Below are 72,089 nucleotides of genomic sequence, written 5' to 3'. Positions count from 1 at the left end.
TTCATTGACTGATGGTAACAATCATCATAAAGTCCCTTCTCCTATTCAGTAAAATTCTACCTTCTGAAGCTTCCTGCCAATTATAGTCTGTCACTTAAAACAAATTTTATCAATTTTAAATTATGTTTCCACTGCAAGCTCCCCAAATATTTGGAAGGTAGTTTATGTCCTCCACGGATATTAAAATTTACATACGCTCCATTAAATATTGCTAGTACCCTCAGCCAATCATTACATAATATCATTCTTTGAGGTAAACTTAAAATGAACTGTGTAAGTGTTTTTCTTCCCCTAAATTGTAATCTTAACAATAATGAATCGAACTTCAGAATTCCTAACAAGAACAAAACAAAATAACAACAGCAGCAATGAAACAGAACATAGGGAGTGCAATTGAATGAACCCATTACAACTGGGCATTATTTTAAAAACATCCAATTAATGTTCAATAAAAAGATTACACATAATACAAATCATAAAAATATAATTTCCATAGTGCAATTTAGCTTTTAACTTTTAAACATATTTTTCAGAAGTTTACACAAAACAACTATGCTTCTTTTTTCTTGCAGTTTCTGTATATCAATATTTGCCCCAAAGTATGTAAATTCTAAATGCATGCATTTAAATATACTAATGTAATTTTGGCATACTACTGCATGCATTCTGCCTATTTATTACATGACAGTACAGGTAATCTTCACAGTACCTACCTATGAATAAAAATATAAGCTAAGAACTCCAGTAACTCCTATGACATAATCATAAAATTTACAGTGTGACACTTGATATATCATTCTTGATTGCTTCATGATGGCATCAGCACTTGGTGCAGTGATGTGTAGCAAAACTCCCATCCTCTTGGAGATGGGACTCATTGTACCAGCTATTGAGAGTGATGATGACTAATAGCTCAGAGCTGTATCCTTTCCAGGATCACCCAGGGTCACTTTTTCTTTTTCTTTTGGAGCAACCCACATCTGTTTACTGGCCAATGCAGATTCATAAAAGCTCTTTCCTTGAGTGAAAGATGACTTTCAAGTTCTTATTTAGAAAAATTGTAAAATAGAATCATGAACTTCAGAAATGAGCATGATGTTTTAAGAATGAATTTTGCGCCAGGCATGGTGGTGCACTCTTGTAATCTCTTGTACTTGGGAGGATGATACAGGAGGGTCACAGGTTTGCAGCCAGCCTCAGCTACTTAGTGAGGTCATCCACAACTGAGTGAAACCCTGTTTTAAAATAAAGAATAAGGCCGGGCATGGTGGTACATGCTTGTAATCCTGCACTTGGGAGGCAGAGACAGGAGGATCACACAGTTTTGAAGCCAGCCATGCTGGCTTAAGAGACCCTGTTTCCAAAAATAAAAATGTATAAAATAGGTCTGGGAGTGTAGCCTGAAGCTAGAATGGCTTCCAGGAACCCCAGTACCACCAAAGTAAGTAAATAAAAATCAATAAATCAATAAATCAATAATAAAAAATAGGGTTGGGGGTGTAGCTCAGAGATAGAATGCCCCTCAGTTCCATCCCCAGTACTGAAAAAAAAAAAAAAGAATCAATGTTAACACTTTTGAGAATCAGTTTAACAGGGACTCTCAAAAGGTCCTTTGGGAGCATTGTGCTGGTCAACTTCCTGTCAATAAGACAAAATACCTCAGGAAAAAAAAAATTATGGTTTCTGTCCATGGTCACTTTGCCCCATTGCTATGGGCCTATGGACAAGCATACCTCATGACAGGAAACACATGTGGAGAAGCAATATTGCTCACCTTATAGTGGCTGGGAAGCAGAGAGAGCACACACAAGCACAAGTGAGCAAGGGGCCAACCAAGGGCAAGATATACCTGAGGGAACACCCCTCCCCATCTACCTTTCAAAATGGGGCCTCCTCCAACATTTTCCACCACCTACCAATAGAGTCACTAGCCAGGTACCCTGCTTCAACACATGAGGCTTTGTGGGACATTCCAGTTGCAGGTTAACTTTGGAGCATATCTTAGTTTTGGAAACATTTAGTAGTGAAAATAAATCTGGGATTGATTGAGAGGAGAGAGAGAAAGAGACTGTTATATATTTGTTAGTTTTTAGAATTATAGTGTTGATATCAAAGAGTCTGTATGATGAAATCTCAAAGGGACTGATCAAAAATAAAAATTGAAATTGAACTAGTGCTTCAACATTTCTGGAATGAGAATATATGGAGAAATCATTAAAGCAAGCTAAAAAAAAAAAGTAGGATAAATAGAGGCAGTGCAGGGCGTGGCCTGCAGGTGGCAAGGTGGAGGCCATAGCAACAAGGCACTAAAGGCCAGAGAGAAAGGGAAGAGACCATGATTATTGCTGGAAAGGGATAGACACTCGCAATCTTTGTGTTTCTTTTTACATTTCATAAAGTAGTTTTTCATACAGTGGAACCAATCATCTACCCATTCAGAAGGTGGGCTTTGCTTTAAAATAGCTCAAATAATCATTACCCTTTTCTAATTTAGAATTTCCACTCTGTTGGGCAGGTCAGGTACCAAGCATTCTCACTGAAGCTTCTTTTCACTGAGCAGGATTTAAAATATTTTGGGCACACCTTAATTTTTTGTTATTGTTGTTTTGGGGGTGGCAATGGGGCACTCGGGACATTCCTGGCACTAAAAATAGTGTCAGGAATTTTTTTTTACTTTTTTATTATTTTTACTTTGAAACAAGATCTTTCTAAGTTATGCAGTGCTGCTGTACTCAAACCTACAACCCTCTTCTCAGCATCCCAAGTACAGGGCTTACAGCATGTGCCATGATGTCCAGTGGACACACCTTGAATTCTTACTGTTAAATGTTCATATAGGGCTGATATGGAGCTCTAATGAAGTTAGTAATGATTTTGTCATAAATTGATGCTTTTCAAATTTAGTTTATTTGATGAATTTTGCCATTTTCTGCTTTGTAGAAGATGAAAATATTCTTTGGTGTATACATTTTGCTATTTTTTTGGTTTTGTTTTGTTTTGTTTTAGTGGCTCTGGGGATGGAACCCAGGGACATTCTACCTCCAAGATACACTCCCAGCACTATTTTTTATTCTTTATTTTGAAACAGAGTCTCAATGAGTTGCAAAGGGTCTCACTAAGTAGGTGAGTCTGTCCAAGAACTGTGATTCTCCTGTCTTAGCTTCCCAAATGCTGGGATTCCAAGCATGCGCCAGCATGCACAGATTTGCTATTTTTTTTATAAAAAAGTTTTAAACATATTTAAAATATCAAATGAATTGAGAGAGACTGACTGATCTACAGGTAAGCATTCTAAATCTTAAATCTATATGACAAAGATAAATTACTTATACAATAAAAGAGGAAATACCAGAACAGGCCACTGAATTATAAAAATAAGCATCCTACTGAAGTCCATAAAAACATTTGAACTCATTGTGGGAATATTAACGTTTTAGAATGTCCCACAGACAGTGAATTTAAGAGAGAATGAAATATTTACTATCATCTGCTATTTGAAATATAATGGGTAGAATTTCTTAAGTGATTTTAAAATATTGCTTGATCTATTAAAATGCTTTAGACTCCAGCAACTTAACTAGAAATGAATTTTAACCACTCTGTGATATAAAAGAAGTTCAGTCTAAATTAAAAGCAGGTTACCAAACTAAAAGAGAGGTAATATAAGTTTCTTTAAGATTCCTTTTTCACATGCTTGTGTGTGTGTGTGTGAATATTATATATGTTGTATTATATATTTCTTTATTCAACATGGGCTAGAATACTATAGGTCAAATCTACTTTTCTGAAGAAACAGATGACTGTACTATACCTAACTCTGTCCATAATCTCAGCAAGCAACTCTGAGTTACCTTGGCCTGCCATCCTTCAGCCCTGTACTTGACTCCATTTCCCCCTGACCCCTACTACATCTATACACATAGGGCCTCTCTCCCAATTTTATATGAAAACAAAAACCTCCTTCACCCATGAAATTAAAATAAAACTCCTCTAAATTTTCTTAGAACATACACAGTAATTTTGTTATAGAAAATATATTGTGAAACTAGTAGGAATGTATTTTTCCTCAATCATCCATAGGAGATGTATTTAAATATAGTTACCTTTCTCCTTTGCTAAGAATGCTCAGCAAAGTTTTGCTGAATTTAATTAAATTATCGCAAAAACAGTGTGACATTATGCAAATTAGTTACCTTTCTAAACATGATTTTTCATCTATCACTTAAAGTTAATAATGTTTATAAATACAAATAATTTATCTGCATGATAAATGATGATTATCTTACATGTAGTAATGTGAAAATTTTCAAGAACAATTATTTGCTTTAACTTAAAAGAGCTCTTAAAATTATAAAAGACCTTTTAAAAAATAAAGCAAAAATTATAACATGCCTATATGTGATTATAGCATTCTGTTTGTGTTATGTTGCATAATTTTATTAATTATCAACAGATAATTGTGATTTCACGTTAATGACAAAGCTGAAAAATCTTAGACTCAAAAGAATTACTAGTGACTTGTTAGTAGAAACTCATTTACCTTTGGATACAATCATTTGAACATGCTAGTAAATATATACAAACAAGACTACTTTTGAGCAATTTATTTATTGTTTGGGAGATTTTTAATGTGATGAAAAATTTTAGTCCCTATATTTCAGCAAATTATTAGGAATGAACAGGATGGGATTGAGAAAAATTCATCACTGAATACAAAAGTATTTAATTAAGAAATTTCCTTATGTTTTCATTATACAAATTACAGAATAGTTGGAATAAACAGAGAAGTGTCCAGAAGATGAAATAATTTTTTTAATCCAGGGGTATGTCGTGTTATTATTTATTTACTTTATGAATTTATGACATAGATATACTTAAACATATATGAACATACATCTCTATTTATTTGTACTATACAACCATTATCTCAATATGCAATGTGCATATTTTCACACACTATTAAACAATTTAGTAATATTGCAATTTTATATAACATTTTGCCATATTTTGTATAATATATTAACTCAACTACTAATATCTTGTTTTTATTTATTTTGCAGTTATAAACAGAATTTTATTATATATACAGTTATAAAGGCTCAATTCACATTTTAACTTTTCTCCCTGGATTCAAAGTAGATTAATATATGTGAATACGTAAACTTTAAAGAGTATTTTATATGAATTTACTTGTTTAATTCCCAATAAGGTTCACTTCAACGTCCTTATTAAAATATAATAATTTTACATTTCAAATATTCTCCTTTTTATTTTGAGTTAAGAAGGGCATCTCCTGTGTGCCTTGGCTGAATCTCCAAATAACAGTATCTGGGACTCTAGGTGCACATAACCATGCATGGCTTAAATACTTTTTAAATTTATTCGTATCTCTTTAAAGTTAAAGGTTTTTATAAGTTTATATGCCATATTTGTTGTTTTGTCTTTATTATTGGCATTGTTAGCTTATCATATGCCATTTACAATTATTTGCATCAACCCTTTGTAAGACAAATATTTCTAGTTTTTTAACAGTTTTTTTTGTGCTACACATAAATCTAGTGTCCATTATAATTATTTAATTTCTTTATTATTACTCATTTTATCTTTATATTCATCCTCACTTATATATTTTACACATATTTCCTAAAAAGCATATGATTCATGGGTGGTGTGCCTGCCTGCAATACAGTTCTAGAAAGGCTGAGATGGGAGGGTCCTATTTTTGAGGCTACCTACAGCAATTCAGAGAGATCCTCCAACACCTAGTGAGACCTTGCTTCAAAATAAATAGGGCTGAAGTTATGACTTGGAGGTAGAGCACCTCTGGTGTCATCCCAGTAAAAAAAAGTAAATAAATAAAAAATATAATCACACACTTGAAAATAATGTTCTAATTTTTCTACGCATTTCTATATATCATATGCAATTTTACATAATTAGGACGATACCCTGATATTATTGTGTAATTTTTAATTATGTAGTGGGCAAGTTATCATGTTATTAACTATCCAAGCTAGAATAATGACATTTTAATGTGTTCTATGGACTAAATTAATCCAAAAACATTTAATAATTTAACATTGGATATTTTATCCAAAACCTTTACTCACTATTGACTTCTGAATAGCACATGTATATTATTACTAATGTGTATTAAACATGACAAAAATATCTGTCCTGAATGAAAGCTAAATTAATAAAATATGCCATTTAAGTCACTCTTGCATGTTATGCCACTATTTTTAATATGAATAGTTACTATTCAATATTACAGAGCACCTTTATTCCCTTACTTTACTTGTCAGTTCCTTTACCTCTCTCATGGGGTTTAAAAAAGAAACTAGAAATCATTATTTTTATCACTAGGATGATAAAACTACATTACAATTTTTGAAAAAAGCAGGACACAGCATGAAGCTAATAAAAAGAAAGAAAAAAAAGTAAAGCCCATTTTATTTCCAGGAAAGAAGCCAATAATTGTTACTCAGAACACATAAGGAGAGCATGATTTTAAACATTTAGAGGAAGTCACAATAGCTTGAAGGGCTTTGCCCCCGGGGCTCCTTGGAAGAACTCAGGTTGCTAAAATAGGAAACATTTATCAAGACTTTGAGTCCAGGAGCAGTTTCAGTCTACAGCGTCAGCAAGAACAAAGAACTTTCCGGCTTCCGTGGCCGCTGAGCTACCTCTTGTCAACACAGTTTTCTTTTCTGTGAAAAACAACATAGAGATGAATTGGTATCTTGCAAATTAATGAACTACAAGAGAAAAATATTCCTCCCATATAAAGTTACTGATTGACTAGAAAAAAATGCATTTTATCTAAATTTACAAAGTTAGATAAATTTATAAATAAATGAATTTATTAGTAGGTGTATAAACATTATATATTTATAAATAGATATATGAAGAGATTTAAATAAATTACATGCTTTTGTTAAAATTCCTGACTCATTTTGTGTGCTGATTTTATATCTGCAGCCAAATTTATATTCAGCGGTTCTTCTTTTAAGTTTTACACTAAAAGGAGCCTAGAAAACGTTATCTTACAAATAGAAATAGTCATTTTAGAGAAATGTATTTGTCTTATAGAATTGGAATGACAATACATTTTTTTGTCTGGCAAGACCATAGTCATACTGGCTGCAAAGATAGCAGAGTGTAAATGCAAAGATGATAAAGATTTTTTTAAAAATATATATATATATACACACACACACACATATATACTAATATTTAATAAGTGTATATGTTTTAAACCTAAAATATAGCTGGGCGTGGTGGTGCATCCTTGTAATCCCTGAGCTTGGGAGGCTGAGACAGGAGGATCGAGCAGGTTGAAAGCCAGCCTCAGCTACTTAGTGAGGCTCTCAGCAACTTAGACCCTGTTTCCAAATAAAATATAAAATGGGTCTAAAATATATATCCATATAGCTAAAATATTCTGGAAAATGTGTATGTATATGATCCATACAAATATACTAGTATATATTATATGTATGTTATTATATATTATATATGTATATCATGCCTATCCACTTTTAGAGGATTTAAACATGTATAGATATATATGTGTGTTTATATATATAGTTCATTATATATAATTCAATATTAAAATTCATTATATATAATAAATATATATACCATAGATTATATAGATGATGATCCAAATTCATTATATATATACACATAGAATTCATTATATGTATATAATTTAATGGTTCAAATTCATTATATGTAATGAATATATATTATAGATTACATACATAATGGTTCAAATTCATTTTATAGATATAATTCATTATATATATAATTCAATGGTTCAAATTCATTATGTATAATGAATATATATATACATTTATATATTTAAATATATAAATATATATTTATAAATATATTGTATGTATATGAATGAATATATATATATATATATATATATATATATATATATAGAATTTGGACCATTGGTTTTTGGAGGCAATTTGATTGATTTTAAAGAAAATAAGAAATTACTTGAAAATATGTTTGCTATTTCCAAGAGTGAAATGAGTCAAGTAACCTGGGATTTTGAAAAGGTTAGATTTTAGCCGGGCTTGGTGGTGCACGCTACGCTTGTAATCCCAGCATTTTGGAGGCTGAGACTAGAGGATCGCAGTTCATGGACAGCTTCAGCTACTTAGGCCCTCTGCAACTTAGTGAGACCCTGTTTCAAAATAAATAATAAAAAATAGGGCAGGGCTGTAGCTCAGAGATCAAATGCCCCTGGGTTCCATCCCCAGACCCTCCCCCCCCCAAAAAAAAAAAGCTTAGATTTTCTTATTTGCTATGTGTTTGTTTTTTAGCACTTAATGAGATTTTAGAAATCAGAGCAAAAACCCAATGGCTATATATGATAGGTTTTTTCACATTACTTTAAGACAGATTAATGATTATTAAGCTTTTTGAGATTGCAATACCTTATCAAGTGTGTCTAACCATATGATATTACCTTTTAATCCTGCACTTATTTTTAACTTAAAGAAGTATATAAATATTTCATCATTCAATTTTGCTATTGGCAATTGCCTAAATGTCAGGGACCTAGTCAAGAATTTGGTGGAATCAGTGAATATTTACCTATATCTTAGGATAGTCTGCTATATGTTTGAATGCCCTGTTCATTTTCCTAATTCAGTTCATCAAAAATTAAGCTTATCAGTTACATAAAATTTTAGTTATAGGACATGGAAATTATCTGATAAGTGTATAAATGGATATAACATTATTCTTTGATAGGAATAGGAAGTAAAGGGAGCACAAATTGCCTAGCCAGAGAGGAGCCAGTGAGAAAAGACATCCTGAAGAGTCATCCCCAAGGAACTTCTCCCTGAAAGTAGGCATCCAAAGCTTCTTTCCCTTGCTCACATGTCCACAAGAATATATTTAATTTCAAATACCACATACAGAAGTCTTTATACTATTCTTAATGGTTAATTTGAAACATCCTAGATAAGATTCCTCAACCCCAGAAAAATATGCCATTCACTCACAGCAAAGGCAAAATCGTTGAATGCTTTCTTTTTAAGTTGCTTTTTAGGATGATGTTTTTGTAGTAAATGAGTATCACTTATATAGGATCTCAGCAAATTCTTTTATGAAACTAAACAGAACTAAGATATTTACAAAAACATATTCTATATGAGAATTGGAATCTGGGGTATGGTTTGATGATTTGGGAAGGACCAAGTACAAATAGTACACTGGCACAATTTTTTTAAGTGATACTTCAAATATTCTCAAATAACAGTCTGTGTGGTCACATTGGTCTACAACTTTGTGTTCTGTGTGGCATGCCTGGGTCAGATAGAGTTCACTGACAAAAACAAAGTTGAGTCATATTTAAATAGTAAAGTAATATATTAATTAGGTAGCTAAAGAGATCATGTAACAAATAAAACTTAAACATATTAAAATTGGGGTGAAAATAAAAATAAATAATAAAAATTTTAGGTTAAAAGATAATCAAGTGTAAGATAAAATGCATTCATTTTGTCCTCTCATGTAGAATTTTTTGAGACTCACAAACCACATATTTAAAGTAAAGCCATCCATTTACTGAAGAAAAATAAAAATAAAGTTACATACTTTAATATCATTAAGTGTAAATCATTGTGAATCATCAAGTTCTCAGGAAAATTACATCTATTCAACCACTTTTATAGTGTGTAACAGATGGTTCAGTAATAAGGGTGACAATTGTCCTTGATAATATCTTTACAATAGGCACAACTCTGGAGCTATTTATTAAAGCAATCATCCATACAATATGATATGAGTGCATTGCTTTATTCAGATATGGTTAGAGTTAAGAATATTTTTTAATATTTGAAGAATTGATTGGACTTTGTTTCCCTGAATTATGTTCACTTAATAAATTTCTGTCTCTAACAAATTTTCAATATATCATATGGAGAATAGTTAACTAAAGAAGAAAAATGTATGAAATTCCAGCAGAATCTCCCTGAAAGAAGTCTAGGTTCCTATGTCTTAGCAGACAATCAAACATTTCATGTGGAAAAAAAGGAAGAGTCCTTGAAGCTGGGTACTGGGCCAGAGGATTCCACATCATGGACACAGTACACACACACACACACACACACACACACACACACACACACACACACGTGCGCGCGCGCACACACACACATAAATATTGAGAGATGCTAGAATTTTTCCTCCTGCTTGTTCTTCCATTTTTCTTGTTTATCTCCTTTGCATCTTCCCTCTTTTCTCCTTACCTCTCTTCAGTACTTTCATTTTGTATAACTATCATGTATAAATATATATATTTTTTTCCTCTAACACTATTAGCATTGTTTCTGTTCGGGTGATCTTGTTTAAGATAATAAAATTGTATCATTTAAAATCAGTAAGAGAAATGTTTTCTATTTCTCCACCTCAAGCGGATATGTATTATAACATATAAAGAATTTATTACATAATCAAGGAAAGCAGAATAATGAATATTTGGAGGACTACTAGCTTAGTATTCTTTTAAAATATGATCAGCTTTACTTCTAACAACAAGTCTTTGAAAATATCCCAAATGTACATACACATACAGAGAAGAAAAGTAAACGTGGGTCAATTGGTGCCAAAATCTGTTTCAAATGCTAATTAGAACTACAGTCTAAATAAAAATCTTCTCCAAACCTTAGTTTTCTCATTTATAAATAAAAATTACCAGATTTTGTGTGAAGATTATTAAGTGATTCGATCAATATAAAATACTTAGATTTTATATGCTTAGATGATAAATAAATTTTTTAAATATCAGTTGTTACTACTATTATAAAAGTAAAAACTATGCATAATTTAGCCATTATTATAATTTGGTATATATCCTGATATTTTTTATCCATACCTGGAAATATAGTAAGAAAATTAATTCTTCTGAGTACACTCTTTTGTAATGTGCATTTTTGCTTGGCAATTATTGTGCATATTTTAATTTAGCAATTATTGAAAATATTGACACAGATCATTAATATGTAATGTTAATGTGATGTTTAATGGCATAATAGTTTTCCATTATACTGATCTTTAATGACATTCATGCTTCTAAAATGATTTGTTTGAAATGTAATGCTGCTATAAATGCATAATGTTTTTAAAAATTTCTAATTTTTCTTGAAATCCATTAGAATCCAGAATGTTCAATAGACAGTTAAATGCAGTTTTCAAAGTCTGAATATACAGAATATCTTATCTTTCAGAATGATTTTAAATGCATACTATTATCAACACTATTCTCCAATGTCTATTCCAAAATCTTAACACAAATGAATTTCATTATGCTTAGACTACGCTAAATGATAGGTAAAAGTATATTTTATTATTGTTCCAATATGCATTTATTTGATGATGATTGTAATTAAATATTTTAGGTCTTGTAAATTTATAACTTTGCCTTTAAGACTGTACCATTTTATGTTTTTATTTTCTTTGTTTAGAATTTAAAATAAAAAAAAATCTCTGTGTATGTAGCTATATGTTCTGATAATGCTTTTCCCCCTAGGAAGGAGTAAATCCACATACCCCTACCCAGATCCTCTGCTCCTCCTCCCTTGAATATATTGTGATAGGTCTTTTTAAAATTTTCTATTGGTGCATTGCAGTCATGCATCTTAATTGGGTACAAGATGGTAGAGACATACATGCACACATCAGCCAACTAGCCCCCTTACCCAATTCCCACCCCATTCCTTCCCCCTCTCTTCTTCTCATGTTTGGCTTAGAGATTGACATTGATATGTTTATTAAAGTGCATCATGTGCATTACAGAATTTCTCTCTTTACCCCTCCCATCCTCTCAGTTAGGATGCCATATTCGCTCATCTATAGTATCCTTTTCTTTGTCTAGAGTTCCTCCTATGATCCACTTTCACCCTACCTTCTGCATATTAGGGAGCATATCTGATTTCTTAATTTTTGTGACTGACTAATTTTACTTAGCAGAATGTACTCCAGTTCCATCCACTTCCCTGTAAATGACATAATTGTGCTTTTCTTTATGGCATGAGTACAATTTTGATGTGTATATTTCCCATAGTTTTGTTACCCATTCATCCATTGATGGACATCTTGACTAGTTCCATAGTTTAGTAGTGGTGAATTGTGCAGCTATAAATATAGATACGCATGCATTAGTTTAGTTTTTTTTTTCTTTCTTTTGGATAGATACCAAGAAGTGGTATTTCTGGATCAGATGGTAAGTTCATTTTCATTCTTTTGAGGATCCTCCATACTGTTTAACCAAAGTGGATGCACTAGTTTGCAATCCCACCAACAATGTCTTAGAGTTCACACATCTCCACATCCTTGCCAGCATTTGTTTTTGTTTGTCTTTTGAATTATTGCTATTTTAGTTGGAGTTAAGTGAAATATCAGGGTAGTTTTGACTTTCATCTCTCTGATTGCTAATGATGATGAGCAATTTTTCATGTGTTTATTGGCCATTTGGATTTCTTTCTTCATGAAGTGTCTTTTTAGTTCATTTGCCCATTTTTTGATTGGGTTATTTGTTTTCTCAGTGCTGAGTTTCTTGAGTTCTCTGTATATTCTAGATATTAGTCCTGTATCAGAGGAGCAGTTGGCCAAAAATCTTTTCCCATTCTGTTGGTTTGGTGAGGTTTTTGATAGTTTCCTTTGCTGTACAGAAGCTCTTCAGTTTAATGCAATCCCATGTATTGATTTGCCTTTTAGTTTCTTGTGTCTTTGGGGTCTTTTTGAAAGTTTTTATCTGTGCCTATATGTTGCAGTGTTAGAACTATGCCCTCTTCAAGGACTGCCAAGGGTTCTGGTCAAATTTCTAAGTCTTTGATCCATCTTCAATTGACTCTTGTGGAGGGTGAGAAAATGAGATTAATTTCCATTTTTCTGCATATGGTTAATCATTTTTGCCAACACCATATGTTGAACAGGCTATTGTTTTTGCAGTGTATGTTTTTGGCTGCTTTGTCAAAATTCAATTGGCTGTAAGTGTGTGGATTTGTTTCTGAGTCTTAAATTCTGCTCCATTGGTCTCTGTATCATTTTTGTGCCAGTACCATGATGTTTTTATTACTATGGCTTTGTAGTATAGCTTAAATGCAGGTATTGTGATTCCTCCTGCATGGTTTTTGTTGATGAGAACTACTTAGGCTATTTTGGATATTTTGTTGTTCCAAATGAATTTAAGGACTGATTTTTCTATGTCTATGAGGAGTGACCTTGGTAATTTAATGGGTATTGAGTTGAATCTGCAGATCACTTTTGGAAGTATGGCCATTTTTATGATATTTATTCTGCCTATCCAAGAACATGGCAGATCTTTACATCTTATAAGGTCTTCTCTGATTTCATTTTTCAATGATTTATAATTTTGTTTGAGGAGGTCTTTTACCTCCTTGGTCAAGTTAATTCCTAAGAATTTTATTCTTTTGTAGAAAATTCTGAGTGGTAGTGTTTTCTGGATTTTTTTTTCAGTGAATTTATGGTTGGTATACAGAAAAGCTTCTTATTTTTTCAAGATTGATTTTGTATCCAGACACTTTTCTGAATTTGTTGATAGATTCTATAAGCCTTTTGGCTGAGTTTATTCAGTGTATCAACCCAAATTGCTAGGATAAAAAATGAAAAAGGAGATATTACCACTAACAGTTTATAAAATCAGAAAATTATCAGAAACTGCTTTGAAAACAAAATGGAAAATCTAGAAGAAATTGACAACTTTCAAGATAAACACAACCTTCTTTGAGTGAATCAATAAGATATAGAAAGTTTGAACCAATCAATAGCATTCAAAGAGATCAAAATAGCAATGAAGAGCCTTACCATCAAAGAAAAGCCCAGGGAGCCAGGCGCGGTGGCGCATGCTTGTAATTCCTGCACTTAGGAGGCTGAGACAGGAGGATATCGCAGGTTCGAAGCCAGCCTTGGCTGGTTTAAGAGACCCTGTTTCCAAATAAAATATAAAATAGGTCTGGGAGTATAGCCCTGAGGTAGAAGGTTCCTGGGTTCCATCCATAGTACCACCAAAAAGAAAGAAAAGAAAGAAAATCCCAAGATCAGATGGTTTCTGAAGTGAATTTTATAAAACTTTTTAGAAGAGCTAATATTGATACTCCTCAGTCTTTTTTGTAAAATAGAAAAAAATGGGACTTTCTCAAATACATTCTATGAAGCCAACATCACATTAACACCAAAACCAAATAAAGGCAGCTCAAGGAAGGAAAACTACTGGCCTACCTATATCTCTGATGAACTTGGATACAAAACTGTTAATCAAAATAATAGCAACACTCATTCAAAACCACATCAAGAAAATCATACACCATGACCAGGTAGGGTTCACTCCAGAGATGCAAGGCTGTTTCAACAAGAAAACCAATCTATGTAATTCATCACATACACAGAATCAAAGACAAAAATCACATGATCATTTCAATAGATGCTGAAAAAGCCTTTGACAAAATCCAACATCCAGTCTATTAAAATTATTCACTGCAGAGAGTTTGAATAGAAGGAACATACCTCAACATCATAAGGGCAATCTAAAATAGGCCCAGAGCCAACATCATATTAAGCGAAGAAAAAACTCCAAAATTTTCTCCTAAAGGCAGGAAGAAGACAAGGATGTTCATTATCACCACTTCTTTTCATATTTGGATTCTAATGACTTGGTTTAGAATGTTTGAAGTGGTTCTAATTGAATTTCACAATATAAAATTATTGCTAATTGTTTTTGATGAATTATAAAATTTATTTTTGTATACAATCTATCAATAATATCTATCATAATTTATCCCAAGGTTAACATTACTTTTACAAATGTCTTATGCAAAACCAAATCATTTTTGCTTATATTTTCTCTGGGTTTCAGATAATCTATTTATTTCTTTTTTACATATGCTAATAATTATAAGATCTCAATTTTGAGACCTATATTTGAATTAAGTGATCATTAATCATGCTATTTTGTTTAAAAATTGTTTGGTACTTTTTTTATTTAAGTCTTTATTGTCATTTAAATATCTATATATAAACCAAGTGTGGTAGCTCAACCTTGTATTCTCAGCAATCAGGAGGCTAATATAAGAGGATCAAGGTTCACAGCCAGCCTCAGCCTCAGACACTTAGTGAGGCTCTTTGCAACTCAGTGAGACACTGTTTCAATAAGAAGGAAAGAAAGAAAGAAAGAAAGAAAGAAAGAAAGAAAGAAAGAAAGAAAGAAAGAAAGAAAGAAAGAAAGAAAGAGAGAGAGAGAGAAAGAAAGAAAGAAAGAAGGAAAGAAAGAAGAAAAGCGGGCATGGTGGTGCATGCTTGTAATCCCAGCATTTGGGAGGCTGAGACTGCAGGATCAGGTTCCCGGACAGCTACTTAGTGAGGCCCTCTGCAACTTAGTGAGACCCTATCTCAAAATAAACTATAAAAAATAGGGCAGGGAGAGTAGCTCAGAGGTCGGATGCCCCTGGGATCTATCCCCAGACCCGCAAAATAGAAATAAAAGAGAGAGAGAGAGAGAGAGAGAGAGAGAGAGAGAGAGAGAGAGAGAGAGAGAGAGAGAGAGAGAGGAAGAAAAATAGAGCTGGGGATGTAGCTCTGAGGTAGAAAGCACCTAGGTTTCATTCCCATTACTGAAAAAAATAAAAATAAACAAATACCTATGTAGGTATTTGTATACTTGCTTTCTACATTTTATGTTATGGAGCATTATAATGATATATCATAGAGCAGTTCAGAGTGACCAATACATACATGAGCGTGGCAAGCATTCTTAAGTCCATTCCACTGTTCAAATTACTATCACTTCATTATACATTTTCATATTTTGTAATGTGCATCATTTATCTGCTCTCATATAGCGAAACAATTACAAACTCCCTGGCTTATAAAAGCAAGTATTTTATTTGTTAACAATATTGGGGAGTAAGAAATTGAATGAGAAATCTGCTTTTTCTGCTGGTTCTGCTTTTTGTCACTCATGGGACTATAATTATCTATTAACTCCATGAGGATTAGATGGTTGGTTGTACTCTTACTCAATTGGTTGTTAGTTGTCAGGCAATTAGCTAAAAATCTTTATTTTCTTCGCTGTGACTTCTCCATTGGACTCCTTTATATTACAGTCCCAGGGAATGAAAAGCAGTCAAAGAGAAAAAGCCCAATGCACAAGTCCTTATTAAGACTCTGCTAGTGTCACATTTGCTAATGTTCTTTATCTAACTCAAGTCATAGGGCCAAGTCCAGACTCATAGAGTAGAGAAGTAAAATTCATGTATTGATGGAAGAGTAGCAAAGTCATGAAGAAAAATGTAGATATATTCATGGAAGAAACTGACAACCATGTTTCCAGTTTATAACAATCCAAGTAACTGCTCACTGTTTTTCAAAATTTTCTCAACAATTTTGATAATCTTTCCAGATAAAATTTAGGGTCTTTATGATATTTCCTAGGGTCCTCTTTCATCTTGCACTAAACATTTTCTATATTTATAAGTATATTTTACTTTTCTATGTCATTCTTTATATTCTATACTACTAATAGATAATTTCAAATGATAATTATAATAATTCTCAATGATTATATAAGTTTATTGAGTTCATTCTTAGAATTTATATATTTTTTCTTTTGTTGTAATGCTCAGAATCAAACCTAGGGCTTTGCTTATGTAAGTGCGCTATCATTGACCTACACTCCCAGCCCTGACATTTAAATTGTTTTTATGGGTGTTTTATGATATTTCTAATTTGTTATTTGTGATATAAATTAATAGTTTAATAGTAACTGTAATGTTTCTGCTTATTTGTATATTCTTTTTCTTGGTACTTCCTTGCCTAATTTCAATTAATTTCTAATAGCCCTTAAATGTATCCTGTCTTCATGCAAGAGTAACACCCCCAAATAATATTTTTAAAAGATTTTACTTCTTATTCTTTTCTTCATGTTACTTTTCTATGTTCATTTGGTATAATTATAATTGCCTTATTTCTGTGGAATAGTCCTCAGTTTTTTAACATTGTAAAAGACTGATGCTATTATTTAAGATTAGATATCTTGAATCTTAGTGAAATTAGAGGTAATTCCTAATTCATTAGGTAATTATAGTATTCATTCATTTTACTTATTAACCTAACAACTATTTATAAAATGCCTAGAATATGCCACATATTTTCATCATAAATTTAAAAACAAATTCAGAACTAAATAGATAATTATGTGTTTAAATGTTTTCTGGTAGTGGAGATTGAACTCAGGGGGACTATACCATTGACTCAGAACATTTTGTTTGTTTTTTTGTTTTTAATTTTGCAACAATTTCTTACTAAGTTACTGCATACCTGCTTCAAACTTGCTATTCTCCTGTCTCAGTCTCCAAGGTACTAGGATTACAACCATGTTCTATAATGCATGGCATATTTTTAAAGCCATTGATCTCATCCTGGGTGACAACTGCATAAACAAAGATAACTGTTATCTTATTTTCCCTTTGCATTTTATCTTATTACTGGTTGCTATTCATAGAGAAAATACTAGTAAGAACTCAGTAAAAGCTACAAATTATTTGTTCCTGATGCATTGTTTTCTTAAAGTGGTATATAATATGAATATTAGAAATTTATGATAGAGTAATCATATCAAGATTAAAATCCATTGTTACAAAATGTGTAACATTGCTATAATGTGGTTGAATGCTCTCTAGAGTAATTTGCAAAGGGAAATCACATATTATTATACAATAGAGAAAATACAGCGATGTATCCTTTAAATCTGATATCCACCAAAGTAGGCTCACATATGTTGCATTACTAAGAAGAAACAGTTTGAAAACTTCCCTAGATTTTTTTTCTAGAGGCAAAAGTCAATTAGGCTTTGTTTCTTTGATACAAACAGTAAGATGCTTTGGCAATGTACTAGGTTCTATAAACATATGGACATTTGACATGGATTTTTTAAAGTCAGAATTTTTTTCATAATTTGAGGTTTTTCTTCCAGGCTACATTCCTCCTCCCCCTCCTCCTCCCCCTCCCCCTCCCCCTCCTCCTCCCTGGAGATTGAAGCAAGGGGCATTCTACTCGGAGATAGTCCCAGCCATATTTTTTATTCTTTATTTTGAAAAAGGGTTTCAATGAGTTGCAAAGGGCCTCACTAAGTAGCTGAGATGTCTGAGAACTTAGATTCTCCTGTCTCAGCCTCCGAAATGTTGGGATTACAAGTGTGCGCCACCATGCACAGCTCCATAAATTGTAAGTTTTAATTATCATTGATAATAATTGAACATATCTGTGGTTTAGTTATACTTTAATACATGCATACTAGGTGTATTGATCAATCCATAGTAATTAATGTTTCCACCTATTTATTTTTCTGTAGCCTTTCAGATCTTCCCTTTTAAATCTCTATAAAATCTATAATAACTTAATGAATGCTACGGTAAGTCTACAGTGCTGTTAAACACTAGACTTTTTCTTTCTGTGTCTACATACCTTTTTTCCAACTTCCATTGTTACTCTTTATCCTCCTTCTCTGCCCCTAAAAATAATTTGAATCAGGCAGAATTAATTGGACAGGTATAAACTAGAATCTGAGCCTACACAATCTCATTTACAAGACTCAGTGTTAAATTGTATTTCAGAATTGCCGGGCTTGGTGGCACAGGCTTGTAATCCCTGCTCTTGGGAGGTGGAGACAGGAGGATCACGCAGGTTCGAAGTCAGCCTCGCTGGCTTAAGAGATCCTGTTTCCCAAATAAAATATAAAATAGGTTTGGGAGTATAGCCCGGAGGTAGAAGGGTTCCAAGCCAAGTAGCACAAAAAAAATTATATTTCAAAATCATATACCGTTTCTTATTCTCAAAAACAGGTTTGAAAATTATAATACAGAAAAAATTTTAAATCAACTTAGTCTGAGAAATTCATTGTGGCTTTGTTAAATGAAAATTTTATAATAACATCAAACAGTTTGGAAGCATGATTTTGGAACATTGCCTAACTTGGCATGAGAATGGTTTATGAATAAGAATTCTAATTATCTTGTTACTATGCTGAAATTTTTTGTCAATTTCTTTTTCTGCTTTCATATAAGAATGATGTGTTTCTTGGAAATATTATAATTGATTACATTTGTGTTCTATCTAAATACAGGTACATAAACTGGACCTCAAATGAACTTTTTGTAATTGCCAAAGGCCTAAAATGAGTAAACTGGTTTAAATAAGATTTGTATAAATAAAAATGATAGCTGCAAAAATATTCTAATAAAAACTTATCACTTTATATATTCTGTCACTGTAGAAATCTGGCAAATACAGTGAAGCAATGAGAGGTAAATAACAACTATCTAAGACCCAGCTATCATCTTTTGTTGACTTTATGATGTTTCATTATAAATTTATGCAGTAGTATACTCATTTCTTCTACTATTTCTCATTTATATTTATAGTTGTAATCCCAATATTTAGAATATGAATAAATTTAAAATACTTAGGTATATTTTTACTATCAGTCTTTCACTGAGTCTTCCAGTAAATGAGTCTGGTACAAGAGTGATTTCCTGAGATATATCTGCATTTATGTCTCTTTCTAAACTTCTATGTTTTTGCTTTTAATTGCATAAATATTTACATACACTTTAAACATAGAAACTAGGAAACATATTTAGAGCATTCAAGCATAGCTCACCAAAGTACATTATTTAATATTCAAATTCCTGTCATATGGAGCTGAGATTATCAGTCAGTGCTATTAATATTTGAAACAGATTGTTGTTGGAGAGGGTTAAGAGACTACTCTGTGTATTTCAGGATGTTTAACAGCATCTTGTATCTCTACTCACTAGATGCTATTTGTAACCCCAATTTCTAACAATAAACAATATCTTCAGGCCAGGTACTTTGCTACAGGCCTATAATCTCAGTTCTTGGGAGGCAGAAATAGGAGGATCACAAGTTAGAAAATATTTTTGGCAACTTAACGAGACCCTGTCTCAAAGTAAAAATTAAAAATGTCTAGGAATATAGTTCAGTGGTTGAACTCCTCTAGGTCCCATATCTAGTAAAACACACACACACACACACACACACACACACACACACACACACACACACCTTCAGACATCAACACATGTCAAATGTTTTGTGAAGAACAAAAGTTCCCCTGTTGAATATCTACTGATTTAAATGATCTAAATGTGACTGTGTTACCTTCAGGACAGCACCTTGAGAAACACTGCAAAACATGATATGGGCTCAGGTCATCTTATACTTCTAAACCTGATAAAATGCTAAAATACGCCAGACGTGGTGGCACACCCTTGTGATCCCCGCACTTGGGAGGCAGAGACAGGATCGCACAGGTTTGAAGCCAGCCTCTCTGGCTTAAGAGACCCTGTTTTCAAATAAAAATATAAAATACTGGGGATGGGTTCCATCCCCAGTACCACCACCAAAAAAAAAAAAAAAGCTAAAATGCGCTCAAATTATTTGTGCATGAATTTTATACAATTAGGTTAAATATTAATTATTTTACCTATTAAAAAAGATGAGATCTGAGCCCATATCTTCATATTACAGATTTAACAGGAAAAGCAGAAGTTATCCAATGAACACATTTTGTATTGTTAGCCAAATCAGGTAATGCTGTATGAACAAGAGTTATTCATCATCATTATAAATATTAAAGTGATCTGAATTTCCCTACCCACACGCTATTTCATCTAATTATATACTAATTGGCAGAGGCAGCACATGCAAAGGCTGTGAATCAGCAGGCCCTTGGGGAATCAGCAAACTCAGTGTGTGATCAAGCTGGGCTAATACCAAAAGTTTACAGGATCATCTTAGAAAACTAACAGATGAATGGCAGGTACAGATTTATATTACCATGGGGAAGGAGCCACCTTTAAATAGAATTGATGTGCAAAAAATATCAATTACAGGACCTAGGGGTGCATCCATGATAATAAAATTGAAGTTTTGACTGTCCCTAAAAGTGCTTCCGAATACTATGTGCACACACAGTGATTATGACAGTGTATTCTAGTAGCTGCCAAATGATAAATTCAAGTGGGAATTTGCTACATTTTAAAGCATCTTTATGAAAGAAGGTCTAGCACAGCAATTCCTGGAAAGACAAACCACCTAACTTTGATTTTTTTACAAACTGTCTTGTTCTTTATTCTTCTCTGTATAAACAATGTGTAGAATGTTAACTATCGCAGCAAAAGAACAATATTTAACAAAATCAAGGATCATTGTTAATCATACATCATTATTCATCTGCATATCCAAAATATCTCTAAAGAAACTGCTTAAAATTATGTTCAAAGTATGAATAACAATATTAATGTATATACTGTTTATTTGCAACTTAATTTTGATTGAAACCTTTCCTAAAGATCTTTATTAAGGACTAATATTGATAGAAATTTATATCTTTACTGAAAAGTTAGAAAGTCAAAATGAAGCACTTTAATGTCATAATCAAATATGAAATATATATAAATATAGAAAATATAGAATTTTATATGTCTCGACCTCTTCTACAAATTGATTTATTTCACAACATATTTAAATTATAATATTAAGATATTAGCATTTACTATCCCAACAAGCATTAATAGTAGGAGAAAAATTCAAATAAAATTACAGAAGTATATAATTTTGATTTAGGAAGTAAGTCACATATTTTCATTGCATCCTTCCATCTAAAGATACAATTTATTGCAATTTTCTGAACATAAATTTCTTCATTTTTATGATTGATTTTTGGAAGGAGTAAATAGCATGATGAGTGTTAAGAACCTACCTTAAAATCCAATCGCCCACAAAGACAGTTCATTTAACTCCTCTATTTCATTTCAAACAAGAGGACACAGTCTTTTTCTGCCCAGCTTCATTTCACTGATCTTAAAACAGAGGTAGAAGACTTCGATGAGAATGCCGGAACTGTTCTAAATTATTTAAAAGGGTTACTATATTATTCAAATGTCTAAATATTTTTTGATATAGGTATTTTATTACTCTCCTTTTGCAGATGACAAAACTGACTAGTAACTGTGTAATATTTAATATTTTAAATATAAAATGCTTAGATATAGACCCATATACAAAAATTCATTATATGTATTTGCCATTGTCAAATTTGGCACTCTTCAATGTTTTGGAAAGTTGCAATTTCTTCTAATGCTGGTAAAAGAATGTCAGGCTGGGCATGGTGGTGCAAACTGTAATCCCAATACTTGGAAGGCTGAGACAAGAGAATTGCAGGTTCAGAGCCAATCTTAACAGCTTAGCAAGATCCTCAGTAACGTAGTGAGACCCTATTTCAAAATAAAATAGAAAATGGGACTGGTAGTGTACTTGGGAGGAGCAATTCCCCTGGGTTCAGTCTTAAGGACCACAAAGCAAAAACAAACAAACACTACAAAAATATTCAGTACTGATTTTATCTCCCCAAACAATAAGCTACAACTAGGAACACTTATTAATTCACCATCTCTATATTTAGACAGGCTGTAGTAGATATGACATTTTGAGAAGACTTAGGTCTAAGTTTTTTCTCATATGACAAAAATATCAATTTCTTCTTTCTGGTTTGGAGGATTTAGAGACAAGACTTCTTTGAAATCATTAGTTGTTCTTATTCAAAGCATCACAAGAACTATTTTGCATTATTTGTGATAACTTATTTGATACATTGACATTGTTTGGGCCCAAAATGTCGTAAGTAGGGGGTGGGACTAGGAGTAGTGATGGCTTTTGTGTTTCAATAATCAATTTGCTAGTTTCTGTTCTGCCTTATGGCAAACTCGTTGCACTTAACAGAGGTCACTTTAGAACACAGTCCTTTCATGTTTGAATCATTTACTCATTACTTGACATTATAAATTCATTGGGTGGTGATTAATGTCCAATGCCCAGTGCTATACCAGGAAATACATAAAGAATAATAAATCTTAAAAAATGCTTAGGTGTAGTAAATTCTTAATTTCCTGATAAATTTTAAATAGTATTGGGAAAACCACCTTTTACACGTTTGATAGCTAAGTCCATTCTAATAAAACCAGATGTAACTATATTAAAAAATCTAAGAAAAATGGAAAATGGGTGGTGGATTCTTTTTATTTCAAATGGTGATGGACTTATTTAAAATATACTTTTGTTTAGCTGGGTGTGGTGATGCACGCTTGTAATCCCCACGCTTGGGAGGCAGAGACAGGAGGATCACGCAGGTTCGAAGCCAACCATGTGCGCTGGCTTAGGAGACCCTGTTTCCAAATAAAAATATAAAATAGGTCTGGGAGTGTAGCCCGGAGGTAGAAGGGCTTCCAGAGACCCCAGTACCACCTAAATAAATAAATAAATAAATAAATAAATAAATAAATAAAAAAAATATACTTTTGTTTAAATAGAATTAATGTAGACTTTAATTTGACACAACTATCTGTAGAAGGCATTGCAATATACTCGTAGGTATTATAATATAGTCAGTCATCTTAGATTATAATCATATCACTGATCTCAATTAAGGCATAATTTACTACAAGTCAATTTTATTTCCTGAGGTTTAAGTTTCTTCTCTAAAATGATACTAATTTCCTTACATTTCTTAAAAGACTAATATTTTAATTTTATTTATTTTTTGGTGGTACTGGGGGTGGAACCCAGAGGCTCTACCTCCAGGCTATACTCACAGACCTATTTTATATTTTATTTTGAAACAGGGTCTCAATAAGTTGCTGAGAGCCTCACTAAGTAGCTGAGGCTGGCTTCGAACCTGCTGTGATCCTCCTGTCTCAAGAGCCTCCCAAGGGCAGGGATTACAAGCATGTACCACCATGCCCAGCTTAAAAGACTAATATTTTAATACATACTATATTCTGAAGAAATGGTATAAAAAGTGAATTTTATAAATTGAATAGTATAAACTTCCCTAAAATAAAAAAAAATGATCAGAAAAAAATGGTTAGTAGCTACTCTCTAAAGTTCAGAAGTAATTATAATTTGCTTATGCCATAATACTCCAGGAGTCAGATATCCCTGTCTGGGAGAAGAATCATAGATTACAGTGTATAGTAGTCAAACGTTTTTTTTTTACTGTGACAGCAACAACTCAAAAAAAAGAAAGGATTGCTTGCCTCTTGGAGGCAAGGCATGGCGGAGGAGAGATGCTAAGCTCAGGCAGTCAGTATCACAGAGAACAACACAGAGCGAGGAACAAGTATCATCCCCAAAGCTGAGAACTACTTTGGCTATTCTGGGGCTTTTCTTTCTCCATATAAAATTTAGGATTAGCCGGGCTTGGTGGCACACGCTTGCAATCCCAGCATTCAGGAGGTTGAGACTGGAGGATTACAGTTTCCAGACAGCCTCAGCTACTTAGTGAGGCCCTCTGCAATTTATTAAGACTCTTTTTCAAAATAAAGAATGAAAAATAGGGCCCGCTGTGGTGGCGCACACTTGTAATCCCTGCGTATGGGAGGCAGAGACAGGAGGATCGCACAGGTTCAAAGCCCCTAGCTCGCTTAAGAGACCCTGTTTCCAAATAAAAATGTAAAATAGGTCTGGGAGTGTCACCCGGAGGTAGAAGGGTCCCATCTCTAGTACCACTAAAGAAAACCAAAATCATAAGGCTGGGGTATAGCTCAGAGGTAGAATGCCCCTGAGTTCCATCTCCAGTACTTCCAAAATAAATAAATAAATTAATTAATTAATAATAAATAAATGAAACAAAATTTAGAACTAATTTGTCTAGTTCTGTGAAGAATGACATTGGTAATTTGATATGGATTGGATTGCCTCTGTAGGCCCCTTTTAGTAGAATTGCCATTTTGATAATATTCATTATGCCTATCCAAGAGCAATGGAGATCTTTCTATCTTCGAAGTTCTTCAGTTTCTTTCCTTAATGTTTTATAATTTTCATTGTAGAGTTTTTTCAATTCCTTGATTAGATTTATTCATAGGAGAAATTGTTTTTGAAGTTTTTGTGAATGGAATTTTTTTCTGGATTTTTTTCTCAGTGAATTCATGGTTGGCACATGGAAGAGCTACTAATTTTTCAAATTGATTTTTTTATACCACTACTTTACTGAATGTGTTAATCAGTCTAGAAATGAGGAGAAATCTTAGAGAAACCCCACCAATTGTTGTATGCATATATGTCACCATCACTGTGAACTACATTATTATGTGAGATTAGAATTCACCAGTAAAGACATAAAAAATCCCAAGCCCCTACCCAAGTGAACTATTTCCTCCAGCCACATCCTGCCTGCCAACATGTAACACCTAATAAATCCTTTTAAATTATTAATTCATTAAGTGGTTTTATCCACTGCTAAAGTTAGAACTCCCACAATTCAATTATTTTGTCTTTGAACATTGCTACATCGCCAACACAAGAACTTTGTTGGAGGGCGTGCCATATATAAACCATAGCACTATTCAACTAGATATCATTTTTATTCTTTATATCAAATATGAAAGTCATCTAAAAATAACAGAAATTTACTTATTTGCATTTTGTTTTGTTTTCTTAATTTTCTTCCCACATGCAAAATAGACTTATAAGTGATTTAATATAGAACAAATAAATTAAGAATATGATCTAATATATGATAAAAACATTTTCAAGTATATATGTATGTGGATGGTATGTGTTTGGGAAAGAAAAGGTAAATCAATTCAAATACTTATGTGAAGTGCTAACAATGAAAGTAAAAGAAACCATCAATAAGCTTACTGTCAGTTAAGGAACTAATATCTTCTTTAGTTTTTAATTATGTAATACTAGTACTCAATTTAGCTAGTAATTTGCACATAAACATAGAAGAAATTGGTAGGTAGATTTTTTTTTATTTCTGTGGTACTGAAGATTAAACCTAGGAACATTCTACCTCTCAGCGACATCCCCAGTCCTATCTTATTTATTGTTTTGAAACAGTGTCTTGCTAGGTTGATGAGTCCCACTACTTTCTGAGTCTGTCCTTGAACTTGCAATACTCCTGTCTCATCCTCCCAAATACTAGGATTACAGGCAAGTGCCACTGGGCCCAGTGAGTACATATATTTCTAAAGAAAAAAGTTTTTGAAATCAGTTCATTGACCTATAATAATAGCTGTTATAAATTATTCAGTTGGTAGTGGATACAAAAATTTAGTTTAATAATATAAATTTAAAAACAAAGTAAGGATGATAAAAGTTAACCAAGTTTTACATGGTGATAATATTTATTTTCATAAATTGCCTAAATGAAAAGCTTTCTTTTATCCATGATTTTGTGGAAAAGCTCTTGTGTAAATAGGAAAGATAAAATCTAAATATGAATAACTTTAATAAAATAATTGTTTTTATTTTTAATAAAATAATTTATATTACATTACTGAAAGATTCTATTTGTTATTTTTTATTGGTTTATTGGTTCACATTTTTTTTCAATTTATGTCCTTAATGTGATATTCATTCTTTAGTTTAATAGATTCTTTCTTGTCTTAACCTATGTCTTTTCTGATTCGCTCTCCTAATTCCCTGTTTTTCTTTCTTACATTCCTGTTCTTGTGTACCTATTTCTCCACTCATAATTTATTTTTATATATATTTTTATTCATGCATTGTAGTTGAACATCACAATGGAATACAAGACTTGTGAGGATATCCAAGCACACATCATTCAATTAGCCTTTATCCAATCCTCATCCCATTCCCTCCCCTCCCTGGATCCTATGCTTGATTTGGTGATTAAATTTGATATATTTGTTTATGTACATCATGTGTTTTAAAGAGATTCCATCTTCCCCCATCCCATCCCTTCTGATTGGTCACCTTAATTGCTCCTCCATAGGGCCCTTTCCTCAACTAGATCTCCTCCTATTACCCATTTCTTCCTAGTTTTTGCATATTAGGGAAAGCATTTGATTTTTTATTTTCTGTGATATTTCTCTGTGTATGCCGCATTGCAAGTTCTGATCCTACTCTTGAAGGCCCAGCACTGGCCTGGCCACCTGGCAGACTCTGATCCCGGCCTTGTCTCATGGAAGGCTCTGATCCTAGCCTTGGAGGCCCCAGCACCAGCATTGCCTTAAGGCAAGCTCCTATCCCGGCCTCACTGGCTCCACCTACGCCCTCACCACATGGCAAGTTCTGATCCCAGCTTCGTTGGCCCCGGTACCGGCCAAACCCAATCGGCAGGCTCCAATCCCGGCCTTGGAAGCCCTAACCCCAGCCTTGCCTCACAGCAGGCTCAGATGCCAGCCTCTCTGGCTCCGGAACTGGCCTAACCCTTCAGCAAGCTCTGATCCCGGCCTCGGACAGAGGTCCCAGCACCAGCCTTGCCTCACCTCACGGCAGGCTCCAATCCCAGCCTCACTGGCCCCTGCATTGGCCTATCTGCCCGGCAGGCTCCTATTGTGGTCTCAGAGTCCCTGGCACACTGGCCTTGCTATGCATAGGGCTCTGGTCTCTGTCACTATGAGCAGGTTGTCTACAGATGTTCCCTTTTTTCTTTTTTTTTTTTTCGGTGGCACTGGGGTTCCTGGAAGCCCTTTTACCTCCGGGATACACTCCCGGAGACCTATCTCATATATATATATATATATATATATATATATATATATATATATATATATTTTTTTTTTTTTTTTTTTTTTTTTTTTAATTTGGAAACAGGGTCTCTTAAGCCAGGGAGGCTGACCTCAAACCAGTGAGATCCTCCTGTCTCCGCCTCCCAACTGCAGGGATTACAAGCATGTGCCACCACGCCCAGCGTTCTTCCAGTTTTTTTTTTTTTTTTAATATGAGAAAGCAGTACATTTCTTTTGCAAAAGCTGGGACCCCAGATACCAAGTGGCAATAAATTTTGTCTTCCCTCCAAAGGCAGAGAGTTCCACAGTTTCACTTGGGAACGCAGGCTCTGCTGTTCCATGTGCACCCTGGCCTCCCCCTCTGCGCAGAGGAGCACGGTGGCCATGAGGGCTGATGACTCCCAGAACACGCAGTGTGTAGGCCCATCCAGGCTATGCAGGGCTCCCACTGATACCCCCCAAACCCTTTTGCCACTTAGCATATTACACAGACTTCTCGAGCATGTGTGGCAGGAGCAGTCAGTCTACTTTTGGGGAGATTTCCTCCAAGACTCAAGGTGGACTGGACTGGATCTGTCTCCCCCTCCAAATTCTGGTCACCACCACCACCGCTGCCACCACTGCCATCTTGGTTCTCTCCTAAACACCTTTCCCACAGAGTTTGTTTTCCAGGATTCCCAAGCATGTGCAGCAATAGTAGTATACCTTTAAGGACATTTCTTTAATATTATGAGGTGGATTGGATTGAATCTCTGACTCAACCAAATAATTACCACCACTGCCGCTGCCACAGCCATCTCGGTTCTCTTCCGAGCACCTTGTTCACATAGCATGTTGCCCCAAATTCCTGAGCATGTGTGGCGGTAGCCTTCTACCTTTGGAGTGATTTCTTCAAATAATCAGATCTCTGCCTCTCTTGAATAATGGCCACCGACATTGCTGCTGCCTCCACCATCTCAATTCTCTTCCAAACACTTTTCCCACACTGCATGTTGTCTAGAATTCCTGAGCATGCACGGTGGTAGCATTCTACCTTTGGGGCAATTTCTTCAGAAGATCCAGGTGGGCTGAATCAGATCTCTGCCTCTCCAAAATAATAGCCTCCACCTCTGCCGCCAGCACCAGTGCCCGGCGCAGCTACACCGCCACGCTGCTGCCGCCGCCACCTTCCTCCTAGTTCTCTGCTGAGCACCTTCCTTACATGATATGATATCCAGAATTCTTAAGCATGTGCGGTATGGGAAGTCCCACTTCATGGGGAATTTTTTCCAAAAATTCCAGGTGAATTGGATAGAATTTGTCTGCATCTCCTGAGGCTTGGCTGCAGCTTCCGCCATCTTGGCCCCTCTCCAATATATTTTTTTTAAGTAATAGAAGACAATATGTGTGTTTTGAAGAGGCTTTGAGATTGAGCACTCAGTAGCAATGAATTTTATCTCCCTTCCAAGAGTAGAGGGCCACAGCCTCACCTAATAGAGCAGGATCTGCTGCCCCAAGTGCACCACGGCCCCCAGTGCAGCACAGAGGAGCGCAGCGGCCAGACACACTGAGTTCCCCTGGATTCGCAGCCAGGCTCCCCACCCAGCACTGTTTGGCTCCCTCCACCAAGCCCTGGTCATTTTTCTTACAAGGTATGTTGTTAAGAGTCCCAAGCATATGCAGCTGAAGAGGTCTTTTCTCTAATCCCTTCTGGGATGTTCTTCTGCTTAAAATTTATTTCTCTTTTGGTTGTCCTTTTATATGATTTTGGGTATTCTTACTTTATTTATTTTCTTTTCTGTGAGATTGCCAGTTAAATTTCACTGTTTTTAGAGACATGTATACTGCAGATAAGTTCTCCCAAATAAAATAATGTAAAATATATAATTCTTTTCCCTTATGTTATGCATATTAACCGTTATATGATATTACAATGACACGTTTCATTAAATATCTTTTTTTGACTAATATTTAAGTAGTGTTCTGTATATGGGTTCCCATATGTGTGTATGTATGTAGGTGTGTGCATGTGTATTCCAATAGTTCATTTTCCCATTTATATGCCAGTGTCACATGGCTATAATTTCTATGTATTTTAATAAATTTATTTTCATCTTGTATGTTTTCAAGAATACTTGACAGATAAGTTTGTCTTTTTTTTACACTTTCATATGTGTTTTAATATTAAGTCAACAATTCAAGATATTGATTTTTTCATATAATTTCATTAAATCTATAGGTCAATCTGAGTTTGTCAATATTAGATTATTGAACCTTTTAAACTCTAAACATGACCTTTCAGTTTCCTTATATTGGAAGATGGAATGTACTATAATATATATATCCAAGGTTGCCTTATAATTTTTACAAATATAACTTGTTTTATTGTACACTCATTGTTTATAAATGCAATTTATTCTAGCCATTTCCTTTACAACTTTACTAAAATTCACTAAAAAATAATTTATAAATACTTCAATGTCATCTATATAAAAATGTTTTAACACCGGTATACATAATAAACATATATAGACAATTAAATGCATAAATTATAACAATTAACATATTTATTCATCACATATTATCATGTTATATGTACACAACAGATTATTATTATTATTATTATTATTATTATTATTATTATTTCGGTGGTACTGAGGTTCCTGGAAACCCTTCTACCTCCAGGCTATACTCCCAGACCTATTTTTATATATTTTTTTTTTATTTGGAAACAGGGTCTCTTAAGCCAGCGTGGCTGGCTTTGAACCTCCACAATCCTCCTGTCTCTGCCTCCCACACGTGGGAATTACAAGCATGTGCCACCATGACTGGCCTTTATTAACTTACTTTTAAAGCCTAGCATTTTATATCAATGCAAAATAATATCTAAAATATGTATCACAATGCTGGCTATTCTGAATTTCAAACTCTGTAATGGGGGTTTCAAATAATATTCAATAATTCAAACAATGCTATATTAGATTACATAAAAATAATTATAGTGAAATGGGGTGGTTGAAATGTATTCATGGAAGAATTTAGACTACAGAGGAAAGATGGACAAAGAGGATAATTAATGTCAAGGAAGAACAAGCATAAACATATTCTTGAAAATATAATCATGCATAAATAACAAATATTCTGTGATGTGTTACACTAGTCAAATGGTGTAAATTTTATAAGCTTCTGTATAAAGTGTTGCCCAACTACATGATGAAACTCAACGAAGAAATGTTTCTTAATGAGAAAAATAATTTTTATTAGTTTTCAACAATATTGAACAATAAAAGTGAGAAAATAAGTTTTGTGTTGATAAAATTCATCTTTACATATGATTAGGCCATTATTTTAGTTAATTTTAGTTTCTTCTGAATGCACTAAGGAAATAATAAAGTGAACTTTATTTGCTCTATATTCCTATTATTGAAGTCAAAATGTTGATACTTTGATTATAAAATTTACACCATTTGACTAGTGTAACACATCACAGAATATTTGTTATTTATGCATGATTATAGTTTCTTATTTTAGAAATGTTAGTTTTATTAATACAAAGTTTGTCCACATTTTGATTATTTTAAAGTATATAAGGAACCATTTAAAGCAATATATTCAACATAATGCATACTTTAGCTGTATTAGATACAAAACAATTTTTTGTATTAGATACAAAAAATTATCCTTATTTTATCTTAATATTAGCAAATAGTAAAATGTTACTAAGGAAAAGTGAGCCCAGAAAATAATTGTTTAAAATAATGTAGAGTTCTACTGTTTTTGCTATGGGAAAAATAAAGTGTTCAATTTTACCAAGTTTTTAATTTCCTTCGACTAGCATACTATTTTGAAAAAGCTCATATTTTCTAAAGATAAGCACTGTTAACTCATGTGAAATTAAGTAAGATAATGATGCATCAAGGAAAATATAAGAAGGCAAGCGCAATATTTGTTAAGAAGTTATGCATGTAATATATATTATACTTAGCAGCATTTATAGTGAAAGTCATCCATGCATATCTTGAGTAGAATGAATGTTTTACATTTATTAAAGAAATACTGTAATTCACATTAAGGCCAGAGATGAGTCCATTGCTATTGAGATAATTATTGCAAAAATATAAGCTGAAAGTACAAGTGCTGATTAAGACTTACTCAGAATATGTGGTTCTACTTTGAATGAAAGACCAGAAAAAATAACTTGAGCATTTTAAATAAATATGCTGTAAAATACAAAAATTTTAAAATTTACAAATGGGAGAAATCATGTGCTCTTTTACTTTCAAAGTCCAACTAAACTCACTTAGCATATTCTCCGGTTTCATTGACTTTCCTGCAAATGCCATAGTTGTATTATTTATGGCAGAGCAAATTCTATTGTGTGTTCATACCACAGTTTTGTAAGACATTCATGTTTTGATGGACACCTGGGCTGGTTCCATATTTTGGCTGTTATGAATTGTGCTGCTATAAATATGGATATGTATTTTTCAATATAATTCAATTCCTTTGGAAAAGATACCCAAGAGTGGTCTATTTGAGTCATGTGGTGGTTCCAAGTTTTACCAGGAACCTCTACACTGATCTCCATTGGAGCTACACTAATTTGCAAGTCTATGACAAGTGTACAACAATTGTGAGCTTTTGTTAGTATGACAATTTTGATCACATTTATTCTAACTAATAATGTGGAAGCTAGAGAGAAATGACGAAACAAAAGGGATTTTAGATACACGAGAGGAAATATAAGTAGAATGGTGGATATGGATTTGGATAGCATGTTGGGGAAAGGTTTTGAAAAGGAGACTTGGTGAAGTCAACAGTTCAAATAATATTATGTTCATATAAGAAGTTATCAGTACCAACCTCAATAATATGTACAGGGATGAGGAGGAAGCAGGGTGAGATCCAGAGGGAAACACATGAAGTGCTATGTGCATATGTTTCTATCACTCCGAATGTTGTTGTTATGTATAATAGTGAACCAATAAAACATTAAAATTATTAAGCCCAATTTTCATTTGTAGATATCATATTATACTATTAATAGTGCATTGTTGAAAAATATAATGCTAAGTATGTGAAATTTAAAATAAAGTAAAATAGTGAACATTTTTAGGTGAAAATTTCATCTATTTAAAAAAAAAAAAAAAAACCTGTAGCCAGGCGTGGTGGAGCACACTTGTAATCCCAGCATTATGGAGGCTGAGACAGGAGGATCGCAGTTTGCAGACAGCCTCAGCTACTTAGTGAGGCTCCTTACAACTCAATGAGACCCGGTTTCAAAATAAAGAATTAAAAAAAAGTAGGGTAGGGGATGTAGCTCGGAGGTCAAATGCCCCTGGGTTCCATCCCCAGACCCCCCAAAAAAAATAAAAATAAAAATAAAAAATAAATAAAAAATGGTAGTACTAAAAAATAGAATGTAATGTCATGGGTAAATTATTTTGTGAAAAATAATCTCTGTGAAATAATCTCCGTGAATAATCTGTGAAAATTTGTCTCATCCAAAAATTCAGATGTTTTGCTGGAACTTAATGTTTTGCCAATCAAAATATTTTCTTTTAAACTGGGCATGGCGGCGTACGCTTGTAATCCCCGTACTTGGGAGGCAGAGACAGGAGGATCACACAGGTTTGAAGGCAGCCATGCTGGTTTAAGAGACCCTGTTTCCAAATAAAATATAAAAAATAGGTCTGGGAGTATAACCCGGAGATAGAAGGGTTTCCAGGAACCCCAGTACCACCAAAAAAAAGAAAAATTATTATTTCTTTTAACTCATCAACAAAGAATCATGTATCTTATAATTTTATAAAAATATTTTTATAAACTTAAAAAAGGATATTCCACAATGTAAATTCTCTGAAAATTTTAGAATATCTAATAGTATTTCACTGATGTTTACAAGTAAATTAAACACTCCAGAAGCACATATGAGAGAAATGCTTATTCAAATCTAAAATAACTATCATTTTGCCATATGAAACTTAAAATACAAAAAGATATTCAGAAAATTAGTAGTTCATCACAAAAATTTAAACCTAGTCATTAGTTTGCAAAAAAGATTATCTATAAGTTGATTTTTGTACATTTTAAGTACAAAATATTTGTACAAATCTAAGACTTGTTCACTTTCTGTAAAATAAAAATGTGAGTATTAAAACTTACTTATTCATGTATCTGTTGCACTTTATATCTTCAATATGATAAATCTTAATACCCTGTATAGCTTCTGAGATGTTGTTCCTAAATATAAGGAAACTCATGCTGGCACTCAGAAATTTTGATTATATAAAACAACATAGAACTTTTTAAGCAAAACAAAATTAATAATGATTGGGATAGAATTACTTTTATCCATAAAAAACAGGTTGTTTTGTGTTTTATATTTCATTCTTTCTCTCCTCTCTTTCTTTCTTTCTTTCTTTCTTTCTTTCTTTCTTTCTTTCTTTCTTTCTTTCTTTCTTTCTTTCTTTCTTACTGGAGTTTTAACTAATTCCAGGAGAATTTAACCTCTGAGCTATATCCCCAGTCACCTCCTCTTTTCCTCTTATTTTGATTTTGAATTTTTATTTTGAAAAAGAGTATCACTAAGTTGAAGAAGACTGCACTAAGTTATAGAGGCTGGCCAAGAAACTGAGGACATTCTGTTTCAGCCTCCTAAGAATTGGAATTATAGGCATGTGCCACTATGCTCAGCCTCTTTCACACATTCTATTTGGAACATTTACAGTTAGAAACATATTTTTATTACTTTTGTGACAAATGAGGAACAGAAAAGATAATAAAAAGATTATTTCACTAGAGTTAAATGCAATTTGAGTGTTGAGGAACAAGGTTTTTATTTTTCCTTTTATTCTACTTTTATTGGTTCATTATAGTTCACATCATAATGTACTTCTTGGTGATGGTGACATACATGCACACAGCAGTTGGTGGGGTTTGTCTTGGTTACCTCCCCAGTCCATCTTCCTTCCTCATACAAGAAATTGAGATTGGCCTTGGTATCCTCACATATATACATAATATTAATTATATCCTTTCTTTCTTGTTCACCCTCCACTCTATACCCTTCCTGGCTCCACTGAGATTTCTCCTCCACTATCTGAAGCCCCTCTTGCATCTTGAATACTCCCTAGCTTTCATATATGAGAGAAAAAAAAATCTTTCACTTTATGTGACTGCAAAATCTCACTTAACATAATTTTCTCCAGGCCATCCATGTTCCTGAAAATAACACAATAGTTTTTCTTTAGTGCTGAATAGAATTCCATTGTGTGGATATCCCAATCTTTTGTAATCCATTCATCTGTTAATAGACATATAGGTTGGTTTCATAATTTGATCTTCTGTTTTATGAATAAAAATGACTTTATGATACTGATAGGATGTTCATAAAATAATAGGTAAACATATAGTAGTCACTTAATGTGTACTAGGTAGTCTAATGATTTCCATATCTAATTTAGTGCCAATAACAACCTTATTAGAGAGAAGAAAATCATCTCTAATAAATTTTGGAAGAAACTTAAGCCTCAAAATGTCAAGCAGTTGGTTTAAATAACTAGGTAACAAATTGTAAACCCAGGTTCAAATTCTTTTTTTTTGTTGATGTTGGGGACTATCACACATGTTAGAAAAGATGCAGAAGATTAAGAAAAAACATAGTACAAACAAGATCTTGGATTAATGAGAAAAATTATTTCTATTCAATATTTTTTTAAATTTTTATTGGTGCACTATATTCATACATCATAATGGGATAAAAAACTTGTGTAAACGTACATGCACACATCACCTAGTTAGCCCTTACCCAATCACCACACCATTCCCTCCCCATCCCTCCTTCCCATGCATTGGAAGTGATTGACATCTAATATTATAGCAATTTATCGAAAATTAACAATGATAATCTCACATAACATATTCATTTGTCTGATATCAAACTTTTGATCACTTAGAGATAACATTTCAATACTTCTTTTTGCTTTCAATCTTAATTACATTTGAAAAATAATTTATGAGAAATCATTGTATACAAATATGTCAATTTTTAGCATAATTTTATAAATAACAAAACTACAGTTTTGAAGATGGATAAGATGGTATGTTTAGTTTTGTATCATCCTATGCTACATTTAGAGTGACCTCCTAATTGAGGTTGGACTCTTAATCTCTAAATTTTCATACAGTAGAGTTATGATAGACCAAATCAGGAGAAAGCAAAGTTGGTGTTTAGCCTACTCTAAAACACATTTTCCAAATATATTTTTAATTTATTATTGGTGCATTGTACTCATACATCTTAATGGGATACAAGATGGTAGAGGCATACATGCACACATCACTCATTTAGCCCTTCCCCAGTTTCTCCCCCTTCCCTTCTCCCTCCCTCCTTCTCATATTAGGCTAAGTAATTGGCTTTGATATGTTTGTGAAAGTACAAAATGCACATTAGGGAATTTCCTTCTTTCCTCCTTCAATCTCCTCAGCTAGGTCAACTTATTTGACTAGAGTTCCTCCTCTGACCGTTTTTTCCCCCAGGCTTAAATATATTAATGAGAGCATCCCATTTTTTACTTTGTGTGAATGACTAATCTCACTTAGCATAATGTTCTTTAGGTCCATCTATTACCCCCCAAGATGATGTAATTTTGTTCTTCTTTATAGCTGAGTAAAATCCCATTATGTATATATCTCATAGTTTTCTAATCCATTCATCTGTTGATGGACATCTTGGCTGGTTCCATATTTTGACAATTGCAAATTGTGTGGCTATGAACATAGATATAAATGTATTTGTTTAGTAGTTTGGTTTCCATTCTTTTGGGTAGATACCCAAAAGTGATATTGCTGGATCATATGATAGGTTCATTAACATTCTTCTGAGGATCCTCCATATTGTTTTCCAAAGTTGTTGTACTAATTTGCAATCCCACCAACAATGTATTAGAGTTTCCATTTTTCTACACCCTCATCAGTATTTGTTGTTGCTATGTGTTTAAATGATGGCCACTCTAATTGGAGTTAGGTGAAATCTCAGGGCATTTTAATTTGCATCTCTCTGATTTCCAATGTTATTTAACATTTTTTCATACATTCATTGGCCACTTGGATTTCTTCTTTTGTGAGGTGTCTATTTAGTTCACTTGCCCATTTTTTTATCAGGTTATTTGTTTTCTTAGCACTGAGTTTCTTGAGTTCGCTGTATATTCCAATTATTAGTCCACTTTCAGAGAAGTAGATAGCAAAAACTTTCTCCCATTCTAATAGCTCTCTGATGAGGTTCTGGATATTTGTTTGTTTGTTTTTTTGCTATCAGAAAGTTTTTAGTTTCATTCATCCCCATGTATTGATCCACCTTTTAAATTTTTGTGCCTTTAGGCTCTGATTGGGAGAGTTTTTCCTGTGCTATATGTTGAAGTGTTGCGCCCATGCCCTCTTCAAGAAACTTCATAGTCTCTGGTCTGATTTCTAAGTTAATGATCCATCTGGAATTGACTCTTGTACATGATGAGAAAGTAGTGTTTATTTTTATTTTTCTGCCCATGGTTAACTAGTTTTGTCAAAACCATTTGTTGAAGAGGGTATTTTTTTTTCCAGTGTATGTTTTTGGCCCCTTTGTCAAAAATCAATTGGCCATAAATGTGCAGATTTGTTTCTGAGTCTTCTATTTTGCTCCATTGGTCTATGTTTCTGATTTTTTGTGGTAGTTCCATGCTGTATTTATTGCTATGGCTTTGTAGTATAATTTGAAATCAAGTATTGTGATGCTTTCTGCATGATTCTTGCTGAGACCAACTTTGTCTATTCTGTTTTTTTTTCTTGTTTTAAATAAATTTCAGGACTGATATTTCTATATCTGTGAGGAATGACCTTTGTAATTTAATGTGTATTGTGATGAATATGTAGGTCACTTTTGGAAGAATGGCCAATTTGATTATATATATTCTGCCCACCCAAGAATATGAAGGATCTTTTCATCTCCTAAGGTCTTTTTCAATTTTTTTCAATGTTTTATAATTTTCTTTGTAGAGGTCTTTTACCTCTTTAAGTTTATTTCTAGTTATTTTATTTTATTTATTTTGTGGGCTTTCATGAGTGAAAGTGTTTTCTGGATTTCTTTTTCAGTGGATTTATGATTGGCACATAGGAAAGCTTCTGTTTATTTTATTTTATTGCTCTTACATTATAATATGGATCATGTTGAAAATGGCATGTATTTGCACAGTATTTGGTTCCTTTCTCCCCCTCACTCCCGCTATATCCCCTTTTCCATCCTTCCCAATACCGAGTGTCCCCAGGTTAACTATGTTATATTCACATGTATGTACATATTTGAATTTAGTTTTTCCATTAATTAACCTCAGCCTTCTTCCTCCCCTACCCCTCATTTCTGGTTCCGCTGAGATTTTCTCTCCATCAGCTGGAGACCCTTTGGTATCCCTAATACTCCCTTGCTTGAACATATTTGAGAAAACATATGTCCCTTCTCTTTCTGTGCTTGGCTAATATCACTTTCTGTTTGCTTTTTTTTTAAGATTGATTTTTGTATCCAGACAGTTTGCTAAGTTTATTGATTAGTTCTATAAGCCTTAGGTTTGAGATTGTTTGAAATTCTAAGTATAGTATCATGTCATCTGCAAATAGTGATAGTTTTGACTCTTCTTTTCTTATTTGTACTCCTTTGATTTCCTTTTCTTATTACTCTGGCAGGAGTCTTGAGTAATATATTTAAAAGAAGTGGTGGCAATGGATATTCTTGTTCCTGTTTTTAGGGGGAATTCTTGCAGTTTTTCTTTGTTTAATATAAAGTTGGCTGTAGGCCTATTGTATATTGCCTTTATTATGTTGAGGTATGTTCCTTCTATTTCAATTATTTGCAGTGCTTTTAAAATAAATGGGTGTTGAATTTTGTCAAATGCTTTTTCATTGTCTATTAAAATGATCATTTGACATAACTAGCTTTCTTGTCTTTTGGACACAAAGATCATTTATTGCTTACGATAGTTTATTTTTTCACTTTTGCATCTTATATTTTTCTATATACATATGAGTTACAGTAACATAAATATTAAGTGAAATTTACATAAATTTCTTGAAATTTTGTTGAGAGCCATGTTTTATCTTGTTTTAATTTAGTTTGTTATTTAAAATTGTTCAGTTGAATTCTGTTAATATATTTAATGGTTATTGCATTGTATTGTAGATTATGAGCTAGTTGAGGGTAAAATTTGCTTCTATATCTTGGGTTTCTATGAAATCTCCCACAAAACTATTTTACATTTGACTCTAAATAAACACTTGTTTAGATGACAAAAATTGAGAAAACAAGTAAAAATGGATATATCCTTTTAATATTTTTTTTCTTTCCCCACATGAAAATAGGCTTCATTGAGAGCCCTGGTTTTTATTTCATAGAGTATACCAGCTATAGAATCCTAAATACGATGCATTAAGTTAAAGAAAAAATTTCATTAAGTCTTTGAAATCTAATAATAATCATTTGAATTTCAGAAACTTGGGACTTAAAGTTAGTTATAGACAAATAAATTAGGTAGTTTTATGTATTCTAAATTATTTTTTCTATGTTAACTTTTATGCAATATACCTTTATTTTTACCAAGAGGAGAAAAATACAAATTTTAAACTATTCCATAATGTTTAGTGATCAATGATTGTGTCTTCCAATTGAACTTTATTGTTTTCAGATCTTATATATAAAAAACAAAGTTTAAGGATAATATATATATATATATATATATATATATATATATATATATATTTGTATAACCATGTTGAATGTGACACACACCAATATCTTGTGAAAAATTATTTTTATATAATTAATTTTTCAAGAAAATTTATTCTGATTATGATGAATATGCATTATACTATAAACATCTTATGGAAGTTGTACAGTGATAAAGATCTTGCTTTAGGGAAAAGAAGAAAAAAGGGAAAGTTATTTCACTCAAGGAAAATCTAAGCAGTCAAATAGTATTTAGTAATTAATCAAAGCAAAAATACTGTGCATATTTGAGGTTCACATAATAAGCTAACTCATTCAATCAATACGTATTTGTCTTTTATTTGATGGTTTGTTTATTATTTTGTTAGTATTTTGCTGATATCTTGATATTGACTTTTTTCCAAGTATATAACATTGTAAGAAAAAATATCCATACTATATTTAAATAAAATATACCATTTTTTGACACTGGAATAATGATAATTGAATAAATACTTTTGGAAATCATTGTATTTGAGGTTAATTATTCACTGGAAGCCTAGAAGAGAACACATTCTAAAAACATAAGTAAAATAATAGAAACAAAACATCATATTTCTCAATGATGCAACTTGAAGATGGTGAACTTTGTTCAGTGATGCCATATAGTTGAGGAAATTTTACCTCTAAAATGTGCACAGTAGCCAGGCATGGTGGTATATGCCTGTAATACCAGTACTTTGGAATCTGTGGCAGGAGGGTCATAACTTTAAGGCCAGATTTATCATCTTAGTAAGACCAATAGAAATTTAGCAAGACTGTGTTTCAAAATAAAAAAATGAAGCTGACTTTGTCATGTATTCATTTTTATTTTGATATGGGTTTGAATGCATATTTTTAGTATTTATAATTTCTACCTCTATGTTCATGAATATTTGTCTCTAATTTACTTTTAATTAGGGCACTTAAGTTTTGATATTAGGGTGATATTGACATAATAGAATAAATTTGGAAGAATTTCATCTTTTAATTTCACAGAGTAACTTGTAAATTATTGGATTTAATTCTTTTGCAAAAGTTATTTTTATTATTCAGATGAAAATTTATCTGGGCCTAGGATTTTATCTGATAAAAACATTTTATTATTGTTTCTATCTCTTTACTTGCTATTGACCAATTTTGTTTTGTTTTTAATCTTCTTGGTTCAATTTGGATAGGTTTTTGTGTCTAGAAATCTATCAACTTATTTTATGTTTTCCAGTTTATTGACATATAAATTTTTGAAACAGTTTCTGATAATCCTCTGAATTTCCCTAATGTCTCTATCTATGTTGATGCTTCATTTTTTCATTTTTACTTTAATAATTTGGGCTGATTCTCTCTCTCTCTCTCTCTCTCTCTCTCTCTCTCTCTCTCTCTCTCTCTCTCTCTCTGTCTCTCTCTTTATTTAGGTTGGCAGAGAGTTTGACTTGTTAGTTTTTTAAGAAAACCAGATTTTAATGTTATTGATCTGCATTTTCATTTCTTTTTTATTAACTTCTTTTCTGATTTTAATTATCCTCTGCCTTCTATTGGCTTTGGGATTAATCTATTTCTGTTTTTCAATGACTTGAGGTGTATCATTAGATTGTTTATTTGATTACCTTCTATTATTTTTATGTGAGCATGAGCACTCACTGTTATAAATTTTAATCTTCAGATTGCTTTCAAAGTGTCCCATAGACTTTGGTATATCATGTGTATGTTTTCATTTAATTCTAAAATTTTTTTTAATTTCCCTCTTAGTTCTTCTATAATCTAGTCCTCATTAAAAAATTGTATCATTCAGTCTTCAAATATTTATATAATTTTTTATATTTGTATTGTTGATTTCTACATCTATTGTCTAAAACCATAAAGTAATTAATATTTTTTTAAAAATTTCTGGTACTTGCTTTGTGGCCCAGAATATAGTCTATTTTGGAGAAGGTTTCATTAAAAGCAGAGAAGAATGTGTAGTCAGTTTATGTTGGTTGAAATATACTTTATGTTAATTAAGTCCATTTATTTTATAGTATTCTTTATCTCTGAAGAGTCTTCACTTTTCTTTTGCTTGACAGATCAGTGTAATGGTGTTAGTGAAGAATCCAAATATTATTGTATCTGGGTCTATTTGAGGCCTTATGTTCCAAAGAGTTTGTTTTTATAAAAATGGGTATGTCTGCATTTGGGGTATAAATCTTTACTATCATTACATCTTTGTTTTGGATTGCTACTTTTATTAGTATGAAGTGACCTGATTTGGGTCTTCTTTAAGTTTTAGCTTAATATTTGCATTGTTGAATATAAGTGCTGCTATCCCTGTTTGTTTACTGTCTCCACTTGCAAGGTAGATTTTTTTCTATCATTTCACCATTAGCCTATGGATATATTTGTCTGTAACATGAGTTTCTTGCAATGAATTTATAGTTGGATTGTGTGATTTGATCCACATTGCCAGTCTATGCCATTTAATTAGAGAGTTTAGACCTTTGACATTTAATGATATTATTTAGAGGTGATTTTTTTTGTTTTCTGTCATTTTGGGTTATATTTTCTGTTTTATATAATGTTATTTTTATATTATTAATTTTTGAGATGCCTGAGTGTTGGAATTTGCCCCTCTTCTGGTTCTGATATTTATTTATTTTTTCTTCTTTGTCTTTTATTTCTTTGATTATTTTTTCTAGTGCTGGCTTAGTAGTCAAGAATTATTATAGTTTCTGCTTGTCTTGACATTTTTTATTATTCTGTCAATTTTGAATTATATATTTAATGGATATAGTAGTCTTGTTCAGAAGTTGCTTACTTTCAGGGTTTGGAGTATATCACACCAATCCCTCCTAGCTTTCATGACTTGGGTTGAGAATACTGGAGTGTTTCTTTCTGTTTTGTCCTGAATATCACCTGTTCTTTTGTTCTTGATTAATTTAAAATTTTTTTCTTGGCCTCTCTTGGTCATTTTGGTCAATATGTGGTGTGAAGAAGTTCTTCTTTGTTCTTGTCTTGTTGGTGTTCTGAATATTGTTTGTATGTAATTGTCCAACTCTTTTTCTATTTTGGGGTAATTTTCTGATATTATTTCTTTGAAGAGTTTTCTATTTCCCTTGGCTTATGCTTGTAGACTTTCTTCATTTTTTATTATTCACAAGTTATAACATTTTATGTTATCCCATATTTCTTGAATAATTTGGTTCTGTTGATATACTGTCTTGTCTATATTTTTGACTGTGTGGTCAGGTTTAAGTGAGCTGTCTTATAAGAGTGAAACTCTATTTTCCATGTGCTCTAGTATGCCAGAGATGGTTTCTATTAAAGTCTTTCATTCATTTATTGTTTCTATTTCACTCAAAGACTCTTCTCTGGATCTTACTTAGGATCTCCATTTCTCTCTCTCTCTCTCTCTCTCTCTCTCTATATATATATATATATATATATATATATATATATATATACATATATATATATATATATATATATATATTCTTTCATTTTCTGTACACTTTTTCAGACTTCATTTCTTAGGGCTTTGATCATATTGAAAATAAAAATTCTGAATTCTCCTTCTGACATTTTTTGCAGCTTGGTATTGGTGATACATCTTGGTTGTTTATTTGTGGAAGTTTATTGCTTTCTCCTTTTTCTTCATTCACATGTTTTTAGAATTCTCAGATTCATATTTCTATTGTCTTAGCATCATCTTCCTTTTTGTGTCAGAGACCTATATCAATTTTTGTTATCTTATAATAAAACCTATGCTGTTATATATTTGCCTCAACAAATCTGTCTTTTGTAATTATACTTTTGAGTTTGTCACAAGAAACGTCTTGAAAAGAAATTGTTCTTAGAGCAGGAAAACAATACTAGCTGAATGGCTGTAACTCCGCAGTGCCAGAGACTATGGTGCTTCTTTCAGACCCTTTAACCTACTGGTTTGTATTTAATATCCTACAGATAGCACTGCTTATCTGCTGGTTGTGAACCTGTGAGGGTTTGCAGAGTGCTGTTCTCTGGCTTCTGTGATCAGTGGATACATGTTCAACAGGAACAGAAATTACTCTCTTATGAACTTATAGCTCAGCTTGCTGAGCTTTGATGGCCCAGGGACACCATCACTAATCTGTTGGCTGTGATCACATACAGCACTGTCAGTCACTGGCAAGCTTGCTTACCAGGAACAAACTGGTTCTGACATGTGCCTCTTAGATCCCTGAAGAAGAAAAAATTAAAAAAAATTTAAAAAAAACAGTTCAGTTCCTGCTGCCACAGAAGTTTGCTTGTTGGTTTGCCTGGTTTTTCTGTTGATTCACTATGGTCTGGATGAAATGGGTTGTTGCTACTCAGATTTCTTCAGAAAGAATTCTGCTGTTTCTCAGTCTGATTTCAGCTGTAGTATAGGAGGTTGTTGGGCAATTTGGCTGGATAGTTTGAAAAGTCTCATTCTTGAGCTAATCAATCATGGAAAGAGGAATGTGATTGCTTCTGATGACAGTTTTGAGCAATTAGTGGCTCATGGATATTCTGCTGTTTCTTTGCTGGCATTGATCTCTGAGAATCACTGAGTTCCAAAATCTACCAGACCTATGAGAGCTTTCCAAGATGGCCCTAACCTATATTTTAACATTAAATTTTAACAAGCCTGGGGGAGTAATATTACTAGTTAAGTAGTATGTTATTCATTATCAAAGTTAATCAGTAAGCCAAACACTCAGGGGGAGAGAGAAGAAATGGGGTGGGATTTGGGGAAGAGCTAAATGAGTTATGCATGCATGTATGCCTCTACCATCTTGTATAATGTGCCAATAAAAAAATAGAAGAATGTTAACTTTAGATACTAAAATAAAGGGAGCAAATTCTACTGAACAAATGTATGTAATGAGCCTCACTATGCCTAGAGTGTTCTCAGTATATTGAAGTGGTACACTAACTTTGTCATTTTCATACAAATTTAACATAAAAATATTAATTTAAAGGTCATACATGGATGAATAAGGTGTATGAAGAATATTTGTAGTCAGAGTAATGCTTGAGGAAAATAGCTTTTCTTTCATGCTATTCTATTAAAAGTAGAAAAATGGCACATATTGTAGAAATGAGTCCAAAGTTGATTTTCACTGAATCATTTATTTTAGTGGGTGGTTAACAAGGGGCAGTATAGATTTATCATTATTATCATTGCTTTTGCCACTAGCAACAGGGTGATAATATTGCAAGTTAATTTGGAATTGTCGCCCTATTATTTGACACTCTAATTACTTGGCTTCATGCATAAAGTAGCCTAAGGAAAATAAAACCTGGAAAGACGACACAACAGAAAACGGCATTATTGAAGCTCTAGGCAAAATGATGACAGTCATTGGAGCTTGCAGAATGAAGGTTGAAATATTTGGTGACTTGTTTGAAGAACTTTCCCTCCCTAATATTTAAAATAAATTGTTGCTTGATTTTGAATTGTTATTTTCAGCATTTTAGGTGGAACCTTATTATCTTGCTTCATTCTAGCTCACTCATATTCAAATTCAAATACTTGTATCTTGGAAAACAAATCATTTATTAATATGACAGTGATAATTTCTGCTTTGTCTTCCCATAATGCAGTTTATTACCTCATTGAATTAAGTAGGCTATACTCATAAAAATCTCATTAATTAAATAAGTTACTATTGAGCATCTACTGTGTACTTAAAATACTAAGTTCTTAGTTCAACATCAGTTAGAGAAAGGTGAATATAATCTTATTGCTAAATTGTTGAGTTTGAATTTCAGTGATAGAAAAATGTATAAACAGTTCATAAAAATGCAGCATGACATTTTGTGATTTAAGTGTATAAAACACTAGTAGAATGGCAAATAAATGACTAAAGTTTGCCAGAGAAGGATGAAAGTAGTAGAAGCATTAAAAAAAAGTTGAGAAAAAAAAAGTATAGTCAGAAATGTTTTTTGGCAAGTGAATATCAGACAAGGTAATGGGAGAAACCATTTTCAGCAGAGGGACAGAGCAATATGGCAACTGGAAATAAGAATAAAAATAAGAGCCAAACTGTTTCCATGGAATTGCACTTAGTTCAATGTGGAACATTTGTAACTGTGAAAGAAGGACATATTTTATAGTTTTGTATTTGATACTAAGGAAAAATGAGATACATTGTGTAAGGAGCAAAGAAAAGAAGGCTCTAAAAATGGGTGGAGAATAATGACTAAGACATAAATCCTAGGATCTCTCAATTAGAAAAGAATGGAGAGAAATGACACTGAAAACAAAAATCCATCTAGATGAGAATTGAAGACCATCCTGCAGAGTGAATTGAGACTTGATATAAGGCACATCCACAATGTGGATATAAGGTAATCCCCATTGCTAAGGGTTTCATAGATAATCCAAATTTTCACGTAGTGATAGCAATAAAATCAATCACTTCATTTTATTATATCTTAAGAGAAATGAAAAAAACATTGGAAGTATACTTAAAATTATATACAGTAGGAAAAAGTAACACTTTATAGTTTGTGCCTTTATGTAAATTTCTATTTTTATAATAACATATTTTGAGTTTATCATTTACAATCTATGTGCAGTTTTAAAATATAACAAACACTGGTCCTTCTCCTTTATTATGAAAACAAGAGAATGGAATTTAATTAAACCCTTCATACAGTCAACAGATGTATTTTTTCACTTTAATTGATACTTAGTGAAAGTGCTATTGATCTGATAAAAGCAAATCTATTTCCAACCCCAACAATTAAACATCTAAATAGTTTCCACCTTTTTTTTTTGATGAAAGGACTGAAACCCAACATCAGCTGCCCATAAAATCATTGAAAAACAGTAATAAATGGATTAGCATCCATTTTATTGAATTCTATTTGTTTAACATGCTAATGCATGAATACATTAAAGTATATGGATTCTGCTGAGTTTGAGGTACCTCAATGGTGGCCTTTTATTTATCTCTGTTACTTAAGCCAGCATCAGATGTCTTTCTTCTCTTTTTCATACACATGCACATGCACACTACTGAGTCTAATGTTTTATGAAGCAAATTGAACCAAGAGCATGGGTATACACAAATCAGATCTATTTCTTGTATATTCAAGAAGTTCCAGTAATCCACAATTTAAATCCTTACTCTAATATTTGGTTTTAGATAAGTTACTTAATATCTCTTATGTGCAAATTATTCAAATAAGAGTTAGTATGTAGCTTAAAGAAATAATGGATATCATATGTTTAGTATAGAATATGGAACCCAGAGTAAAAGTAGCAACTAAAATTAAAAGTACCTAGCAACCAACGTCTCAGATGAAAAAGTAGAATCAAGAAGTTGCAGAATATAAAAAAAATACCCAGAACACGGAAATAAACATCTCTAAAATATTTTAATCATTTTCAAAAACTAAAATCAACTTAATGAGACTACATAATTAAAATTATAAAGGTAAACAAAAAGTTAATGATTAAAGATTTTAACAAACTTAAAGCAGTATTTAATACCTCTTGAAATGATAACTCTGAAATATAGATTTCTTTAATTTTAGGTAGAGGAGAGAGAAGCTATAGCACCTTTTTTGTGGAAAACTAAACTTTTCCTCTTGTAGTCTGTGTAATTAGGAACGATTAGGTTAACATGGTTCAAATATATTTGAACAAATGTATACTTAATTGTACTCATTTTTTCCCTTAAAACTGTGGATAAAAATCCTTTGACAACATTGGTCTCTTGATTGCCTAATTTCCTTTAAAGCACATGTTTAGATAGGACATGACATTTGCTTGTACCTACATCTTACCTGGATAGAATCTATGAGAAAGCTCTTTTGGGAAAAGGATGCTAATCTCTAATGACCCTAAAATCACAGTAAAGTCTTGCTCTTCAAAATCAATCTCTTGATGTTAGCATTTGGTTGGTTTCATGCCGAAGAGGTAGATCACAGCAATTGCAGGCTTGTATTTCCTGGCAGGGAGACAAGCAAGGATAGATTTCCTCTGTTTTATGTTTGTGTTAATTTAACCTGTCAAAGTTAATCATCCTGTCGATGTGCCAAAACATGGCCATAATGGTGGGCACTAGAGAGCTGCCTGGTGTTTTGGTCTTATTTCGCTCTTTGTTAGAGATAAGTGAAGCAGCCTTTGTTAAACCTATTTCTCTTTATTTTTTAAAACAGATTAATGTTTATCTCCCATGTTATATTTATTCTATATTTAATCACTTTCAGAAATATTTTGAAATGATATAATCTATAAATATTAATGAATATTTCTGTTTTATTCATTGTCGGGAAGAAAAGTAAAAAAAATGTTGAAAATATGTTTTGAATGTTAGTGTACTAAGTAGTCTTGATCTTTTTGTCACTCAGTATTCAACACTAAATTGTTTATAGAAGATTTTTTTCCCTCCTAAACATTCTTATATATTTGCAGACAAAAGAAAATCTTTCCATGTGAGTTTGTAGGAAAGAAAGAATTTTCTTAATCATTGACAAAATAGAGGTCTTCCAACTTCTGTAGCAATACCTTCACATAACAAAGGCATTGAATCAATTTCCACTTAGTATAACTTCTTTTGATCTATCTAAAAGAATATGGTATTTGAAATATAATATGATGATATTATAATATGATGAGATAAATATAGAGGTATCACAGAAGTAATACATTATAAACTTCTACAGGAAGATTATTTTTCATAAAGATTATGTCTCTTAGAGCAAAACAATCCCTTAAAAATTATATATAGATTGCCCAATTTAATTTTCATAGATGACTCCATTTGATGAATTGGTTAATGGCTATCATTCTCTTCTAAAATATTAAGATATCTGCCTAGAAAGAAATGCAAAGAAAATAAATATCTGAATCTTAGGAACCAGCATCACAGAACTTGTAAAGGTTAGACTTCAGGAACCTTTCGATCTCATTTACTTGGCAATCCTCTGCTGTAGCATTCTGTAGTCATTTTACCCCTTCTCCAAGCCTCCAACTGAGCTACCATTCCTTTTGTATGAATGTGGTTGTATCACGTACACACACATATTTCTTTTGCAGTGCTGTTCATAGAACTCAGGGGCTCACACACACTGGGCCAGTGCCTGACCAAAAAGCTATATTTCATCCAAGTGAACTATGCTCTATTTAAAAAAATGTATTAAGTAATATATGCAAGTAATTTAAAGATACAATCAAGTTATTTAAAGTAATTAACAAATTATAGGAAATATATGATCTGTATATATAGAGAAAGAATATAGAAAGAATACACAAACACACACACACACACACACACACACACACACACAGGCACAGGGAATTAAACATAGAGAGGCATTCTATTTTTCCCAAATAATTTATCTTAAAACAGAGACTTAACTAAATTAGGGTGTACTGACCTTGAACCTGTGATGCTCCTGTCTCACCTGTCCCAAGGACTAGGATTACAGGCATGAGTCACCATACTAAATTTACAGTATATATTCTTTTAAAGTCCATCAAAATTAATATATATAGTTTTCAATCTTTCTTTGGAAATAAGATATTCTCTCCCATTATTCTGATTCAGATAAATTGTGAATCAAATTATTTTTAATTTTTTCAAGAGACAAAAAACAGGTTTATTAAGCAAAAATTAAGATACATGTTCAAGGGAGAGCTTGGGCCAGCTCAAGACTGTGTGAGGTTTCAAATTATTTTTTCTATCATCTTCTTACAATATGGATTCTCAGTAGAGATTTAACTATAAGACTTTCAGGAACAAACTATCTTTGATCTCTTTGAATTATCCTCGCTACCATCAGGGTAACATTGTGATTCATTTGTGTCTGTCTTTTTTCCAGAGCATAAATACTTATAAAATATGGTGTCTCTTCAGATCTATCAAAACTGATTTTCATTTTTTCCAAACAAGTTTTTTCTCTACTGATAAAAATGTTTTGAATTTAAAAAATGGGAGGAAGATAAAATTAATGAAGGAAACATTTCCACCGACATGTACATATGTGAAATTATAAATACCAACTTAAATAACATTAATTGGGAAGAGTAGAAAGTGGAGAGGGATCCAGGGGGAGCTTACCAAGAGGTGTGTGCCTGTATGTCACCATCACTTTGGACTATGGTATGATGTAGAGTACAGTGAATCGATAAAAGCATATATATATATATATATATATATATAGTGTGTGTGTGTGTGTGTGTGTGTGTGTGTGTGTGTGTGTGGTAGTGGGGTTCCTGGAACCCCTTCTACCTCCGGACTACACTTCCAGACCTATTTTATACTTTTTTATTTTTTTGGAAACAGGGTCTCTTAAGCCAGCTTGGCTGGCTTCGAACCTGTGTGATCCTCCTGTCTCTGCCTCCCAAGTGTGGGGATTACAAACGTGCAACACCACACCCAGTCTAAAAGTATATTTTAAAAAGAAAATGCAATAGGAATTTGAGGCAGAAAGTCTCTCTAGCATTCTTAATGTTAGGCATTCAAATGTCATTCATATGTTCAAGAAGAAATGATATACTGTTAATGTTATAATACTATTAATTCTAGATTCAGTCTGCAAAATTGCATCAGTACCATGATAGTTTATTCTATCCAGAGTAGTAATTGTATCTAAGAAACAGACCATGCACAGAGTACATTTCCATATTCAACCTAATGACCATAATTTGATGCCTTCTTCTGTGTCATTAAGCTGATAATCTGTCTTGTTATCAACATACCCCTCTAGACTAGAGGCTTCATGAGGCGAAAAATTGTTTCTGTCTTCCTTGGCATTCCATACCATCATGTCATCAGCATGTAGAACTGTTTGTAATCTGATAAGTATTTGCTAGATGAATGGGTGTATGAGTACATTAACAAAAAAGGAGTGCACTTACTTTTATATTCTATATTTCTTAAATGACTTAAGTTGTATAACAAAATAGTCTTACATTACGATAAAGTTAATTTTTACCTTGGGCTAAAAAATTTAATTTAATCAGATTTGTGAATTCTAAATGGGGAACAATTAAGTACTTGCTAAAATGATATGAAACATTAATAGAAAATGAATTTTCTGTTTAAGTATTTACTTTAGAAAACACATAAAACAAAGCACACAGAATAAAACAGCATATCTAATTAATATTTTATTAATGTTTTCATCATGGAAAGTGGAACTGTTAAAACTGTTATTCTATTTTTCAATTATAGAACACCTGAAAGGGATTTATTTATAAGATGAGAAAATAAACTGCCACAGAATTTACTCAGAATAACAATATAAGTGAAATACTGACCAATTGTAGTAATTTTTATGTTAGTTATTATCTTTACATAATAAGTTAATCCAAAGTTCGCAGCATAAGACAGCATATATTTGTTATCCGAACTTTTCTGAGGGTCAGGAGCCTGTGAGTGACTTAGTTGATGTTCCTGGCAAAAGGTTTCCCATAAAGTTGTGGTTACACTGTCAACTGGGTTTGAAGTGATGCAGGGGCTTGACTGGACCTGGAAGAATCACCTCAACAGAACTCTGGACTATGTGATTTAGCAGGGGGATTCAAGTTCTTTCTGACGTTGTCTCCTGCCCTTTTCTTAGGCCCATCACTGCCATAACCAGAGTGACTGATAACAGGAGAAAAAAAACAGATGTTCTCCTGTCCCTCTGTACCTGCTTTTGAAACATACCGCATTTTGGAAGGTATTATCATATTGTACTTGTTAGAACATGTCACCCAGGAACAGCTCACACTCAAATTGGAGAAGAATTAATCTACTAAAGATATGTGGCAGCCACGCATTCTGGCCCATGGCTGCAATCCCAGTACTTGAAAGGCTAAGACAAGAGGATCACAGGTTCAAGGACAGCCTCAGCAACATAGGGAGACCCTCTTTCAAAATAAAATATTAAAAAGGACAGAGAGTGTACCACAGGTAGAATGCCCTTGAGTTCAATTCCCTGTATAACACACGCAAAAAATGTGGCCATATTTTCTGGCCATCTCAAAAATATATTACTTATCATATTCCAGGCAATCCTATAAAGTTTATAAATAAAACAATTTTCATTGCAATTTTATAATATGTCATGATTAGTTTAATAATCCATAAGGAAACTGGGCTCAGGTACCTAAGTAATTTTTTCTCTTGCCATAGAACTAACCGGCTATGTCACATTTCCACACTGGGTAGGTTAGTTCTAGATTGTATCCTTTTTTTTTTTTTTGGTGGTACTGGGGTTCCTGGAAACCCTTCTACCTCCAGGCTACACTCCCAGACCTATTTTTATACTTCTTTTATTTGAAAACAGGATCTCCTAAGCCAGTGCAGCTGGCTTCAAACCCGCTTCAGCCTCCTGTCTCCACCTCCCAATCTCGGGAATTACAAGCATGCGACACCACGCCAGGCTAGATTGTATACTTTTAAGTACTGCCCTATTCTGCCATCCTTTAATTATGTTTAGCATAATCAATGGGACCTATTTCAGTAGTGGTCATTTTGCCTTTTGACTCAAAATCACAATTCACTGATTTGTCAAATTACTTAGAAATTTTCCCATTAAATTTTAAAGAAATATAAAAAATGTAATCATTTTGAGTCTAAGATAATTATTCTTTTACTTAATTATAGTTCATCTAAGTATAATTTAATTATTTGTTTCTTCTCATTCAAATGTACCATGTCCCATAACAAAGAAACTATTGCAAAATGCACACAATCTTGGAAGTTAATCCTATGTGATTTACATTAAGGGAAGTGTTAATCTTATTCAAATAAAACAAATGCTTATGCCATTTCAATATAATCCCAGACAACTAAAGTTCTTTAATCCTTAACTATACATAACTAAACCGGGCGTGGTGAAGCACACTTGTAATCCTAGCATTTTGCAGGCTGAGACCAGAGGATCATGGTTCCTGGACAGCCTCAGCTACTTAATGAGGCCCTCTGCAACTTAGTGAAACCCTGTTTCAAAATAAAGAATAAAAAATAGGGCAGGGGGTGTAGCTTGGAGGTCAAATACCCCTGGGATCCATCCCCTGACCCCCAATAAATAAATAAATAAATAAATAAATAAATAAATAAATAAACAAAAATAACCGTCTTTGTAAACTAGTAAAATTCTAATTAATATTTACAGATATATAAACTGACATGCATGCCAGCAAAGTCTATATTATTAACTTATTAAAAGAAATAAGATATAAAATGATATCTAAAGAAGATACTTTTACAAAATGTCATGTTCACATCAAATTAAAAAATGTGCACAGAGAGAATTATATATATATATATATATTCATAAAAGATATTGAAAGCATGTCAAAATTATTTTAAATTTGCATCCTATAAATGAAAGTTGTTATGCTATAGGGATGTTCTTGCTTTTACATCTTACAGTTTTGTAGAAAGGCAAATGGGTTAAAGCGAACTGGCCATCAGTCAGCTCTGAGTCCAGGACTGTGCAGTGAGTGGCCAGGTGGTATGTACCAATTCTCATTTGGAGCTTGAAGAGGTTATTATCTATGTTATTTTATTCTCCAGTCTCATTCACAGGCATTAACATGACAGAAAAGAGAAAACAAAATTATTTTTTCTATCACCTTGTAGGCTATTCTCAGAACTGAATGTCAACTCACTTAAACAAAATGTTAAATTTCTGACACCAGATCTGCTCCTCTAGTGCATCCCAAAAGGAGTAGTCAGCTTTATTTGCACAGAACCATTTTTCTTTAGAAATGAAAAGTATTGATTTATCCTTCTTCCTGGTGTTTCTCTCTCTCCTGCTTCACAGTGAAGTGAAAGCAAATCTGAATGAGAAAAGAAATTCTGCCCCTTTCTAGCTAAAATGTCACACATTCATGTTATAGAAATAAATTGTTCCCAAAGCTCTATATCTGTGCTGGTTTAAAATTGTAGTTTTATAGTATTCTCATGAATAAATTTCAGATACATTTAAAAATTTTTCTTTGTATTATTTTAATCATTGTAATTGATGGATGCGAAGAATTCAATACATAACTTTTTAATTCAAAATCTAATTCTTGTTTATGTTTTGTTATTTCCTTTTTATTATTTATTTATTTACTTATTTTGGATATTGGGGATTTAACCAATTTCATTCTACCTGTGAGCTATATTCCCAGGCCTACTTTTTTTTTTTTTTTTTTTTTTTTTTTTTGCTAGTCTGGGGATGGAACCCAGGGGCATTCAACCTCCAAGCTACAACCATTGCCCTATTATGTATTCTTTATTTGGAAACATGGTCTCACTAAGTTGTGGAGGGCCTCACTAAGTACCTGAGGCTGTCGGTGAACCACTATCCTTCGGTCTCAGCCTCTGGAATACTGAGATTACAAGCCTGCACCACCACACCCAGGTTTTTTTTTTTTTTTAAAGGGGATCTCATTTGCTGATTCTGGCCTTACACCTGCAATCCTCCTGCCTCAACCTTCCAAGTACTGGGATTATAGGCACGTTACACCATGCATAGCATGTTTTATAATTTTCTGAAGAACCGAATCATCTTCAAAGCATACAAGGCATATATTCATTCTATTTGTTTATTTATTTATTTATTCTCTTTCTGAATGGCTTTGTTGTTGACTATTAGAAAAATAATTCAGTCAGACAACTTTTAGTGAGAAAAAACACTACCTTCCAAAATTGGTCCTGTACAATTGTCATACACTAGCTACATACTGGCTTTTATTTTTAACCTTAAACTATTTAAAATTAAAAAAAAAAACTTAAAGACGTAATTCCTTAGTAACTTTAAGCATAGTTCAAGTGCTGAGTGGTCCACCTGGCTCGTGGCTGCCAAGCTGAAGAGTGCAGAAATAGCTAACATTTCTCTCATCACATAACATTCTATTAGAAGTGCTGCTTTGGCCATTAAATCTGTAGTCTTAATTACTTAGAAAGAATAATCTAGTTTCTTAAGAATTATGTTATTTTATTTTGTACTATTTCCCACTCTTTTGAGGTAAATCCCTAGTTTATATTTATGATGTCAAGGACTTAAAAGCTAATATCAAAAACTCATGCTAATTTTGGTCTGATTCTCAGAAGAAATGTTTGTTAAAATTCTTAAATATTTAATGACTATTTATAAAAGAACATAGTACCACTGGGAAAAGAGACTAAATATTTGGCTTGTTTTTACTATTTCTTGATGGGCTTTTACTTAAGTTCAACAAAACTTAGTTTACATCAGTTAGCAATCTGTGAATATTTCAAATATAGAAAATGTTTAATTAGAGCTGGCCATAGTGAGACAAGAAATTGCTTGAATTCAAGATTGTAAGGCCACTCTGTTGAGTGAAATGTCTATTAAATATAGTATTTAAGAATTGTAGTATTATCACAATCACTTAAAGATAAATTTTAGTATATCATGTCAATATTCTATATCTTAGTATAAAATTATGCAAATAACTAGAGTTTCATATAACTTTTTTATTTAATACATTATCTTGGGATGAATACATATCTATATACTTGTGTTTATGAAGCATATTTACTAAGATATTATGAATAGAAAAAAATCATTAAATCTGCTAACCTCATGAAATGCTGCCCCTTCTCATTGATTTTATAGCAAAGCCACATTAGTTGGTGTCAAAAAATTTAGTTAACAAATACATCACCTCTCATTTTTATATTTTAATAGTACATGCCTTTATCTCCTTCCTTTGGATATATTTCCTGTTTCTAAATTATTTTTCTTTTCTATGTGGTTAAAACATTATACATTTTATTGAAATTTTATAGTATAATTTAAATGTATGCCAATTTGAATATGATCCACATAAAAATAAAAGTAAATTAAAAAAATAAAAAATAAAGCAAAAAAATTATACACTTGCTCATAGCAACACATTAATGTACTGAAATAACCAAACGTTCAATAACTAATTGGTAAATACTTTAATATATAGCTTGCTGATTTAAATTTTGAATAACATCTCCATTTTTTAAATATTTAAGAAAATTTAATTTCTTGGATTGTCATCTTATCTCCTCACCTGCTTGTCCCTACATAAAAAGCTACTCTTCCTTAACCATGAAAGGGGACATTAACATTAACTACCTTATAAGGTTAGCATGAAAAATATTGAAAATAGTAAATATAAATTATATAGAATATAATATAAATTATAATATAAATTATATAATATAAATTATAATATAAATTATATAATATAAATATAAATATAGAATTAAATATAATATAAATATACTATAAATATAAATGTAGAATTATATAAATTATATAATATAAATTATATAGAATATATGAATAAAATTAAAGTTCTTAATCCATCCCTAAATTTTCAATTCTGGATATACTTCAACAAAACTGACATAAGTACATTAAAATAAGTTGTAAATAATAATCTAGTGTTTATATATTATTACATTAATTCATATCATTATATGTTTTATTATGATTTATATTATATGCAACAAAATTGTATTATTATTTATTATAAATTATAATTAGTTTTTTGTGGTACTGGGGAGGAAATCCAGGGGCATCCTAGCTCTGAGTGACACCCCAGCCCTATTTTTTATTCTTTATTTGGAAATAGGGTCTTACTGAGTTGCAAAGAGCCTCACTAAGTAGCAGCTGAGGCCATCCTCTATACTTCTGTCTCAGCCTCCCAAATGCTGAGATTACAAGTGTGCACCACCATGCTTGACTATTTTTTTATAGGTGTTCTTCATTAGGATAATGGGACAAAATTAGTTATTCTAATAGGAGTATTAATACTAGGAGTATTAATAATTTTAGTGGCAGTAAAAATAAAAGTTTTTCTTAAAAAATTGTTTAGAGTATATAGTGAGAGATTTGAATAGATAATGTGTGTGTGTGTGTGTGTGTGTGTGTGTGTGTGTGTGTGCGCGCGTGTGGTTTGTGTGGAGAGAGAAATATATATATATATATTTACATAAATATTATTTAAGGGCTAATATTTTTATCAATTTTATTTGATAATTTAATCATTCTTTACTACAAATATTTTAGGCACCCTTTATATCTTTCTATAGAAGTATCAATTTTTTGCTCACAATTGTTTTATAATTAAGATTTCAAAATTCTATTGCAAGTATGAGAATCATGATAGAAACTTAAAAAGAGATTCTACTTACATATTCCTATTACTTCCATTTGCCTGCTTAAGCCTTTATGACTATGTAGTGTATGGTCTGATTTTATAGAGCAGCATACATATCATTATTTTGCAGGTTGTTGCTAATTTTACAGATGGAAGAATATGCCTTGTGTTGCCTTGGTGTTACAGGCAGATGGTTTGAATTAGGTGCAGCCCAAGCACACTACAAGATTTCATTTTTTAATTTTGGTCTAGACACCTCTCCATGTATTTATTAGGCAGTTGTATCATCTATATTTTGAAATAACTGCTCGCATCATTTGCTCTTTATGTATTACAGACACAGCATTTGAATACTAATACTCCAGCTTCATATCACTTCACCTTGATGACTTTACATAGCTATTCCCTGGACTTTTATGCGAGTTCCACCCTCTGCAGCTCAGGCATATACACCACCCAGTCTTGCTGGGGTTGAAATGGACCTTAGAATCCTCACTCACTTTGTCATTACCATATTGCTGAGTAAACATCAGTAACAATCTGTTGTTTTATCTCTTGAAGTGTGCTGACATCATTATTTTCTTTCTGGGACATTGTGTTTGAAATTCATGACAAGAGGAGACTTGTATGTCGTTTTACAAAGGAATCCAAATATACAGCATTTTGTTATTTGAAGTACCAAAATGTGTTTCTGTCTCCTTCAGTCAAAAAAGAACCCCTGTTGTATAATTAAAAGGAATCTTGGCTTCTCCGATTTCTATTTTAAATATAGGTCCCTGGAAACCAGTATGTATCATAGTTACTTGTTTTATTAAAAGAGAAAATATTAGCATATGCCATGGATAAAAAGCTAGAATTTGACTAATGTTGATACAGAAGTATTTATAAAACCAGAAAGAGGTTTACAGGTATTTCTAAATCAAGATATGCAGAGACAAGTACGATTTTTATAAGAAGAGGAAGTCAGCTGGGCATGGTGGACACCCCTGTAATCCCAGTACTTGAGAGACTGAGATCGGAGGAGGATTGCCAGTCCAAGGACAGTTTCAGCAACAGCCGCAGCACTGTAGTGAGGCTCTCTTCAACCAGGCAAGACCTTGTTTCAAAATTAAAATAAAAGAGCAATAAATGTAGCCCAGAGATAGAATGCCCCTGGGTTTCAGTACCACAAAAAAAAGAAAATAAGAGGAAGTCAAAACATTATTGAGGTCAGTTTTTTCATAAACAGATGTATATTTGAGCATGGTTTTTAGGTATGAGATATTTCATAAAAATTGTTTTACAAACAACAACAACAACAAAAAGGGGAAGCACTATGTCCAGACTCACAGGTTGATATTTAGCAGTCATTTTTGCCATATACTATCAGGTACTTCCATGGCAATCTATAATTATATAATGAGATAAAATGCTTGAAAGGTTTAGGAGTACGACTGAGTGCAATGTGTATTAGTGCCCTCACCTGGTGCTAACATTGGGTCAAGCTTTCACTTACTATATTTTATACACAATAATCTCGTGAGAGACACAAATGGTCAACGGTTTAGTGAAGAGCATGTAGAAGGATAAAAATCACCCTAATACCAATGAACACAAAATTCACAGTGCTCCTATTCCAAAATCCAATTTTATCAAAAGTAAGAAACTTTACAAAAACTTAAATTTTATAACTATCACAAAATCTTATTTTATTGGTGACAAGTTTGATAAAGAATAAAATAAATGATAATTCATATCACAAATCATTGCTATGCCTACTTTATAAGATAAAGGACCAAGAGTTTATACACCCAATCATCTAGCTAATAAATATCTCAACAAAAGTTAACAAGTCTGATATATTCAGCTGGGTGTGCTGGTGCACGCCTGTAATCTTAGCTCTTGAGAGGTTGAGATGGAAGAATTTCAGGTTCTTAGCCAGCCTCAGCAACATAAGGAGGCCCTTTGTAACTTAAACCCTGTTTAAAAATGTAAAGGCCGGACGTAGTGGTGCGTGCTTGTAATCCCAGCATTTGGGAGGCTGAAACAGAAGGACCGTGGTCCCTGGACAGCCTCAGCTACTACTTAGTGAAACCCTTTGCACTCAATGAGACCCTATTTCAATATAAAGAATAAAAAATATAGGGCTGAGGATATAGTTCGGTGGTAGAATGCTCCTAGGTTTCATCCCCAGTATTGCAAAAAAAAAAAAAAAGTAAAAAAAAAAAAAGAAAGAAAGAAAGAAAAGAAATTAGGGTATAGCTCTAAAAAAACAAAAGAAAGAAAAAGAGAAAGAAAGAAAAGAAAATAGGGTGTAGCTCAGAGCTAGAATGCCGGTCAGTGTTCAGTACCATACACACAGAGACACCAAAAAAAAAAAAAAAAAAAAAAAAGAAAAATAAAGAATGGTTTATTCACCTATGACCATTGATTAGTACAAGTCCTTCTATTAATATGCATTAAATCCATGTTACTCAAATGTATCCCAGAGGCACACCATTTGGCATAAACCATGCCAAACCTGTCACTTTCACCCCTGTATTCCTTAATTTTTTTTTTTTTTTTTTTTTTTGTGTGTGTGTGTGTGTGTATGTGGTACTGGGAATGGAACCCAGGGTCTTTCTACTTCAGGGTTATACTCCCACACCTATTTTATATTTTATTTGGAAACAGGGTCTCACTAAGTTGCTGAGAGCATCACTAAGTAGCTGAGGCTGGCTTCGAACCTGCGCGATCCTCCGGTCTCAGCCTCCCAAGTGCTGGTATTACAAGCCTGCACCACCATGCCTGGCCCACAGTTTGGTTTTCATAGTTCCTCTTCATGTTTTTTTTTTTTTTCTTCAGTTTTATTTATTTTTTTCTGTTGAACTTATTGCACAGTCTCCTTTGGATTCCTTAAAATGTTGAATGATTGCCTCTAAAATGAGAAGTAGAAGCCATCCAATACACGTGTGGCTGCTAGTGAACTTCAGTTTGCTGTCTGAGACATTGTCTGCTTCTCCTTGGAAACCCAGCTAGTTGGGCAAGCTTTACTCTTACCCACCAGGGGGGAAAGCAGTTGAAACCTGCATTGCTGCAATGAATTCTAAGGCAGACTAATCAATCTCATTCCGTCTAAACCTATTTACCCTGTCCAGGAGATCTGCTAATGAGGAATGCCAGTTACTCCTAGTTCTTGACACAGCTTTCCAAAAGTGAGTTAATGAACCAATTTAAAGGGACATGCTTGACATTTGCAAATTAGTTCAACTTGCTTGTTGGGGCAGCTTTGAACTGCATTGAGCTGATATGGCTGTCATTAAATCATTCTGTCATGTGGAATATTTATATTTCAGTAAACTTTAAAAGATATCTTAATAATTGAATAGGCTCAGGTTGTCATCTAGTATTTAAAAAATCTTGATAATTTATAATACTGAAGATGAGAATTCTAAATATGTTATTCCTTCAGTATCTGCTAGAATATTATGCAGTGTTGCTGATACCAACCTCCAACTGAAAGCACAGTTTTTACTCCAAAGTGTATATTGTCAGTAATTACAGATAGTTCAGTGCTTTCGGCAGAACTTACAGCCTGTGGATTTGATGGCTTAAATATCTGTCTCATAGAGAAAAAGGGGCGACACATTCTTTCATTTCTAGGCAACATAGCATAATATATGTCTACTCTTTAAAAATCTATTCATAAAAAATAACAAATCAAGTTATTTCTGAAAAAATAATATAAGTTTTTTTAAATCATAAAAGAAACATGTTAACTTGAAGAAGCAGACTATATTTACAAAGAAATTCACTTGTCTGTTTGCAAAAGAGATTGAATACATGTCTAGTTCAGGTCCCAGGACTAAGTCCTGACTATAAACACATGAAAGAAAAAATGGGCTATTTTTCCACATGGGATTTATATTAGGATGAATAAAAAGACCCTCAAAAAATCAAATATAATGAATAAAAATTTACAAATTTTTACTTATATGAAGTAAACCAATGCTGGTGAGGATATGGAGAAGTGGGAACTCTAATACATTGTTAATGGAATTGCAAATTAGTGCAACCATTTTGAAAAACAGTATGGAAGATCCTCAGAAGAATAGCACTGAACTTACCATATGATCCAGCAATACTACTTCTAGGTATTTACCCAAAAGAATGGAAACCAAAGTACCAAATTAATGCATGTGTATATATCTTCATAGCTGCAAAATTCACAGTTGCCAAACTGTGGAACCAGCCAAGATGTCCATGAACAGATGAATAGATTATAAAAACCATGGAATATGTATAAAATGGAATTTTACTCAGGCCTAAATACCAAAATTATGTAATTTACAGGGAAATGGATGAAACTGGAGAACATTGTGCTGTGAGATTAGTCAGTCACAAAAAGTAAGAAATCAGATGCTTTCCCTAATATGTGGAAGGTAGGGAGAAAATGGGTCATAGAAGGAACTCTAGACAAAGGAGGAGAAACCATAGATGAGCAAATAAGGAGGCATAACTGAGGACAATGAAAAGAGGAAAGAGGGAAAATCCCTAATGTACATGATGTACATTCACAAACATATCAAAGTCAATCACTAAGCCAAACATGAGAAGGAGGGTAGAAGGAGAGAATTTGGGAAATGCTAGTGAGTGATGTGTGCTTGTCTGCTTCTACCATCTTTTCCTCCATTAAGATATATGACTACTTCCAAAGTGTTGAATTCAGCTCAGGCAACTTTTCTGTTCTGTTAATTAAAATTTGGGACATTGAAATGGGCTGGGTGAAACTGTTGGATAGAAAGTATTACTCTATTCATTTTCCTCTTAGCCTACAAAGATGAAAAAAATGAAAAAGATACATGACTACAATGCACCAATAAAAAAATTTACAAAATGAAATAAACCATTAGCAGTTGGCAAAAGTAATGAGAGATAAGGGAAGTCTTATTTTATCTAAATAGGTATATCGCATTATCAAAACATGAACTAAGGGATCATAGAAGACATAATTTTAGGCCTACATAGGTAAAAAGCTGAAACTTAATCCCATATGAAGGTTGTAAACCAATGATGCAAATTTATTTTGAGAAGGTCTTGCTAGATCACCAAAGATGGTATCAAACTTCAATATAGCTCTGCAATAGCTGGGATTACAGGTATCCAGGACAGTAACTTATATTACATTATTTTATTTTATTTTATTTGGTGGTACTGGGGTTCCTGGAAACCCTTCTACCTCCGGGCTACACTCCCAGACCCATTTTTATATTTTTATTTGGAAACAGGGTCTCTTAAGCCAGCAAGGCTGGCTTCGAACCTGCGCGATCCTCCTGTCTCCGTCTCCCAAGCATGGGGATTACAAGCATGTACCACCATGCCCGGCCAGGACAATAACTTTTAGATCTGAGAAATTTTGAGCTATTAAACTCATTTACAGTAGTTTGAAATTATAGATCTTTTCTAGATGGATGTGTCCTAAGCCCAGGCTTCACAGAGTTTTCACAACTATAAACAAATATTCAGTTAATTTATTATTTTTCATTTAATTTTAAATTAACCATGTTTTCAGACCACAGGAGATAATTGACTGCATCATGATTTTCACAGAAAAAATGTTTTAATGAGTTACATTAAGTAATTATTAATTATTATTAAACATTATACAAAAATATTTATGATATATAATTTAAAATTGAAAGAAAAGGCAGAATGAAAGAATCAAAAAGAATTTCTAGTTGATCACCAAAATGTAAAAATCACCAGGTAGGTTGTTCACTATAATAACAACCAAGAAATATAATTCATAAACAATAACAATTTATTTTCAAATAAAGTTATTAGTCAGAATAAGTGCAGGTTAAAAAATAAAATGCCAAGAATGTTTTACACAACAATTAATACAATTAACATATCTAGAATCCCAATACAAAAGCTGGGCATGGTGACTGACACTTGTAATCCCAGTACTTGGGAGGCTGAGACAGGAGGATCATAGGTTCGAGGCCAGCCTCAGCTACTTAGTGAAGCCTTACACAACTTAGTGAAACCCTGTTTCAAAATAAAAAATAAAAAATAGGGCTGGGGATATAGCTTGCAGTCTGCCCTGTGTTCAATCCTCATTACTACAAAAAAAATTCCAATCTAAATGTCTAGAATTCATAGAGAAAAGAGAAAAAATTCAAAATTATTATTTAAGGTGATGGTTGCTAGATATCTAAGACTTAAGAGAATTTTCAAATGTGGAAAGCACACATCTTAAACAAAAAATTCATCTAAACACAATGAAAATTAGCAATGAAAGAGTACAGTTTAAAAGACACTTTATGATATCAAAGTCAATCACCAAGCCAAACATGAGAAGGAGGAATTGGGGAAGGGCTAAATGAGTGATGTGTGCATGTGTGTGTCTACCATCTTGTACCCCATTAAGATGTATAACTATAATGCACCAATTAAAAAAATTTTAAAAAGACACTTCATGTAGCAGGCCAGGGCTATAATGAGACAAGTAAAATGCTTAGGGCTGGAAACTGAAGAGAGTACTCACCATCACACCTATGCAAGTGCAGAGTGGGCTCAGGGCAAGTGCATCCTCAGATGTGTTGTGCCTGCACCTCCTCTTAAAGTGGCATCTACTCTCAGGGTCCTAGCTGACCCTGCTCATTTAGGACCTGAGAAAAAGTACACATTAAATATTGTTCTTTTGGCCAGAGCTGACTCACCCGATTTCATTTATACAATCTTCTGTTTTTACAATTACTTTGTCATCCATAACTTCTTACACCTTTACTAGTTGCTTTTCTGTTCTTTTCCTGGACTATTTGCTTTATTTCATTGTTTAATTTATACTATATGATAATATAAAGATTGATTCTGTGGAAAATAAACTCCTGTTTGACTTGTCTACCATTATGTTCCACTATGGTTTTATAACTGAAAAAGATTATGTATGGTCAAAATAACTGTATAGACTCAGGAAACTTTCTAACAGTGAGGTAGACTATGTATCCTAGATTGTGATAAATCAATAAGAAAATCAACATATACTAAGAAAGTGCTATAATACAAAGATGGATTAGAATCTTCGAAGACACAGAAGAGTACATAAAATGCATTATAAACAGCCAACATAAGTAGGTAATTGGGGTTCATAATAGGATTCTTTGTGTTTGCTTGGGAAAAAAGTGACATTTGATTGGCTCTCTAAAATTAAGTGGGGAAAAAACAACAAAGAAAAAAATAGAAAATTTCAATGTATAATGAGAAGAATATGACATCCCCATAAAAAGAAATTTTGTGCAAAGAGACAGACTTGAAAGAACAAAGACTTCTTAGAGAAGAGTGGAAGATGGTGATATAAGCTAAGTGTGGTGGCACATGCTTATAATCCCAGTAATTGGGAGGCTGAGACAAGAGGATCCCAGGTTTGCAGCCAGCCTCAGCTACTTGTGAGGCCCTCTGCAAATGAGTGAGACCATGTTTCAAATAAAAGAATAAAAACTGGGACTGGGGGTGTAACTCAGAGGTAGAATGCCCCTGAGTTCAATCCCCACTACCAGAAAAATAAATAATAAATAAATAATGAAAATAAAATATATAATTTATCAATTAAATTTAATTCAAATATCAATTAAATCTTATAGGAAAATTAATATTAAAAGTATAGAAATCAGTTTATTATCAATGAAAGTTTATTATTTGTAGTTCTATTTCTTTAACCTTGAAATCATGATAATCTAAGAAGATCAAATAAAACACCAGGCTAATTATTTATAATAAAATGTATCTGCATTTATGAAATAAACTTAAAATATTTCTATTTTCATTAAAAAGTCCTCAAGCTTCTGAACTTTTATTAATTTTGCTTACATTATTAAACCTAAGTAGATCTTAAACCAAAGTAGTCGGTCTTTTAAAAATGAAATAAGATATAAAAATAAAAATGGAATTTAAACTCATTTTAAAAACATGATGATAAATACTTTTACACTACATTTTAATTTACACACAAAAGTATTATATGTCTAGATACCCTAACTGGATATTTGTTAGCAAATTAAAAAATTAAGTTCCAGCCTGGGAATAAGTTATTGAAAATGATGGATCAGTTTCCACTGTTAGAGCTTAAATTGCAGAGAAGGGACAGAGATAATAACGGAACTAATAAATAAGAAAGATTCAAATTTAAACAGAATACAGTATTATAACAGTAAATGATGAAATATTTTTATATTCTTGAACATGGAATAAATAGAATATATCTATGAAAATATTCATAAAAATACTCCAAAGCATAGCAATTAGAAATTTCCTAAAAAGATGGCAAAATCATCACCATCTCATCAAAATCTATAAGCAATAGAAGAAGCGTGAGGTATCTTCAGAGTGAGAGAATATAATGGGTCATGTGGAGCTTTGGAAACCCTGACAAAATGTACTAGAAGATGTATGTAATGCTAGAACTTTAGGAAAAGGACAGTCTGATATACGTAAACACACAGTTGTGCGAGAGAACACACACTTAACCAGTGGCTTGGTGGATGCAGAGAACTGTAGAGGGAAAGAAGACAGCGGAAAGCCTCTTACATTAGGTGAGTTAAAGTAACTTGTAAAGTGACAAAGCTAAGTAAGAAACTAATTAGCTTTTGGTGTATTTATATTTGTTATTATGAGAATCCTGTGGTCAATCTATATCGGCATATAGTTGAATATCATGGGGAACGTCAAATGAGAAATACTTAAACTTGCAAATTAAATAAGTAAAAATATAGCACACTTCTAATAATTACTAAACCTAAGTAGATCCAAGTTTTACTAATATATATTTCAAGAGTATTTAGTAGATTAATAATCCTCACACAAACATACTTAACTTTCTAATTAAATAACTTGGCTATATCTGTGTTTAAACATGCATCTTGACATATTGCCTGGCTAAAAACAAGAAGATCTTTTCTGCTTCTAGCTTTCTTCTTTTATATAAGTAATAACAAGAAATACAATTATTTCTTTCTCATCTTTAGTTCAGGATCATTACCTTTAGATTCTCATTATTAATAAGGTTTTAAGTGTATTATTAAATCATTTTCAAATAGAGTTTCTAGGTATCCAATTGACTTCTGAATTTTGCAAAAGCATAATTACTAATTGCAACTTTATCCATATATATACATCTTATTTTTGTGAAAATCATCTGCATTTTTGTTAAGATTCATGCATATAGAACTCAGGATTTTGTTTATTTATTTATTTATTTATTTATTTTGGTGGTACTGGGGTGGAACCCAGAGGCTTTCTACTTCCAGGCTATACTCCCAGACCCATTTTATATTTTATTTCGAAACAGGGTCTCGTTAAGTTGCTGAGAGCCTCACTAAGTAGCTGAGGCTGGTTTTTAACCTGTGTGATCCTCCTGTTTCAGCCTCCCAAGCATGGGGATTACAAGCGTGTGCCACCACACCCGGCAGAACTCGGGATTTTCAAAACTGCAAAATTTTGATGAGAATATCTTAGTTCACTTAAAATATTTATCTTTGTCCAGTAGTCACTTATTTATTTCTACTCTATCAAGTTAGTAAACATTACAATCACTGAAATAACTATCTGTAATTGAATACAAACTGATTGTACCATTCTATATTTCACAATTTCAACTATATTTTATAATATAAAATAATCAGCATAATTGCTAGTATCCACTTGGTCAACAATATTGTAAACACCTGCAGCATATACAAAGCATGCTTTGCATACTTTGGTATACAATTAAATCCAATGTCTTTCTAAATCTTATATTTAGATTGTTTACATCTAAATACACATTGTCTTGTTTCTCAGATGAATTTGACTCTCAATTTCGGGTACCTTACACATTGTAAACACTGCAAAACATTGTGTGTGTGTGTGTGTGTGTGTGTGTGTGTGTGCGTGTGTTTGCATGGATTTGTAAGCATTTGGTGTGGGTTTGGTTCCATACAACTACAGTAAGTTGAATGTCAATACTAAAAAATTTCACATAACTTTTTTTGTTTTCCAGCTGAATTTACATTATTTTGTCTAATACCAATGTGTTTGCCTTAATTAGAAATACTTTATTGCTAAAAAAAATGCTCAAAATCATCTGAAACTTCAGTTAGCTGTGATCTTTTTGCTGATGGAAGGTCTTTGGCTCACTGTAGATGGCTGCTGACTGATCAGGGTGATGGTTGCTGGGGTAGCTTTGGCAGTTTATTAAAAAAGACAATGAAGTTTGCTTCATTAATTAGCTCTTCCTCCTCAAGGGAAATATTTAGAGCATACAAGGCAGTTTGAGAGCCTTTTGCACACTTTAGAACTTTCAAAATTGGAGCTAATCCTCTCAAAGCACATTGCTGCTTTATAAATTAAATTTATGCAATATCAAAATACTTTGCTTTCATTTCAACAAAATTTAGTACATCTTCACCAGCAATGGACTTTATCTTGAGAAATGACTTTTTTGCTCATTCATAAGAAGGAACTCTTCATGCATTTATTATATAATGAAATTGAAACAAGTCTATTTGAGCTTCAGGCTTGACTTAAAATTCTAGTTTTCTTGCTGTTTCTGCCACATCTGAGTTAATTCCTTTACTGATATCCTGAATGCCTCAAAGTCATCTATGAGGGTTGGGATCAACTTCTTACAAACTCTTATTAATGTTGATATTTTGCCCTCTTCTCATAAGTCACAAATGTTCTTAATGGCACTTAGAATAGTAAATCTGTATTTGTTGCTTTTTTGTTTTTAATTTTTTTTATTGGTGCTTTGTAGTCATACATCTTAATGGAGTACAAGATGGTAGATACATACATGCACACAGAAGTTTTCAATTCCTTTCCTATTTTCATCAAAGGAATCAGTATTTATGGCAGCTAAAGCCTTATGAAATATATATATATATATATATATATATATACATATATATATATATATGTATATATATATATATATATTTAAATAAGAATAGCATGTCAAAAGTACCACTTGATCCATGGGCTACAGAATGGTTAATGTGTTATCAGGCATGAAAACAACACCCATCTTATTGACCAGCTCCATCTTCTTGTCAAGGAGCAGTAATGCTTTGAAAGAAATTTGTTTTCTGAGCAGTAGATCTCAACTGTGGACTAAATATAGATAGTAAATCATGATATATATACATTCCTGTCTTTCAGGCTTTGAGAATCCCTTTACAGGGAAAAAGAAGAGTAAATTTAATATACTACTTAAGAACTCAGATTGTCAAGATTGTGGACAAGTACTGGCTTCAAGTTAAAGCATCACCAGATGCATTAGACCCAAACAAGAGAGTTAGCCTGTCCTTTGAAGTTTGGAAGCCTTGAAGCCAGTCATTGACTTCTCGTTTCTAACTATGAAAGTTGTAGATTGTTTTACAGTAGAAGACTGTTTCACGTGCATTTAAAATCTAATGTGTGCCACACTCATTACTTAGTTGGATCTTATGAATAACTTGCTACAGCTTCTCCTACTTGGCCTTGAACTTATATTGAGAAAATGACATTTTTCCTTAAACCTCATGCACCAATTTCTGCTACCTTCAAAATTTTCCTCTGCAACTTCTTTGCCTCTTCCAATCTTCATTAAATTGAAGGAAGTTGGGGTCTTGCTCTGAATGAAGCTTTGCCTTAAGGGACTGATTTGATCTATTGAGACAGCTAAAACTTTTGCCATGTCAGCAGTAAGGCTGCTTCTCTGCTTCTTTTTCTTGTCATTCGTGTATTCACTGGAGAAGGACTTTTAATTTCCTCCAAAAACTTTTCCTTTGTGTCACATCTTGTCTGTTTATAACAAGAGGTCTAGCTTTGGGCCTGTCTTGACTTTCAGCATGCCTTTTTCACCAAGCGTAATCATCTGTGGCTTTTGATATGAAGTGAGAGATGTGGAAATTTTTACTTTCCTTGAAAATTTAGAGGCAATTGTAGGATAATTAACTGGCCTAATTTTAATACTGTGTCATGAGAGACAGCAAGCCTCAAAGAGAGGGACAATGATATGGAAACAGATGACTAAACAGAACACACACATAGTATTTATCAGTTAACTTCTTGAGCCACACACTTGGACAGGTGTGGCTCATGGTACCACAAAATATTTATAATAGTGGTATCTATAATAAGTGATCACAGATCACCACAACAGACTTAATAATGGAGAAAAGTTTAAAATATTGTAATCTGAACACAGACATAAACATACTGTATGTAAAAATGGTACCAATAGGCTTATTCAATACACACATAACTGTCCTAAACCTTCAGTTTGTAAAAAAGTAACCATAACATATGTGAAACAAAAGGCAAAGCACAATGAATAAAGGTGTGCTTGTATTTATTTGTTTATGTATTTATTTATTTTTGCGGGCCTGGGGATGGAACCCAGGGGCATTTGACATCCGAGCTACACCCCCTGTCCTATATTTTATTCTTTATTTTGAAACAGGGTGTCACTAAGTTGTGAAGGGCCTCACTAAGTCGCTGAGGCTGTCCATGAACCGCGATCCTCTGGTCTCAGCCTCCTGAATAATGGGATTACAAGCATGCACCCCTGCTGCTTTTATTTAAGATATGCCTTTTTCAGCTGGGCATGGTGGCACAGGCTGGTAATTCCATCATTTGGGAGGCTGAGACCTGTGGATTACGGTTCACAGCCAGCCTTGGCTACTTAGTGAGGCCCTATGCAACTTAGTGACACCCCGTTTCAAAATAAAAAAATAAAATATAGGGCAGGGGTGTAGCTCGGTGGTCAAATGTCTCTGCATTCCATCCTCAGACCCACAAAAATAACTAAATTAATAAATAAAATATGCCTTTTTATGCTTCTTCTGATTCTCTTATATTTTTCCTTCTGAAGATTCTTTGTTTGATTTCCTACATATTTTTATTAAAGCCTTTCAGATATTTCCTTTGTGAATGCCTTACCCAATGCTTTCTCCTTGTTCCATCTGGATAGAGAACAACTATTTATGGGTTTTCCTCTCTTCACAAGGTATTGTAATTTACTTGTTTACCTGTCTTGTTTCTTGCTTCTTTATTATATAGAGGCATCATTAAAGGCAGAAATATTTCTCAGATTTTTAATTACGTCTTGGACACATATAAAATTGTATTGATATAAATTGTTCTATAGAGAATGTTATTTTAGAATGTTTCATGTGTTTATAAGTTTTAAATTATATAGTACACCTCTTCCTTTATAGTATAATTACTTCAGGAAGTTTATTTTAAAACAGACTACTAAAATAAGTAGAATGTGTAACATGATGAGGAAAACGTTTTTATTGAAGAAATAGGAACATAATTTCACTAAAATGTTATTTGCTATTTGTAATGGTTCTTGCAAATATGTACTATTATAATTTATTTTAGTTAGAATTACTTTTAACAACATAAGATTTAGTTAATCGTTTTAATAAAAATTCATGCTCCTGATCATTTATTTTAGGTAAATTTCTTCTTCTATAACCACCAACATTGAATGCCAGCCATATTTAATAATCAGGAGAAAAAGAAGCTTAAAAAATGTGATACTCTTACTTGTGGAAGGCAAAGACTGAATTATCTAACAAATCTGAAACAATTTGGAAGACAAAAGACTAAATTATCTAACAAATCTGGAAGGATTTGGAAGACAAAAACAAGAAATTTACCACTCTTTGACTACTGGATCATTTAAGAATGATTTGAGCTGCAAGTAAAGCATAAGTAATGATAACAAGAAAGTATTACTTTTGCTTAGATAAAAGAAATCCACACTCAGGATTGCTGCTATTTGTTCTGCTCTAAGTAATATCAGGGTCATCAGTCAACATCACAAGAGTGTTCAGATGATTTCAGTGTCACTGCAACTTGGGTATCACATTTCCAATTAAATAAGAGAAAGATAAAGGCAAGATTTTTGTATTTTAACTTAAATCCTTCAACAGACAATTTGTATACCTAGGTTTAAAATATATATATATATATATATATATATATATATATATATATATATATAATGGTATTATGGTTTGTATTTAGAATGTCCCCTTAAACCTCACAGAGACAAGGAACCAATGTTGGAGGTGGGGTTTGGTTGCTGAGTAGGAGTCCGAGGGTGTGGCCTTGGGAATTGTGTTCCCTTCTTCCTAACTTACTCTTTTTTTTAAAATTTATTTATTTATTTTTATTGGTGCACTGTATTCATACATCATAATGGTATAAAGAAAATACTTTTGTAGACATACATGCACATATCGCCCAGTTAGCCCCTACCCGATCCCCACCCCGTTCCCTCCCCATCCCTCCTTCCCATGCTTGGCTTAGTGGTTGACATCTAGTTTTATAGTAATTTATTCAATATTAACGATGATAATCTCACATAACAGTTTCATTTGTCTGATACCAAGCTTTAGATAACTTAAAGATAACATTTCAATATTTCTTTTTGCTTTCTTTCTTACCAGAGAATATTTTTTCTTCTTTTTTTTTTTTTTAGGTGAAACTATCACACATTTATTTATTTATTTTTCATGTAATTATTATTTTTCAGCAATATTTAGTTAAAAGATTATTATTTCCTCTACCAAATCTTCGTAGAAACCTTGTCAAAAATATCTAGCTTACTCTTGCATCAGGCTTCCAAGATCAAAGCCCTTTCATTCTCTCTTTGCCTCCTGCTTTCATGGTCTGAGGTTTGGAGACTTAGATGTAACTCAACATGGATTGAACCTCTGAAATCTCCAGAACTGAAAGCAAATAAATCTTTCTCCCTCTAAGTTACTATCTTTAGGTGTTTTGGGTTACAACAGTAAGAATACTGACTGAAACACATGATTAACAGAAATTCAGAGTACTGGGAAAGAGAAGAAGGGGAAGAGGAGCACATCAGGAAGAGCCATGTGATTACTTACCATGACCACATAAACCATTTCTTCTACATGCTATCCCAAATTAAAAATTAAACTATCATATGATCTGGCAGTCACACTTCTGGATATATAACCAAAGAAAATAAAATCAGTATATTAAGGGAAACATTTCCACTCTCATGTTTATTATATAACTATTTGTGATAGTCAAAAAGGAAATAACCTAAGCAGCCATAAACATATTGGATAAAGAAAACATTTAGTACATATACTGAAGGGAACACTTTCATCCATTAAAAGAAAGAAATCTTGTCAAGTCTTGGAAACATGGATAGGACTGAAGTTAGAGTGTTAAGTAAAATAAGTCAGGCACAGATAAACAATTACTAAATGATCTTCATAATAGTCTAGAAAAGTTAACTTTATAGAAGTTGAGAATAAAGTTGTAGTTACAGATGTTAGGGAAACTAGGTGTTAAAAAGGAATTATAGTGGGTGACCTGAGGGTATTAAACTACAGTTAGATAGAAGTGAGTAGTTCTGAGTGCTATCCCACAGTAGCAAGACTACAGAAGAAATAATGTATTATAAATTTTATAAACCTAGAAGAATAAATTTTGAATATTTTCTCTTAAAAAGAAGACAAATGTATGGGAGATAGATTTGTTTAAACGGATGTAAACATTATGCAATGTGTTCAGGTATCTGAACATTGTGTGGAAGTACATACATATGTATAGTTCTCTGCTTTTTGTATCAGTTAAAAGGATTTTTAAACTTTTAAATGAAAGAGACATTTACTTGGCTATAGTTCTA

This window comes from Muscardinus avellanarius (assembly GCF_963383645.1).
Source record: "Muscardinus avellanarius genome assembly, chromosome: 1".
Classification (NCBI taxonomy): domain Eukaryota; kingdom Metazoa; phylum Chordata; class Mammalia; order Rodentia; family Gliridae; genus Muscardinus; species Muscardinus avellanarius.
Note: the sequence above shows the minus strand (reverse complement) of the source record.